Source organism: Nicotiana tabacum, chromosome 8 (assembly GCF_000715075.1).
Source record: "Nicotiana tabacum cultivar K326 chromosome 8, ASM71507v2, whole genome shotgun sequence".
NCBI classification, from domain to species: domain Eukaryota; kingdom Viridiplantae; phylum Streptophyta; class Magnoliopsida; order Solanales; family Solanaceae; genus Nicotiana; species Nicotiana tabacum.
The window spans coordinates 163,239,238-163,311,326 of NC_134087.1; the positions used below are offsets into that span (position 1 = coordinate 163,239,238).

At 40.5% G+C, this 72,089-nt stretch overlaps 1 protein-coding gene across 1 annotated transcript; it reads right to left on the reverse strand.

Moving 5' to 3' along the window:
* Window positions 1–11,883: 11,883 nt before the first annotated feature.
* On the reverse strand, window positions 11,884–12,606 carry LOC142163384 (secreted RxLR effector protein 161-like). Its single transcript, XM_075220664.1, has one exon. The coding sequence runs from the start codon at window positions 12,604–12,606 to the stop codon at window positions 11,884–11,886; it is 723 nt and encodes a 240-aa protein (XP_075076765.1).
* Window positions 12,607–72,089: the final 59,483 nt, after the last annotated feature.

The following is a 72,089-nucleotide window of genomic DNA, read 5'->3' on the forward strand; positions in this document are numbered from 1 at the left end:
TATGTGGGAGGCGGAGGTGGTTGGTAAGTAGGTGGTGGAGTTTTGTAAGAGGGCGAGGGTGCTTGGTAATTTGGGGTAGGTTGATATGTGAGTGGAGGTATTGGGTAGGTTTGGTATTCAATTGGGGATTTTGTTCTTTGTGCAACCATCACGGCGCTTACATCCCTTTTCTTGGACGTGCCACCAGACTGTAGAGCCTTGTTTGTGGCCTGCAAAGCTTCAAAGTTAGTGACCATACCACTTTTCATACCTTCCTCGATCCTTTCCCCTAGCTTGATGATGTCGGAAAATTTATGGCTTTCAATCAGCATTAACCTTTCATAGTACTGTGGGTCTTGAGCTCGGACGAAAAACCTGTTCATTTGTTCTTCTTCTAAAGCCGGTCTGACCTTAGCAGCTTCTGATCTTCAACGAGTAGCATACTCGCGGAATGTCTCCGTGGGTTTCTTCTTTAAGTTCTGGATGTAGAACACGTCTGGTGTATTTTCCGCGTTGAACCTGAACCTGTCCATGAAATCGGATGCCATACTTACCCAATTTGACCACTTCTTAGGGTTTTGGTTGGTGTACCAAGACAAAGCATCTCCCTTCAGACTCCTCATGAAGAGTTTCATACGAATCTTTTCGTCCCTCCCTACTCCGACCAACTTGTCGTAGTATGTCCTCAGATGAACTCTCGGATCTCCGGTACAGTCAAACATTTTGAACTTATGAGGTTTGTACCCCTTGGGCAGTTCGACATCTGGTTGTATGCAAAGGTCTTCGTAATTTAGTCCTTCAATCCCCCTACTTCCTTCGGCACCCTGAACTCGGCTAGTCACCTTCTTGAGTTCTGCGGCCAGATTCCCGATAAGAGAGTGTTTGTTATTAGACTCAGGTGTGTTTGAAATAGGTTGAGTATAGTGTGGTGTGGTTTCCACATAGATGGGGGTGTTGTGGGGATGATCATTTGTGGAGTTTAGTGGTTCAGGAATGAGTAGTGGGGTGTTGTCTGAAGTGTGGCATGTGTTGCAATGGTGATGTGGAGCGGGTTGATTTTGTGGTTTCGGGATACTTTGTGGAGGTGTGGGGTTTTGAGTGTTGGCAAAGTTGACATTTGGGGTAGTGAGGGAAAACGACAAATTCTCCAAGTTCCGAACTTGGTCCAGTTCTTCTTGAAACTTCAATAACTTCTGTTCGATCTAGGAGGCACTTTCCTTGAAAACCTGAATACCCTGAGGAACCTCTACCCTTTCAACTGAGTTCTCCTTTCTAATGTTGCTCAAATCTTCCATTTTTCCCTTGTTCTTGTTTCTAATAAGACTCGGTAGAGGAGGAGGTGGAGGGCCCTTAGATCTTGTGGAGTATGATAACGATGCCAGAGTTCACGAACTAACCTTTGGGGAGGGGAATAAACAAAAGGTAAAAACAAAAAAGGTAGCAAGTTAGTGCGGATTATGAGAAGAAAACGTTGCAATATTTAAACACATAGTGCAAGAATATGAATCGTGTCCTAATTTGGGAGACTCGTTATGCCCGAGGTAGTCCTAACGACAAGTTGATTTGGAGAACTTATAATGCTAAATGCCTCATTTTATTGATAAAAAATAAGGCGAATCCCAAAACGATACTAATAGCAGAAAATAAAATGTTACTAATGGCCGTTGGCCTTATTACATTTTTAAAGCAAAAGAAAAGACTCCTAACTACTTGGTCCTAGAAGAACCTTCCCCATACTCGACATCTTTAGCTCCATCGAACAGCTTCACCAGCTCACGCAGTCCCAGCAGCAAATAAGCTCTAGCCAAGTGTCCTCCTTCGTTTCCCTTAGCGTTCTGGCAGTTTTCAATCCTCTGAATGAACTTCCTTTCCAATTACACTAAACCCCGCTCCAAATACCCTAGTCGCTTGTTAGTGCTGGCAGCCATATCTTTCCATTCTTCAATCAACTTTTGATGGGCTTCTTGAATCTCCCATTGCTCACTTTCGCATTCCCGTATCCTCTTGCGCAATTGGTTGTACTTGACTTGTGCTTCAGCCTTTTCATCGATGATCATGTGACCTCGAAGAAACCCAGGTTGGCCCAGACCATTGTGATTATCCTCCAGCCATCCTGAATAGTATGGGGTGCAGCCAACATGGTATCTGTCTGGTTCAATAGTATCTCTTCCCATGATGATCTTGCAATGCCACATATGCTGAGCTTGGCACTTATAAGGACTGTCATCAGATTGGAAATCAGTCCGGAAGTGACTCATCTTGTCGACCCTTGGTATAACCTGCTTCCTGCCAGCCTGTCTCATGACCCGGAGGGGGACATAAGGGTAGGTTCCTCTTAAACCAATCAGTATCAGAAACGGTGCGTCCCTGGATCGAGCGATGGACTCGTTAGTACGGAACCATTTGAACATCCATTGTATTTGATCCTTAGTCAGATTTTCAAACAGCTCCACCCATCCTTTAGCATCTTCTGGCTGAGCAAACATGTTGGGCATATAGTTCATTCGCCTTGGTTGATGGAAGGCTATATGATCGTCCCAGTCTCTCCGCTGAATCTCTTGCCGATATTCACCCCTTTGGAGATGCTCCATCAGCCAGAGCTGGAGTAGCAAGTTACAACCTTTGAAGTGTGGGGCTCCTTGTTGACACTTTTCCAAGGCTCGGTACATTTCTGCAACGATCATGGGCACTATGCTAAAGAGTTACCCACCAATTCCCTCCATTAAGGTTTTAGTGACCATAGCTAGCCTGGTGTGAATCCTTGCTTTCAACATAGGAAACATTATCATCCCCAAGAAGCAGAACATAAAGAAAAAGACCCTTCTGTGGATATGCCCCAATAAGGTGAGGGCGAATTCATCGAGGTAAGTGTGGTATGACTTACTATGTCCGTACCTTTCGTATAGATAGTCGAAAGGAATGTAGGAATCCATCAAACAGGTCAAGTTTGTGTTTTTCCTTAGTCCCATCATTTTGAGAAAACCCTTACCCTTGCAATTTTCCGGAATAAGTAAACCCGAAGTCTCCCACGGAATACCAGCTAATCCTCCTATTTCCTCGAGCAGAGGTGTCATCTCAATCTCCCCGAAGCGAAACACAGACCTATCACAGTCCCAGAACAGAGTAACAACTTCTATGATTTTGTTTTTGAGTTGGACCTCCAGGAGAGAAGGAAAATTTCCTAGGTATTTCGGACAAGAGCCTGATCACTGGAGTGAAGATCCTCCCACCAGCTTAGCAACCTTGGGTGGATGTTAGTGACCATGACAAATATGGGGACTTCATGCCTCATTTCTGCAAAACAAAGTGTTAGACCCTTACCCCGCCAGACTCGACTATTTAAACCTATAATTAGCATAAGAAACATTTAGTTTTCCAAATAAATGCACAGAATATGGTAACGTCCGTTTGGGTTCCCAGGAAACCCAGTGGACTTGGGACAAGGCTATCTTAAAGAGTCATTATGTGGACAACATAACTGACTTGGCTAGGTTTTGATAGTGATGCATCCACAATTAAACAGAGTAGGGTTTCTATAAGGTATTAGACTGGTACCCTTGAGCGGACAACTCAAGAGGGAAAGGCACAGAACCATCGACTACACCGTTGATCGATTGGTTTTACCGCAAATACGCCTTTGCCAAATTTAAGGGGTAATGATATCGGAAGGGCGCAACCACTCATTATAAGCGTTGCTATGGTATTTCGTTTGGCACGAGTGGAATATGATGTTGAATATGCAGTTACAAGTTGTCATGTATTTGCACGTTCATAAAGTAATGATTACAATAATTGCTCATAATTACAACAATATTGAAGGAAAGTGGTAAAAGAAAGCATTAGAGAAAAGAACAAAGAGCCAAGTCAGTTTCGTAATAGAAGAGAAATAAAGACATTAAATAAAGGCAATAAAGAAGCAGTAAAGTCACAAATAACATGAGATGGTAAAAGCCTAAAAGAAGTATCCCCAGCAGAGTCGCCATGCTGTCGCGCCCCCTTTTTCTCGCGAAATCGGGCTTGTGACATTTGGGAGGACAACTCGTTCCCTTTTGGGAATTGGGTTTTGGAACTTGAAGAGTCGCCACCTAATGATTAAGTGCATTAGGACACTAAGAAGGGTTTGAGTTTGAAAAACCAGAGTTTGGGTAAGGGCTAGAAATTATCTCGAGGGGAAGGTGTTAGGCACCCCTCAAGATCCACTAGTGTGGTTTCCGGCCATGTTACAATTGTGACTTCACATAATCAAATAAGCAATTAAGGGCCTCAAATAGAAGGGGATTTTCACATATTATTGCAAGCAAATTGAAAGTTTTAAAAAGAAAGAGGGTCCTAGGTTTACAAACAATATGTATCACATCAATGCAATATCCGGTAATCACTCCTCGAAAGAGGGGTTACATGTGGTATTAGCGTACCGGTCATCATATCCATATCTACCCTTCCCACCCCGTTAAGGTATTAAAGCGCAGAATGGTGTCGTTACTTGTTGCATGCTAGTACCTTCCCCAATCCTATCAGCCTCGAAGGCATTGAGACTACTTGTCCAAAAGGGAAGGGAGATTTGGCTTTTACGGTTTAAAGGACAAAATCTAGGGCGAAAATCAAAATATATAAGGCAGGTATGAGGAGAACACATAACAGTTTAAAGGGCTCAAATAGGCCTCCTCAACTTAAAGACAGATTGTTTAACATGTCTTGCATGTACTGATTATGGTCTGAATTAAATTAAAGCATAGGATAAACTGATTCATCACATATTTCTCAGATAGGAGTCCGAATTAGCCTTCCCTGGTTGTAATTTATCAAAGACTGATGCAGTTAATTAATTACCTAATGGTTTGCCTAAGTGATACCTATAAACATGATATCTAACAGTGCTTACTCCGATTTTAAAGAAGGCTTACTGATTGTAGAAAACACATAAGTTCTGCAGATGTTAAACGACATTACTACTGATTTTAGACTTGTAGATGAAATAAACAAATCAGATTCAACCGGTTACTCATATAGGCATGATTTCTAGGTGTTGTTGGTTTTAAAGCGATTATAAAAGTGCAGGAGTCCTATAGACATGGTATCTAGAATGAAACTTATTATTACTTAACCTATAACTGTTTGCCTAATGATAGATGTAAAATGCAGAAGTGCCGAAGACCTATAGTCATGATTTCTATATGCAGAAGTGTAGAAAAACCTACAGACAAGATTTCTATATGATATGCGAAAGTGTAGAAAACCTATAGACATGATCTCTACGTATGTAGAGGTGCAGAAAAACCTACAGACAGGATTTCTATATGATATGCAGAAGTGCATAACTTGTGAATAGTAATGCCTATGAGCATGCTGTCTACCCTTTGCATACATAAGTGACCCTCCCCTTTTCACTAGAACCCCATAAGTTATTACAACATTATACAGACCAGAATGAATTAAGAAAAGAAAATTACATCAGAAATTAAGCTACAACCAAGGAGCCTAATTCAGACTCAAGGTCTAACGATATGAGGTGAACCAACTTCCAGGATCAGGTTTCCAAAGCCTTCTCTTATTTGGGATGTGTCAAAGTTCCTCAAGAGCCTCAAATGGACTCCGGGCAGTGCTTACAACCCAAATATATTACAGAATTAAGAGCATAGTGCAATGTGGAAATGCCAGCCCTCAGATGTCCAATGTCCCAAAGAAAGGCTCATAAGAGGGGGGCAGAACTTAGAATCTAAGAGTAAGTGTAAGTGCACAAGGGGGAATTAGGGAGAGCCATGGCAGACCGGTGGTCATGCCCTTCAATCAGGAGTGTTGGCACACCCCTGACTAGCGTATTAGCCATATTTTGAGAGTTGGGATCCATTGAGGATCAGGTTCAGACCTAAGCAACAATTTGGATGCTGTCAGGCCATAAACCTTAACTCAAACACATACAAAGGAGTGGGGGTATAGGGAGTTCATAACAAAGGAGTGGGGGTATAGGGAGTTCATAACAAACAGCAGATGCAAAGAGAGAGTAGCATACTCAATACAGAACATTTATAGCAAAAGAGATAGGAGTGTAGCAACTGTAAAATAAACACATAGGGATGGTACTGAAATCGAAATTAAGGCATACCAGTTTCAGGGAAACAAATAAGTGAAAGCTGAAGTCTTGTAAACCAAATTGCAAGCAAACAGTACAAAAGATCTCAGAAGAGAGTTGAGTATTGAAATTGAGAGGTGTGTGTGTGTGTGTAAAGTATTGAATTCGAAGTGTTGAACTGAAGGTTCAAGGTGTCTAAGTGTAGAAGGGTCGTACCCCTTTTATAGTGCAGAAAATAAGTAAGAAAAGGTAAGGGAATAGTTTGCAATCAATCACACAGAATCTCCTTTCAGTTAAGGGATTCTGATTTCAAACGGGTAGAAGACAATTAAGGAAGGAATTGGATTAAAATCTTTTCCAAAGTAGTACAAGAAGGGCAAATACATAGAAACTATTTAAGGAAAGAGTTTGATAGAAACACGATTTGTGCAAATAAGGAAAGACAATCAATCATCAGCCAGTAAAAATCAGAAATTGAGTTTTGGTATGAATGAATCCAATCAGAAAAGGTGAAGAAAGGTTTAATTAAAGAAAATTAGTAACAATCAATCGAACCTTATTAAAAGGAATTCTGAATCAATCACAAATTGGCAAAATCTGTTTTGAAGGAAGAATTCCTCATATATAAAGCATACAGACATGTCAAACAAGAAAGAATTGTCATGCTAATTAGAAAGAATCTAGCATAGAAAAGTTTAGAGTCACAAGCAAAGAGGCTCAAATTCAGTACATAGACTCAGACTTAGTTTGAGAGAATCCAGGGTTCCATAATAGAACCCTACTCCAAACATAAGACCAAACTCGCCAAAACCCCCAAATCCTAGGGTTTTCAACTCGAATTAGATGCAAAGACGAGAAGACAAATAACTGAAACGGGCTCAGAGGTCTCTTTCAGAGGCTCATGAGAAAACAAACAGGTAAAATAGCAGGTTCGTAACAAACATAGTGAAAAAGCCGATTTGAAGCATAAAGAACATGTTTTAAGAAAAACTTGGAACTTAAACAAGTTCAAAAGACAAAGAGGTAGCATGAACTTAAGGAAACAGTAGATGAAACATGTTTAGAAAGAACTCAAACAAAGTCCAGAAGAAGGCAAATAAGAACTAAGAGCTTAGTAGAAATTACAGTAAGGGAACATAGGGTTAAACAAACACATAAGATAAACGTGTGAAAGCATGATATAGAAACCAGTAGAAGAAAGAACGGAGCACAGTAGAAGAATATGCATAATAAGGCAAACCTAAGAACACATAAGGACATGTGAGGTAGAAAAGAGAACATAAAAACATAGCATAGATAGATTCACACAAAGAAAAGAAGAAGAGGAGTCAGAAAACATTTTAAACTTTTTCAGAAACCCTAAATCGAAGAGAAACAAATTTTGAAAGAGAAGATTGGGGAAAACGTTTTAAAATTCCAGTAGAACACAAATATAGCATAGATCTAAGAAAACAACTAGAGAAAACCTCGAATAGATTAGGGTTTCAGAGAAACCTTAAAAATGAGAAAGGCTTGGAAGAAAATCCGATCCTGAGTCGAAAAGACTCATATTGCTTGAACACGCCGGAATAATGGCCAGAGAAGCCATAAATCTACAGATCTAAGAAGGATCTGAAGAGAGCCATCGGAGTTGGGCCTCGAAGCTTCGAACAACCATAGTTTGATGGTGGAAGGGGGTGAGTACCAACCATCCATGGCCTGAGAAGCCACGGATTCCGGTGGAAACATGGTAGAATAATGTAGGAGATGGCTAGGGTTTCAGAGAGCTTGAGAGTGTTTTGAGAGACGAAGGGTTTCAAGGCGGCGGGTCAGGTGAGAATGAGGGAGATTAGGGTAGCTGTTTAGGTTTAATTATGGAAGGGCGAGTCTTGGCCGTTGATCTTGAGTGATCAACGGTCCAGATTTAAGTGGTAGGTGGGGAACAGGTTGGGTCGTGGGTTGGATCCAGATTGAAACTGGGTTGGTTTCAATTTGGGAGGAATTAGGGTCAAACTGAGGTTAAAATTGAAAGGAAATGAGGCTGTAATTGAAATAGAAATAGGCTAAATGTTAAATAGCCAATTTTCCTCTTTTATTTTATAAAAATAGCGAAAAAGACTTTTAAACAAATTAAAAGTACTTACCCAAATAATAACGCATAAATATTGATTTAAAATATTGAAACCAATTTTACAATTATAAATATGCTATTAATCTTAAAATAGGCTATAATTGCAATTATATGCAATTTAGTCTTTTAAATACCAAATAAATTTGTAAAAATGTACAAAAATTATTTTAACTATATTTTGGTATAAATATGGGAATAAAATAAATTATTCACCAAAATTGATGATTTTTGGAAATAATTATGGATTTTGTACTGCTAAAATGGATTGTAAATTGATTTTAAAAACTCTTCAAAAGATTGGAAAATTACTAAAACACTTGGGTATGCTTATGTATGCATATATGCTATTTTGAAAGTATTTTGTATATAAAAATACATAGAAAAAAATTGGGTATCAATAGTGCCAGACTTGTGACTTGTTGTTCTTGAGAACTTTGAGGATGTGTAACAGGTTCCCGATCTGGTTCTTAACATAAAGTTTGTTGGATCATCAAAATACAAAAGGCACTTAACTTATCAATTTTTCCCTTTTTGATAATGACAAACTTATAATTGAAGTTCCGCTTGAGAACCTATTCCCCCTATTCCCCCTCTTAATTTTTTCCCCTTTTGGCATCATAAAAAGATTATACACATGTAATAAGCAAAAAAAAGTCCAGCATGGTTAAATCATGCCACATATGTGCACATAAGCATGGTAAAAACATATCATACGAGTATAACATGCTAGCATAAAGACAAGATGCTCATTAATTTGAAAGAAAAGAGAACAAAGATAGTAACACCATTGTTACACAACCATTCACAAAAAATAACTTAAAAGTACCAGTCATAGAAACAACAAAATAGAGACTAAGGTAGGACAGACAACATTCAACTTGACACTGTGAAGGGAACTGTTTTAAGGAGTACTAGAAGGGGGAGGCGGGGATGAAAAGGCAAGGGTTCTGAGGAGAATATCAATTCGAGCATTTGCATACACTTTCTTGTTAAGTTGCCGCTCTTTCAGTTCCTCAACCTATTTCCCGAGATTTGCATTTTCTTTGGTCAGGCGAGCAACCTCTGTGCCTTGTGCACTACTGGAATCAGGTGCCTCCTAGGTCTGACTGAGCTGCCCTTCAGGAATAACATTTCATGCCTTCAACCTCCTTATATCCTCATTTGTATCATTCTGAGCATCAATCAATTGAGAGATAGTGGAAATGCTGCCAATACCTCCTTTCTTACCAATACACTCACATTCCTCCAAGGTGGTCTTTGAGAAAGTCTGCTTGCGAGTTCCTACTGTTGCTTTTCCCAAAGGGACTTTGAAGAAGTTAAACACCTTAGTGAGCAAGAACCCGTAGGGAAAACCGTGAATTCCATCATTAAAGTCTGCCACTTTCTTCACATGATCAATCATGAGACCAGACATATTGATAGTGGTGTAGGCATCTAGTGCTTTTATGAGGAATAGGTCTACTTTTTACGTAATGGAACACCTTTATATATGTGGAAGCAAGACCTTGTTTACCATCTCAAACATAAGTTGATACACTGGAAGGAGGGCCTTCTTGTGCACCCATTCACCTTACCGCACATCATATCCTTCAGAATGACACTTCTGAAATTGGGAGAACAAGTCCCCTCAATGGATGAGATCCTTAAGCAGACACTCTCAAAATGTTCCCTAACACACCCTCGTCCCTCACAAAATCTACTTCGTTGACCTTCAAGAAAATGTTATCATCTTCCACTGTAAACATATCTATGTAGAAGCTACGTATCTCTTCCTCATACACCTTGGGGCTCTCATTGGTGAATAAGTGTGTCGACCTTTGAAACTCACAAATATCAACCAGTTGACGCATCTCTGTCATATCAAGAATGTTAGGAGCAAATGTTCTGCCCCACAACACTCTCTGTTTTCTAAGGTTTTCTCTGCCTTCATCCTTAGACACACTCATTTTGACCTTCTTAGAGGAACCAAGTTTCTCGTTGTCACCAACCTTCCTCTTTATAGACTTTCTCACACTTTTCTCTTTCTTTGCAGACTTCTCAAACAATTTTTCACCAGACTCCTCTCCCTTAATATTTTTCACTTCCATAGTTTTCACATATGACTCTCTCATAGGTTTTGGAATCATAAGTTTCTTAGAGGACTTACGAATTAAGGAAGCAGGTTCCTCATTCACCTCTTTATTTTCAACATCAACAAAAAGTGTTGGAGGCACTTCCTTTTTATTCACCAGCTTTCCGCTTTTCATCAGCCTTCTCCTTTTTTTCTCTTTTTTGTTTTTCTTCAGAACAGATTTACGGGCTACCTACTTTTGCAGCTTGGTTGTAGGTCTTTTAAGAGTGGTCTCATTAGGAGCTGACTTTCTACTTCTAGCAGCAATAAAGCTTGCTACAATCACATTTTCATAGTCTTCCTCACTATTCTAATTTTCCTCTTCAGATAGATATCTCATCTCAGGAATGACAAAGTTCAACAACTCAGCATCTAAGTGAGGAGAAGGAGCATGATTAGTACTGAACTGGGGCTCTTTTGAGGAGCAGCAGGATTCATCCCAAGTAGGAGCAGAGTGCTCTTCTTGGGCAGAGGGATCAGATCCCTCTATTGGTTCCATAGTAGTACTGACATGTGCCAAAGATTCAAAGGGCACCAATTCCCTACCCTCATCCTTGTTACTTTCACCTTCCCCCTAAGACCCAATGGTCTCATTAACACCCTCATAACCACCAACTAAACCTCCCTCTACAGCAATTAGTAACATGTTCTCAATTGCTTCTTGTTTATTTACCCCTAAAGTAGAATCAGAGGTGACAAGAGGAACATTACCTGTAGGATTGGCAATATTTAGATCAAATCTTGGAACGGGCATTCCTGAGCCTTCACTACTGCAAGCAACATCTTGTTGGTCTTCAGAACTTTCCCTACTTTCTGACTAGAAACTTCCTGACCCTCGTCTCTGTCTACTATTTCGCCATCTGCCATTTTTTCTGGCAAGGCAGAAGAAGAGGTCGCAACAACGAATCTTTTGGGGTTCTCAGTCTTACGACTACGGTGATAACCTGAACTCGATTAGGTTCGAGAAAAAGTAGTGGGTGGTTGTTGGTATGGTATAGGGTTTTGACTAGGTGATAGAGGGGACTCAGACTCTCGCTCATTTGCTTCATAAGACGATGACACAGGGAGGACTATACTGGAAATTTTTGAAACTTCTAGATTTTGAGACATAGTAGAGATTTGAGGCGAGGATAAGAGTAGAAGAGAATTTGTTTCGAGAGACAAAAAGGGATTTTTGGCTTTGATGTGGATAGTGAGGAAATAGACAGCGTTTGGGATTATTTTAGAGAGAGTGAGGGACTGGTTAGAAACGTGTATTGATTACTGGGTAAATATGTCGTTTAGTAACATGTGTGATGTTTAGGTCTTAAAGAGATGAGAGAGAGAGCTGAAATATTTAATGATGAGGCACTTTTATAGCCGTTAAAAATATGCATAAGAGTACAAAGGAAATACTATCCTGAGTCAAGGGAACCAAGTTTCCTGACTTAGTTTTGTAAATATGAGCCTCATCCTTTTACCAAGATACAATGTCATTAGATGTTTGTTTGCTTTATAGTTGCCATACGTGTTTAGCTGTAACGGTTTATAGATGAGTTAGAACTTGCCAGAAAATACTTTTTAGTTGTTTTACCTGTTCATTATTTCATAGCCAATCGTTGAGCGACTTGGTGATCATTGATTCTTTTTAAAGTGCTCTATGCTAAGTGCTTTGGTAAAGATATCTGCTAGTTGGTCCTTTGTTTTGCAGAACTTCATGCAGATAAGACCTTTTTCAACATTGTCTTTGAGAAATTGATGTCTCACATCAATGTGCTTTGTTCGCTTATGATGAACCGTGTTCTTTTCCATATTGAGAGCAATGGTGCTATCACACAATAATGGCACACAATCAGAAAATACACCAAAGTCCTCCAGTTGCTGCTTGATCCACAACAGTTGAGCACAACTAGAGGCAGCTGACACATACTTAACTTCTGCAGTTGAAAGAGCCAAAGAATTTTGTTTCTTTGTACCCCACGAAATCAAACACGACCTCAGAATGTGCGCCATTCTAGATGTAATCTTTCTATTCACCAGATAACTAGCATAATCAGCATCAGCATACCCAATTAAGTCGAAATTGTCTCCTAAAGGATAGTAGAGAACCAGGTCATATGTTCCTTTGAGATACCTTAGAATCCTATTGGCAGCTTTCAGATGAGATTCCTTTGGACTGGATTGAAATCTAGCATATAATCCCGCATTGAATACAATTCCAGGTTTACTAGTTGTGAGACACAAGAGTGAACCAATGATACATCTGTACATGGTTTCGTTCATAGGAGAATCGGGTTCATTCATGTCCAGACAAGTGGCTGTGGCAATAGGAGTATTAATGATCTTTGAATTTTCCATCTCAAATCTCTTTAGGAGCTCTTTAATGTAATTTTATTGACTTAACATCGTTCCTTTAGGAGTTTGCTTAACTTGCAACCCTAAGAAAAATTTTTGTTCCCCCATCATGCTCATTTCAAACTCGTTTCCCATAAGCTTTGCAAACTCTTGACACAAGGAATCATTTGTTTCACCAAAGATGATGTCGTCAACATAGACTTGCACAATGAATAGGTTCCTCCCCCATTTCCATAGAAATAGGGTGTTGTCGATTTTTCCTCTTGTAAAGCCATTTTCAAGAAGGAACTTGGACAATCTTTCATACTATGCACAAGGGGCCTGCTTCAATCCATATAATGCCTTGTCGAATTTGAATACATGTTCGAGATGCTCATGACACTCAAAAACATGTGGTTGTTTGACAAAAACTTCCTCCTTTAAAAAGCAATTCAGAAATACATTTTTGACATACATTTGGAACAATTTAAATTTCATATGAGATGCAAAGGCAATGAGGAACTTGATGGCTTCCATTCGAGCAACTGGACAAAAGTCTCATCATAGTCGATCCATTTTTCTTGGTTGTATCTTTGTACTACTAACCTAGCCTTGTTCCTTATTGTGTTTCTAAATTCCTCTATCTTGTTTTTGAACACCCACCTAGTTATTATAATAGTTCCGTCTGGGGTTCGAGAAACCAGGTGTCATACGTTATTCCTCTCAAACTGCTGGAGTTTATCTTGCATATCAGTAATCCAGTCAGCATCTTTCAATACTTCCTTGATATTTTTGGGCTCAATTTGAGAAAGGAAGGCTAAGAAGGAAAATGAATTTCTTGACTTTGATCTGGTTTGAATACTAAGTCTAGAGGAGTAATTATATTTTGGAGAGGGTGTGAGCTTTTGTGTTTCCAGTTAAACACCTAAATCTCATTGTGAGAAGATCCAGGTTCTCTTTGAATAAGATCCATTATTGACATCAATAGAGGAGTGGGTGCCACTTCTTAGCTCAGAATCAGGAGTTCCTTGCACAACATCAATAACTTTGTTCTCTGCTTCACTTTTTGTGATGGAGGAACCAGGTTCATCTATATTAGTTGGATATTCAACTGCATCATCTATTTGATTCCTTGATTTGACTCATTATGTCAGCCTTTCTATTTACCATATCAATAACTTCACCAGGAACCTTTGACTGCTGTCCGTCTTGGTTGACCTTATCAAGTGGATCATTCCCACATAAGTAATGTGAATCATTAAAGATCATATGTATGTTTTCTTCAACATATTGAGTTCTTTTGTTGTAGACCTTGTAAGCTTTGGTTTGTGAAGAATAGACAAGAAAGATTCATTCATCACTCTTGGCATCAAATTTTTCTAGCATTTCCTTACCGTTATTGAGAATGAAACATTTTTAGCCAAACGTCCTCAAGTGGGTTAGCTTGGGTTTCCTCCCATTCAATAGTTTTTGTTTAAGTGGGACCTGATCGTGCACATGTTCACCAAGTAGCACGCATGTTCATTGCCTTTGCCCAAAAGCCTTTTGCAATACCACTGTCAATTAGCACAGTCCTTGCCATATCCTCAAGAGTCATATTTTTCCTCTCCACGATGCCATTTTATTGGGGTGTTCTAGGAGTAGAAAAATTATGACTTATACCATTTTCAGCATATAAATCATCAAATTTTGCATTTTCGAACTTTGTGACATGATTAGATCTTATACTCACAACATTATGGATCATCTTCACTTGAATATTATTTACAAAGGCAGAAAACACTGGAAAAATTTCATCTTTGGTTCTGCGGAACAAAGTCCAAGTGAATCTAGATTAGTCATCCACTATAACAAAAATGTACTTCTTTCCTCCTCTGCTTAGCACTCTTATAGGTCCACACAGATCCATGTGGAGGAGATCAAGTGGCCTTGAGGTGCTTACTTCTTTTTTAGGCTTGAAGGATGATAGTTTATATGAGTCCACCAAACTACAGAGTACCAGGTCCTCTATGAGTTTCCATTGAGAACATTAATGAAATAGTAAGTAAAGAAGATAGGGAGTTTTACGTGGAAAAATCCATGCTCAAGGGGATAAAAAACCACGACCTACACTGGTAGGATTTCAACCTCACTATGAGAAAATTTTAGATTACAACCTATGCAATCTAGGAATTAAACTATTAATCCCATCCTAACTTGTAATACACGTATCACAAGACACTTTGCAATACACCTATTACAAAGACTTCAACTCATGACTAACTCTAGTCACGACACAAACACAAAGGGTTTATGGTTTTACAAAGGGGTTCCTAAGCAACGCTTCTAGCTAAGCAAATTAGGAATTACAATGAAGAACAATTACAAAGTTACAACTCAACTAAGGACAACAAATACTAGATTTAGGAACTGGTCCGTTGTAGCGTTAAACTTTGTTCTTGATGCACTTGAGAATTGAATGCTAGAATCTCAGAAGGCTTGAATGCTTGAAGTAAATTCTCAAGTGTTAAAGTGATGTTTTATTATAATTCTCTAGTTAATACACCTTTGATGACATCACTTGAATGATGTAAGCACTTAGTTGATCAAAGGACAAGTGACTGCAGAACTGTGCTGCACTGTGTCCACTATTTCTGAGGCAACCACTTTCTAGCTGTACACAGTTGACTTTCGTACTGCTGTAGGGAAACACAAGGGATCACGTCCCTGTGTTGGTTTTCTATCTTCTATAGTTGCAACAGTTCACATTAACTGGAGTCTGTTTATTAGCAATGTATACAAAGTGTGTCAGGTTCCCTATCTGGTTCTTGACAGTAAGTTTGTTAGATCATCAAAACATAAAGCTAAGACATTGAAAACCCATCAGTTTCCCACTTTTTTATGATGACAAACATAAACATTAATAACATATTTTTAGAACAGAAAAAACCAGATGAAGCAACAGGAACTTCACAAGTTCCCCCTGACTTTATGCTTCCCCCTTAATCAGATCCCTATTTCAATTATACTTCCACTTTTTGGCATCATTAAAAATACACAATCAGGAAATCCGTATAAAGAAGTCTAGTCTAGCTAACTTATGCCACATATGTGCACACAACATAATAGAAAAGAGAAACAGAGAACAAAAATATTTAGATAGCAAAAGAGGATAGTTTTTATATATAAAACATATGCCTTTGCTATACAGCAAAGGCAAATATTGAATTGTTGTCATCGGGAGCAGTACAGGTACATCATAACCACATCAACACAAAAAGAAACAAAAAGAACTTCCACATCATTAAAATAAGAATAGAAAATCCAGAAACTGGTCACTGAAAGAGGTTGCTTAGGGGGCACTAGGAGTAGAGGGCTTGGAAGCTGCAACAAGGGTTTGGAGAACTAGAACTAGATCTATTCGGGAATTTGCTGATAGTTGCTCAGTGAGCAGTTTCTCTTTCAGGTTCTCCACTTGTGCCCTGAGATCAATATTTACTTTTGTCAAACGAGTTATCTCCTCGTTTGACCTTGGGACCCCATTGGCCTGCTGACCTACCAGGATAGCGTTCCTCGCCTTCAACATTCGAATCTCCTTAGTTGCGCTGTTTTATGAATTGATGAGCTGAGAGATGGTTGATGTACTGTGTACCCCCCATTCTTCTCAATCCACTCACATTCCTCCAAAGTTGTTTGAATAAAGTCTGCTTCTTAGTCCCTAATTTGCACTATTCCAGTGGCACTTTGAAGAACTTCAACACGTGCGTAAGAAGGAACCCATATGGAAGACCATGATTGTCATCCTTAAAACTTGCCACCTTCTGAATATGCTCAATCATGATGGCAGGCAACCTTACGGGTGTAAATCCATCCAGGGCCTCCATTAGATACAAGTCATACCTGGAAGTCATGGACCTCCTCTCAGCACGGGGTAGAAGAACCTAGTTCATCAGCTCGAAGAGCTACTAATAAACAGGGAGCAAGACCTTCTTGTGAACCCGTTCCCCTTTTTGGTTTGCATTATCCTTCACAATAGCATTTCTGAAGTTTAACCCACACACATCCTTCACTGTAGACACACCAAACGTAGAGACTTTTAGAATATCCTCAAGCAGACCCACATCAAACACGATATCTACCCCATTAACCAAGGCACAAATATGGTCGGTATCAACAGAAAAGAGGTAGGCATAAAAGCTTTGAACCTCATCCTCATATACCTTGGGTGCATCCATTTGGAATAAATGCCCCCATAATTGAAACTCAACCATCTCAATTACTTGTCTCATGCCAGCCATATCAGAAATTGCTAGGTCAAAAGTGCGACCCAACAAGATCTTTTGGTGCCTCAATCGTTCTATAGCAGACCTAGTCTCACTTCTCACTTTCTTTGCCGAACCAGGTTCCTTTACAGTTTCCAACTTTCTCTTGCCAGACTTCATAACACTTGATTTTGCTTTTCCATTAGACTTGACCAATACATCCTCATCAGAAACTAATGGTTCACTCACAACATCTTTCAACTTTGAACTGGGGTTGTAACATTCTCCACTAAAGCAGATTGCTTCTTCTTCTGGGACTTTTTCACCAAGGAACTAGGTTCCTCTGTTTCTTTCTCATCCATTTCCACCACAGGGACACTCTTATCACATACTACCTCTCTATTTTTCACCAACCTCTTCTTTTTCTTCTTATTGCTCCTTTTGCTCTTTTGGAGGGCAGACTCATAAGGATCTTTTGCTTTCAACCTAGTAGCAGGTCACTTGGTAGAAGACTCAGGAGTGATTACTGGCCTTCGCTTGACAATAAATGCATCAAGAGCAATGCTGTCTTGATCTTCCTCATCACTAGACCTCTTCTCAGGAACCAGAATTTCTAAGGGCTAAACAAAAAAGTGTGGAGAAGATGTAGGAGCAGAACTGACCTGGCAGGGGGATCCTTGACCTGTTTCCTCTGGAGAGGAGTTAGGTCCTCTACGAGAAGTCCCAGTAGTTTCTGCTGGTGTAGAGATTTCAACCAGCACCATGGCTCCTTCTCCCACTAACTCTTGTGTATCATTCCTCTAAGACTTGGGTACACCGGAGACTACCTCATGCACTATTCCATTTGTAAGTACAACAAAAATGGTTGCGATAGTTTCCTCCTCTAGAGACTCCATAGACACCACAGAATCTAAAGCAACAATGGCGGAAGGTTGATCAACCCTAGCCCCTGAATCCTCTACAGACTTTGGAGCTTTACCCTATTTTCCATTTTTGCCTTGGTCGGTAAGAATCTCAGACGATAAAGATGAAGGATCATCGATTTTTGGGGTTTATGAGTTCTCATCATTTGGAGGGAGAGAGAGGTCTGAGATAGTCATATTAGAACTGGAGAGTGAAGGTAAATCTGGGGTGGAGGTGGTTTTAGTGGTTAATACTGGAATGGTGATAGAGGATTCATCAGGGGCGAAGGGCTCAAGGGTTTTCTCTAGGTTAGTGTCAACTGAAGAAGAGATTTTGGGGTGATTATCAACCGTTGAAGAGATAGAGTTGAGAATTTTTTGGAGAAGGTCTGATTAGGGAATATGATCAGTGAAGAGAAGAGACGGTTTTAATGAGAGAAGATAATTATGAGGGAGAGAGATAGAAACCGGTTCTGAAATGGTGGTAGTGTGTGGGGAGTTGCAACGTTTCAGAGGGAGATGGAAAGGATTTGAAATGAAAAGATGTGACAGTAGTGTCTGAAAAGGTGGATGACATGACAGTTGATATTTGCACCTTTTTTTAAGATTTGTATTAAAGAATGCATAGAACTACTAACCTTTGGTACATGAACCAGGTTCTTGACCTATTTTTGAAAATTTCAATCCTCTTTTACCATCCATGCAATGCATCTACAACTTCTATAATCATCATGCATGTTTACCTACAACGGTATTGAAGTGATTTAGACTATGATAGAAAACACTTTAGCTAATATTACCTGAAGGTGACTTACATAGCCACTGATGGGAATCAGGTTCCCAATTAGGCTTCAATATCCCCAACTTCACCATGTTTCTTTCAAAATGCTCCCTACTCAATGCTTTAGTGAAGATATCTACAATTTGGTCTTCTGTACTGCAAAACTTCATATAGATAAGCCCTTTCTCCATATTGTCCCTCAGAAAATGATGTCTCACATCAATGTGCTTGGTTCTTTTGTGTTAAATTGAATTCTTGGCCATGTCGAGTGCACTGGTGTTATCACAGAAGAGGCACATAGTTAGTGTATACACCAAAATCTTCCAATTGTTGCTTGATCCATAGGAGCTGAGCACAGTAAGATGTTGCAGCTACATATTCTGCTTCAGCTATTGAAAGGGCCACTGAGTTTTGCTTCCTTGTGCCGCAAGAGATGAGATAAGATCTTAGAAAGTGAGCTATTATAGAAGTACTTTTCATATCCACAAGATAACCAGCATAGTCAGCATCAACATACCCAACAAGATTAAAGTTGTCACCTGAGGGGGTAGTACAGGACCAGGTCATGTGTTCCCTTAAGATATCACAAAATTCTTTTGGCAGCCTTCAGATGAGATTCCTTGAGATTTGACTGAAACCTTGCACATAGTCACTAAAGACAATATCAGGTCTGCTGGCAGCGAGGTAGAGAAGAGACCCAATAATGCCTTTATACATAATTTGATTCACAGGAGATCTAGACTCATCCATGTCTAATCGAGTAGCCGTTGCACTGGGAGTGTTTATCACTTTTGATGCTTTCATATCAAACCTATTCAAGATCTCCTTGATGTATTTCTGCTGGCAAATGAATGTACCCTTTGCGGACTACTTCACTTGAAAACCCAAGAAGAAATTCAACTCACCCATCATGCTCAAACTCACTTCCCATGAGTTTTGCAAATTCTTCACACAGTGAATCAGCCGTTGCCCCAAAAATGATATCATCAACATATACCTGAACAATGAGTAGTTTCCTCCCTCGTTTCTTCAGGAACAAGGTGTTGTCAATTTTCCCTCTTGTAAAACCGTATTCTAAGAGAAACTTTAACAACCTTTGATACCAAGATCAAGGAGCCTTCTTCAACCCATACAATGCCTTGTCCAGTTTAAACACATATTCAGGGTGTTCATGACATTCAAACCCTGGAGGTTGCTTTATACAGACTTCTTCCTTAAGAAGTCCATTCGGAAATGCACTTTTGACATCCATTTGGAATAGAGTGAATTCAATATGAGATGCAAAAGCGATTAGGATTCCAATAGTTTTCATGCGAGCAACCGGAGCAAACGTCTCATCATAATCAATTCCTTCCTTCTGATTGTAACCTTGAAACACTAGCCTAGCCTTATTCCTTGTAGTGTTTCCATGTTCATCAAGCTTATTCCTGAATACCCACCTGGTTCCTATGATGGTTCGATCTAAGAGTCTAGGTACCGGGTGCCATACATTGTTCTTTTCGAACTAATGTAACTCATCTTGCATGGCTGTAATCCAGTCTACATCATTTAAGGCTTCTTGATGTTTTTGGGTTCTATTTTGGAAAGAAAAGCTAAGAAGGCAAGTAAATTTTTGGCTTTTGATCTGGTTTGTACTCCAGAATCTAGAGGAGTAATTATGTTGTCAAGAGGATGAGAGCTTTTGTGTTTCTAGTTGGGCATTTGAGGCTCATTTGTAGAGGAGCTGGGTAGATCTAACTGGTTCCCTTGTGTTCTTCGCTCAGCTACTTGTGGAGTACCTTGCGCTGCATCAACCACTCTTTCTTCAACTTCAGTGGTTGTAATTGTGGTACCTAATTCCCTTGAGGAAGAAGCTGCATTGTCTCCACTTGGCTCCTTCACTTGACTCATCATGTCTGCCTTTCCATTTGTCATGTCGATGACTTCACCTAGAACCAGTAAGGGTTCACCATCTTGATCATCCTTGTTGATTTTATCACAGGAGGGATAACACTCGTTAAAGATTTGTGAACATTTTCCTCAACACACTGAGTTCGCTTGTTGTATATCTTGTAAGCTTTGCTTTGAGAAGAATAACCCAAAAGATTACTTCATCACTTTTTGTATCAAATTTTCCAAGCTGATCCTTTCCATTGTAGAGAACATAAGATTTGTACCTAAATGTTCTTAGGTGAGTCAGCTTGGGCTTCCTTTCATTCAACAACTCATAGGGGGTTTTGTTCAGGAGAGATATGATCATGCACCTGTTCACTAAGTAGCAGGCAGTGTTGACAGCTTTAGCCCAAAAGTTCTTTGCAATCCCACTGTCAATCAGCATTGTTCTTGCCATTTCCTCAAGAGTTCTATTATTCCTTTCCACAACTCCATTTTGCTGGGGAGTTCTTAGGGCTGAGAAGTTATGGGTAATGCTATTTTCATTACAGAAATCATCAAATTTGGCATTGTCAAATTCTGTTCCATGATCTGCTCTAATACATACTACTCTAGACTACATCTTCACCTAAATTTTCTTCACAAAGGCCACAAATACCTCAAAGGTTTCATCTTTTATTTTGAGAAATAGAGTGTAACGACCCGACCGGTCGCTTTGAGCTTTTGCATTTCACCCGCCAATTCTCGGGCATGACTTGCCCCGTGTGGTGTATTATGACTTATGTAAATCATTTGTGTTAGGTTTCAGGTTAATCAGAATGAATTTGGAAGAATAGTCTCAGTTAAAAGTTTAAAATTTGAAAGGTTTGACCAAAATTTGACTTATGTGTATTTGATCTCGAATGGAAATTTTTATGATTTGGTTAGCTCCATTAGGTGATTTGGGACTTAGGAGCATGATCGGAATGCATTTTAGAAGTTCGTGGAAGGTTTAGGCTTGGATTGGCGAAATCGAGATTTCGGCGCTTTCCGGTCGATAGGTGAGATTTTGATATAGGGGTCAGAATGGAATTCCGAGAGTTTCAGTAGTTTCGTTGTGTCATTTGGGATGTGCCTGCAGAATTTCAAGTCATTCGGACAAGATTTGATAGACTTTTTGATCGAAAGCATAATTTAAGAGTTCTTGGAGTTCTTAGGCTTGAATCCGAAGTTGATTTTGTGTTTTGATGTTGTTCGGAGAGATTTGAAAACTTGACTAGGTGTTAATGATGTTATGAGAGGTGTTGGTATGTTTGGGTTGAGGTCTGATGACTCCGGGTGTGTTTCAGGTGAGTTTTGAGCGAGTACGGACATTTCGGAACTTAGAAAATTGATGGGGGCAGAATTATTAGCGCTGACCGCGGTAGAATTAGCGCTGGGCGTGCTGGATTAGTGCTGGGCGCGTAAAATTGACCACGGCCGTGGTCATGAAGATATGCAGTTCGTCGGTCCAATTTCGGAAGCTCATATCTTTTGATCCACAAGGAATGTTGCGATGATTCAAAAATGAAAGTTGTAGCACTTCGTTTCTTTTTTTCAGAAAGGTAAAGCTATCGCCATTTGGACATCTGTAGAAAACGTTATGTCCAAAATACTAAAGTCTTTCACTGCAGAGGAAGGCCTGTGCGGCCGCGGTTGTGTTTGCGCGGACCGCACTGGCTTGCGCGGACCGCGGAGGCTGGAACCTGAGGGGTACCCTATAAAAACGAGGTTTTGGGTTTTATTTAATATTTTGACCTAGAGAGCTCGGATTTTGGTGATTTTTCGAAGGTTTTTCAAGAAATTCATCGGGGTAAGTGATTTTAACTCAGATTTGGCTAGAATACATGAATCTATCACTGAATTCATCATTTAATTCGTGATTTGGGATGGAATTTGGGAAGAAAATTGTGAAACCTTTCAAAAATGTAAAATGATGATTTGAAAGACCAAATAGTATCGGAATTGGATTTTTTTGGTATGGTTAGACTCGTGAGGGTATGAGGATTCTGAAAATGTAAATTTTACCCAATTTTGAGACGTGGGCATGGGGCTCGGGATTTGCTAATTTCGGGATTTTTGATATTTTTCGAAAGTTTTTGCTTGGGCTTTGTTCCCTTAGCATATTGTGATGTATTCGTTCTGATTTTGGATAGATTCGATGCGCGTGGATGCCAATTCAAGGGGCAAAGGCGTCGCGAGCTAGCGAATTAGCCAGTTCAAGGTGAGTAATGGTTGTAAATGATGTCCTGATGGTTTAAAACCCCGGATTGCATATCGTAGTGCTATATTGAGGCAAGATACGTGCTGGATGAAGAGCGTGGGGTCTTTCACTACTGGGGATTGTGACTTGGTCCATCCCGATTGATGATTTTACCGAATATTTGACTGAAATTCATTTGTTATCATCATGATTTGGGCTGATTGCCATATTTGGGCTTCGTGCCAACTATTGAAACCTTCGGGGATTTTTATCACTGTTTCGTCACTGCTTGACTTATTATTTGAACTCAGTTCTGTTGATATCTACTGTTTTACAAGCTCAGCCACTTTTACTCAGATTTGAAACTAAAATGTTATTTCTACATCATGTTTTGGGCTGAGAACTACTGTTTTACTAATGCCCAAGGGGCTTATGATGATTTTCGGAGTGAGTGAGGCCGAGGGCTATATGTGAGGATATGCTAAGTGATATGAGGCTGAGGGCCTGAGTTACTATTTTTGCCACACGGTGGCTTGAGTGATGTGAGGTAGAGTGATATGAGGCCGAGGGCCTGAGATACTTTATATGCCATGAGGTGGCTTGAGTGATGTGAGGATATGCTGAGTGATGATACCACGAGGTGGCTTGATATAGCGCTTGGGCCGTAAGGGGCCCCTCCGGAGTCTGCACACCACAGTGAGCGCGGGTGCCCATTGTTCTGAGTGATTGATGTTATGCCCGAGGGGCTGATATGAGTGATTGTGAGGTAGCCCGAGGGGATGATACTGTTCTGAGAGTGAGCCCGAGGGGCTGATACTGTTCTGAGTGATTGATACTGAGCCCGAGGGGCTGATACTGTACTGAGAGTGAGCCCGAAAGGCTGATACTATGCTGAGCGATTGATACAGTGCTCGTGAGGCAGATTTCTACTTGTTATTTACTTGTTAAATTTCCGGTTTGACTTGTTTTAAAAGGAATATCATTTGATTTCTTCACTGATTTACTGCTTTAAGTGATTTTACTGCTTGATATGGAGTTGCTTTGTGCCTTTACGTGTTTTCATACTTTCAGCTTTTATTTATAATTATTACTCACTAAGTCGGAGTACTCACATTACTCCCTGCACCTTGTGTGCAGATTCAGGTATGTTTTGGCTGATCGGAGGCAGAGTCATCAGAGTTTAGCAAGGTAGCTGTCGGCGTTCGCAACACTGCTTTGCTCTCTCCTCATTTAATTAGTCTGTATTTGTACACTCCAGGCTTTCGGTTGTATTTATATCCTAGTAGATGCTCGTGACTTGTGGCACCACAGATTGGGCATGTGTCGGGATGGTTCTTGCGGTTATTATCATTAAATTCTGCAATTTATGACTATTATATTATATGTTATTACCATTTATGATGATTAACTATTTAAAAGAGGTGTTCCATTTTAGTTTGGCTGGCCTTGTCTTCACGAGAGGCGCCATCACGACCGGGTTCGGGGATTGGATCGTGACAAGTTGGTATTAGAGCCTAGGTTACATAGGTCTCACTAGTCATGAGCAGGTTTAGTAGAGTCTCGCGAATCGGTACGGAGACGTCTGTATTTATCCTCAAGAGGCTGCAGAACTTTTCGGAAAACTTCATATTCTTGAATTCTTATCGTGCGTCCTTGATTCAGCTTGAAAAATAACTCTTGAAATTCCTTCCACGCGTTCGTATGTGCGCATGAGCGCTCAGTATCAGATGTACATCGATTGCTTGTGATTCCCTGATCGAGGGGCAAGGTATGATCTCTGTGAGTTTGATGTTGGGCTAGTGTAGAGGACTTGAAGTCGGATCTTTGCCTATGGCTTGAGCACCGAGGTGCCGATTGTGTGAGTAAGTGTTTTGAACTTATATGTGCATTATTGTCCCTATTAGTAGAAGTGATGGCTGACAACTATGTGATGAGTATGTTGGTACTTTAAGAGGTATCTATATGAATTGGAAGTGACAAGGAAGGTCTGATGGATGATAGAAGAACTATTAAGTATTTGATTTCCATTGTGGTTGGATGTGTATCCCCAAGTTATGGGCACGTGAAGAATCTTTTCATGTCTCCTAGTTGGAGTGAAGTAAATTTCATGTTGCGGTATGAGTTCAGACTCAGAAAAATTAAATGTTTGTGTAATGTGTATGACGGTGGAAAGTATGCAGAAATGTTATATTGAGGCGAAGCAGGCGGGTTGTCTCCTGCGGTGTTCTGAGATTGTGTGATCCTTATGCTGTCTGTTAGAAGATCTCATTCACAAGTGAAACATATGTGTTGAAATTTAAATTTGGGTCACTTGATAGAGTGGGCTTAACTGTTACGAGAGTGAATGCGAGATTTTCATAGAGTTAAAGTACCCGATGGTCGGTGTTTCAAGAGCTTATGAAGGACTGAGTCTAATCTCACTATGGTATTATGGAAGAAATAAAGTATACGCATTATAAGTTATAGTGCGTGTTTTGATCAATGGTTTTGAGCCAAGTGGGGGAGTCCGCTATTGAATAGTTGATTGCACGGTTATGTGCTCTAATGGTTTCAGTTTGAGGCATATTTGTGAATCAGTTATGGCTCGAGTAAAGGAAATTTCAATAAAGGTTATATTATGCCTTATGGGTGTACGAAAATCGGGGAATGACTTGAGTTGTGGTTGGCAAAGAATGCTCGGTGCATAAGGTAGGAGGTTGCTTGGTTATATCGAAATGAGGTCACATTCTGCAGTGTCGGAGCACAAATGAAGCACAAGTTGTTCGGGTCGTTTAATCAATCTAACTACGGTTTAAGTAGAGTAGATGCCTCTAGATAATGGTCCTATTGTGTTCAAAATTTTGCATGTAACAATTGGATATTTTCAAGTTGTATATGTGGTTAGGAACTGAGTTTTCCTTGGAATACGTTAAGACTTATGGTGTTTTCTATATTAATTGTGGGATTCTATGTACTAATATTAGGAGGTAACGTATTTAGATCCACAAGAAGTTCTTCAGAGCGAAGTATTTCGAATGTAGTGCTTTTGGGAATATTTAAGAGAGAATATCAAGTTGAAAATTAATCAGAAGGAAATTTAGATAGATGGGGTAGCTTGATAGTAGGCTGGATCAGTATGGCAAGGATATGATTAGTTCCTTGGGTGTGTACGGGGTAATGAGTTTCTACAGGTATTTCGCGGCAATGCTCTTAGGTTTTGATGGCTTGCGTAGCTTGGTCGAGTTAGAAGATTCAGTCCTGGTAGGTCTGATTTGTGCAAGGGGAACTCGGAGAGTCCTTGATGGTTTCTACCTTGGTTGGAGATATATGTTTTCTATGGGCATGAGGAGCATGGGATGTATAGTGGTTCTTTGCTAGATGGGATCAATGGAAAGTTCTTGTCTAGTGGAATGCATAGTGGCTTGCGGTTCGGAAGAGATATGAAGTTCTCATGGTTATCCTAGAATGGTATGGGTTATGCAGTATGTTGTAAATGTTTGGGAATTGTGTGCGTGAGGTTGCAGTTCAATTTTGAACGAAAAGTCATATAATTCTTAGGCAGCACGGGCAGTTTTAGATAATTAGAGGAACAAGTTTCAGATAATTAGAGGAACGAGCTTCAGATAATTAGAGGAAGGGTCTTCGGATGATTAAGGAAATGGTATTGCTAATTTGGGGTGATTGGACGAGGGCATATGTTTCAGAAAGGGCAATGTGATTAAGTTGGTGATACTTTAGTAGTATTGCGGCATTTTATGGTTAGAACGACTGTTGATACTCGTGTTTGCTTGGTGGCACAGAAGAATTCTAGATTATCTCTCGTGGAATGATTGAGTATTCGAGGTGTGGTACGCATTCAGACGGCATAATTGGAACCAGATATGTGGATTCATGGGCTATATGGGGTTGGAGACGGGAAGTTCTCATATTCAGGCTATGTGGAGGTTGTGAGTCGTGTGTATCGGCACTGTTTAGTAACTATCGGGATTTGGAGACCCGGGAGGATCTTTTGTTGCTTGGTAGGTTAGATTTTGGATGTGATATTGGGTTCAGACTGGTTGTCTCCGTATTGTGTTATTATGGACTATTGTACTAAGGCGACATTGTTAGCTATGCCGGAAATGCCATAGATTGAGTGGCGAGGTCCGTAGGATTATGCCCTAGTGGAGTGGTTTTATATTTTGAAGGCCCAACGGACGGCTGGGAAGGATTGTCTTCCTTATTTGGGCTTTCGTGACAGATGTTAGTGTAGAGGCTCATACCATTGATTTAGTTCCGGTGGTGAGGGAGTTTTCAGATATGTTTCTTGTGGCCGGGCATGTCGTCAGGCAAGGTTGTTGATTTCGGTATTGATTTGATGCCGGGCACTATATCGTATGGCACCGGCAGAGTTAAAGGAGTTGAAGAGCAACTCCAGGATTTTTGTGATAAGGAGCTCGTTGCAGGTCAATGTGGATGCATGTCTTAATTTGAGTCGGCTTGGTTGGCTCTGAATTGTACTGTTGAGGGGTGTATTGATTTGATTGTTATTGAGCTTATTAGTAATCTGGGGAGATCCATGAGTTACCTTTCTGTGTTACGAGATGTTATGATTTGTTGGTTATAGGTACATGTGGTGCGGTTCTATTGAGGTCTCGTAGTGAAAGTCGAGCGGGAAGAGTAATTGGGTGTTGCTCGGTGAATGGCATATCGGTTATGTCCTTTCGGGTTTGCATGGTATATGTTATTTACTTCACCGTGAGTATGATGAATTGCTTTGGTTCCAGATATCAAATTGTGCGTGGTTGCCGATTTCGAGCTAGTGACTTAAGGTGGTTCATGTGGGGCAGTATTGGTTAGGATCGCACATCGTAGCGAAGTTATGTAGAGGTATGACCTTGCAGGTTAGACTCGTATGTTTTGTTCCTATGATGTGAGATGGGTTCTCAGCCTTGTGTTGTGGTACCGATGATCTTGAGGTACAACTCTTTCATTTGAGTCATTTTCATGATTTGAGTATGTTCGGACTGTTGCGTATTGATGCGTGTATTGTGCAAGTTGTGGCTTAGGCTTGTATGGATGTGTCATGTCACCAGAGTAATGCGTTGGATTAGAGGAGATCGTTGGGGATCATTAATAAATACGAACGGATGTGATTTCAGCATGTTGGAAGGATAGTATCGAGCTTCAGTTCGGAAATTTGCTGTGGTATTTGCCAAGGAAGAAGTGGCTTCATGAATGGTTGATCTGGAAAATGGTTATGTCTTACTGCGTGTCTTAGTGATCATTGGCAGTATATGAAATTGTTGGGATGAGACTTTAGTTAATAAGAGTTTTTCTATCGGTATGCGGATGCTGTGTGTAGCTGTTGTGGTTAGAAGTTATCACTACAAGTGTTGAGTTATGTGGTATATCATGTGATTGCACTGGAGATAGCATATATGGTTTGTTACCGCTTGTTCGGAATTATTCACAGTATAAATGTGAAATTTTGATCGTGTCGATGATTTTAGAAGAGGAAATGTGGTTCCATAGTTCATGGACTAGGATGGATTGTGAAATTTCCGTTATATTGTGTTATCAAACCTATGCGAGATAGGGTGATGTGGGATCACCCCCGGGCATGTGCACGGTGAAGTTATTCAGCAATTGGTTGGCTTTTGGAAAAACTCTTGGAACGTTCGAGGACGAACGCATGTTTAAGTGGGGGAGGATGTAACGACCCGACATGTCTCTTTGAGCTTTTGCATTTCACCCGCCAGTACTCGGGCATGACTTGCCCCGTGTGGTGCATTATGACTTATGTAAATCGTTTGTGTTGGGTTTCAGGTTAATCAGAATGAATTTGGAAGAACAGTCTCAGTTGAAAGCTTAAAATTTGAAAGGTTTGACCAAAATTTGACTTATGTGTATTTGATCTCGGATGGGAATTTTTATGATTTGGTTAGCTCCGTTAAGTGATTTGGGACTTAGGAGCGTGATCGGAATGCATTTTAGAAGTCCGTGGAAGGTTTAGGCTTGGATTGGCGAAATCGAGATTTCGGCGCTTTCCGGTCGATAGGTGAGATTTTGATATAGGGGTCGAAATGGAATTACGAGAGTTCCAGTAGTTTCGTTGTTTCATTTGGGATGTGCGTGCAAAATTTTAGGTCATTCGGACGAGATTTGATAGACTTATCGAAAGCATAATTTAAGAGTTCATGGAGTTCTTAGGCTTGAATCCGAAGTTGATTTTGTGTTTTGATGTTGTTTGGAGTGATTCGAAAACTCGACTAGGTATTAATGATTTTATGGGAGGTGTTGTTATGTTTGGGTTGAGGTCTGATGGCTCCGAGTGTGTTTCAGGTGAGTTTTGAGCGAGTACGGACATTTCAAAAAATATAGAAAATGGATTGGGGCAGAATTGTTAGCACTGGCCGCGGTAGAATTAGCGCTGGGCGCGCTGGCTTAGTGCTGGGCGCGTAAAAGTGACCGTGGCCACAGTCATGAAGATCTGCAGATCGTCGGTCCAACTTCGGAAGCTCATATCTTTTGATCCATTGATTCAAAAACGAAAATTGTAGCCCTTTGTGTCTAGTTTCCAGAAAGGTAAAGATATCGCAATTTGGACATCTGTAGCAAAAGTTATGGCCAAAATACTAAAGCATGTCACTGCAGAGGAAGGCCTGTGCGGCTGCGGTTGTGTTTACGCGGACTGCACTGGCTTGTGCGGACCGTGGTCGTTTTGGTGCGGCCCGCGGAGGCTGGAACCTGAGGGGTACCCTATAAAAACGAGGTTTTGGGTTTTATTTAATATTTTGATCTAGAGAGCTCGGATTTTGGCGATTTTTCGAAGGTTTTTCAAGAAATTTATCGGGGTAAGTGATTTTAACTCACATTTGGCTAGAATACATGAATCTATCACTGAATTCATCATTTAATTTGTGATTTGGGATGGAATTTGGGAAGAAAATTGTGAAACCTTTTAAAAATGTAAAATGATGATTTGAAGGACCAAATGGTATCAGAATTGGATAATTTTGGTATGGTTAAACTCGTGAGGATATGAGAATTTCGAAAATGTAAATTTTACCCAATTTTGAGACGTGGGCCCGGGGCTCGGGATTTGCTAATTTCGGGATTTTTGATATTTTTCGAATGTTTTCACTTGGGCTTTGTTCCCTTAGCATATTGTGACGTATTCATTCTGATTTTGGATAGATTCGACGCGCGTGGAGGCCAATTCGAGGGGCAAAGGCGTCGCGATCTAGAGAATTAGCCAGTTCGAGGTGAGTAATAGTTGTAAATGATGTCATGAGGGTTTAAAAGCCCGGATTGCACATCTTAGTGCTATATTGAGGCAAGATACGCGATGGATGATGAGCATGGGGTCTTTCACTACTGGGGATTGTGACTTGGTCCATCCCGATTAATTATTTTACCGAATATTTGACTAAAATTCATTTGTTATCATCATGATTTGGGCTGATTGCCGTATTTGGGCTTCGTGCCAACTATTTGAACCCTTCGGGGATTTTTATCAATGTTTCGTCACTGCTTGACTTATTTTTTGAACTCAGTCCTGTTGATATCTATTGTTTTACAAGCTCAGTCACTTTTACTCAGATTTGAAACCAAAATGATATTTCTACATCATGTTTTGGGCTGAGAACTACTGTTTTATTAATGCCCAATAGGCTTATGATGATTTCCGGACTGAGTGAGGCCGAGGACCATATGTGAGGATATGCTGAGTGATATGAGGCCGAGGGCCTGAGTTACTATTTATGCCACGCGGTGGCTTGAGTGATGTGAGGCCGAGTGATATGAGGCCGAGGGCCTGAGATACTTTATATGCCACGCGGTGGCTTGAGTGATGTGAGGATATGCTGAGTGATGATGCCACGAGGTGGCTTGATATAGCGCTTGGGCCGTAAGGGGCCCCTCCGGAGTCTGCACACCCACAGTGAGCGCGGGTACCCATTGTTCTGAGTGATTGATACTATGCCCGAGGGGCTGATATGAGTGATTGTGAGGTAGCCCGAGGGGATGATACTGTTCTAAGTGATTGATATTGAGCCCGGGGGGCTGATACTGTACTGAGAGTGAGCCCGAGGGGCTGATACTATGCTGAGCGATTGATATTGTGCCCGAAAGGCGGATTTCTACTTGTTATTTACCTGTTAAATTACCGGTTTTACTTGTTTTAAAAGAAATATCATTTGATTTCTTCACTGCATTACTGCTTTAAGTGATTTTACTGCTTGATATGGATTTGATTTGTGCCTTTATGTGTTTTCATACTTTCAGCCATTATTTATAATTATTACTCACTGAGTCGGAGTACTCACATTACTCCATGCACCTTGTGTGCAGATTCAGGTATGTTTTGGCTGATCGGACGCAGAGTCATCAGAGTTTAGCAAGGTAGCTGTCGGCGTTTGCAGCATTGCTTTTCTCTCTCCTCATTTAATTAGTCTGTATTTGTACACTCCAGGATTTTAGTTGTATTTATGCCCTAGTAGATGCTCGTGACTTGTGGCACCCCGGATTGGGCATGTGTCGGGATTGTTCTTGCGGTTATTATCATTAAATTCTGCAATTTATGAGTATTATATTATATGTTATTACCGTTTATGATGATTAACTGTTTAAAAGAGGTGTTCCGTTTTGGTTTGGCTGGCCTTGTCTTCACGAGAGGCGCCATCACGACCGGGTTCGGGGATTGGGTCGTGACACAGAGTCCAAGTGAATATGGAGTAGTCATCCACTATCATAAAGATGTATCTTTTTCCTCCCCTTCTTTGCACTCTCATAGGGCCACACAGATCTATGTGAAGGAGATCAAGTGGTTTTGAGGTGCTGACATCTTTCATTGACTTGAATGAGGACTTCACATGCTTCCCTCTAGCACAAGCATCATAGACTCTGTGTTCTTTGAACTTTGACATGGGCAGACCACGAACCAGGTCCTTCTGAATTAGTTTTTTCGGAAGAGAGAAGCTTGCGTTCCCCAGTCTTCTGTGCCAGAGTTTAGCATCATCATCAATAGCTTTCAGGCAACTCAGATCACTACTTTGTATAGACTCAAAATCAGCAAAATAGATGTTCTTGTATCTTTTGGCTACAAGTACCACTTTACTAGTTACCAGATTCTTAACTATGCACATCTTGGACAAAAACTCCACCTTGTTTCCTTTATCACAAATCTGAGAGACACTCAAGAGACTATACTTAACACCATTGACATAGTGCATATTCTCAATAGAGTGAGTGAGTGATTTCCCAACTTTTCCAACTCCGAGAATGTACCCTTTTTCCCATTGCCAAAGGATACACTCCCTCCTTGCAGGGCTTTTAGTGGAAGAAAGTGCATGGTTTTCCCAATCATGTGCTTTGAACATCCACTATCCATGAACCATTGTGGATTGCTTCCTTTCACTGTTCCCTGCACAAGGAAATCAAGAGTTAGTTTGAGGAACCCAAACAAGTTTGGGTCCCTTGTAGTAGGCAATAGGATGACTAAGAGTTCTCTTAGTCTATGAAGGTAACATACGTTTTTTAAAGGTGGCACCTGGTCCCTTTCTAGTAGTTACCTTTTCAGCAAACACTTTGTTTTTTTGAATATACTGGACCCTGGCTTGGCAATTTTCCTTGAAATGCCCATTGTTCCCACAGTGGGTACACAACCAGTTATCCGGTACATTAACATACTTGATACGGGGATTGTAAGTAGTTCTCTCCCTTTGAAACCATATTACCTTCCTATGCCCACCATTATTAACATATATTGTAGTAATAGCTTCCGAGGACTAGGTCCACTTAAGGGGCTTTTCAAGATCATTTTTTACTCTTTTCAGTTCAGCTTGGAGATGCTTGTTTTCTCAATTTCAAAACACATGCAAGTTTTCACAGCTTTCAACTCGGTTTCAAGCCTAATGTGTGCCTCACTGGCTACCTCTTTTCCTTTCTTAGAATTTCCAAGTCTAAACTCAATTCCTAGTCCCTCTATGGTTTCCCTCAGGTCTGCAATCACTATTAAGAGATCATCCCTCTCCTCCTTAATTTCAGTCACTTTCTTCACTAATGTCTCTTTTTCTTTACTGAAAATTTCAAACGTTTCCTTATAGTCAATAGCTACAACCACCAAGTCATCTCTTTCATGTTCTATACTAGCAATTTTTTCAATTAAAACCAATTTTTCATCTTCCAAATTGCTTATAGTTTCTTTCAGGTCAACTACACACACTACCAAATCATCTATTGTTTGTTCAGCTTCTCCTAGTTCTAAGGTCAAGGCATCCTTATCCTCCACAAGACTATGATAGGCAATAATTATTACACTAGCTAATGACATGCATTTTTTAGGGGAGTAGGATTTTAGATTTCTCTAAACATCCCTAAAGTTTACCTCACTGTTGTCATCATCTTCATCATCATCTGATTGAGCCATCAAAGCAAATATTTAATCATATTCATTTTCGTCACTTTCAACTGCCACCATGGAGCTGTCACTTGTATCAGTTTCTTCTTCAAACTCACTAGAGGAATCTCCCCATGCTGCAAGAGCTTGCTTCACCACATTCTCAGCAGATCTCTTCCTTTTGAACTGTTTGTCAGTAACCGAGTTCCTTTTTTCTGCTTTATCAGGGTTGTATTTGAAGTGTTCTTGCTTCATTAGAGGACAATCTTTGATGAAGTGCCCCGGCTTTCCACACTTATGGAAGAGATCATAGTTCTTTGGTCTGCTGGAGTTGCGCTTTTTCAGTATTCCTCCATTTCTTTTGACCATCTTCTAAAACCTTTTGGTTAAATAAGCCATGTCACTGTCCTCCTCACTTGAGCCATTGCTTTCAGCTTTGAGTACCAGGTTTCCTTCTTTGGTTCTCTTCTTTCACTATCTATCTTCTTCTTCATTTCGTAGGTTTTCGGATTTACAACTAGCTCGTCTATGGTCAGATCTTGCAAATCCTTTGCTTCAGTAATAGCATTCACTTTACTCTCCTATGAGCTAGGCAGGATCTAAGAATATTCCTCACTAGCTTGTTCCTAGGAATGGTTTCACCAAGTGAGTGTAACTTATTTATGATGGAAGTGAATCTTGTGTGCATATCTTGAATAGATTCATCTTCCTTCATCCTAAAGAGTTCATACTTGGTGGTGAGCATATCAATCTTAGATTGCTTTACTTGAGTAGTTCCCTCATGTGCTGTTTCCAAAGCTTCCCATATCTCCTTGGTTGTTTGACAAGATGAGATCCTAATGTACTCGTCAGGTCACTATACACCTAAATTTTCTTGGCACGAAAATTTTTCTCCACAGCTTTCATGTCTGCATCGGTGTATTATTTTATGGTCTTTGGCATCGTCAATGGAAGATCTCCGACACTTTTTGTTGGGATATAAGGACAATCACATATGACATCCCACAACTCAGAGTCTTCTGCCATGATAAAATCATGCATTCTCATCTTCCACCACCCATAGTATTGCCCATTGAACCTAGGTGGTCTATACATAGACTGACCTTCTTCAAAATTTGGTGGAGCAGCCATAAGGATCCGTCTTAGGTGTTAGCCTGATAGAAGGAACCCGCTCTGATACCAATTGATAGTTTATACGAGTCCACCAAACTACACACTACCAGGTCCTCTATGAGTTTCCACTGAGAACATTAATGAAACAGTAAGTAAAGAAGACGAGGAGTTTTACGTAGAAAGATCCATGCTCAAGGGGATAAAAAACCATGACCTACACTGGTAGGATATCAACTTCACTATGAGCAACTTTTAGATTACAACCTATGCAATCTAGGAATTAAACTCTTAATCCCTCACTAACTTGTAATACACCTATCACAAGCTACTTTGCAATACACCTATTACAAAGACTTCAACTTATGACTAACTCTAGTCACGACACAAACACAAACGGTTTATGGTTTTACAAAGGGGTTCCTAAGCAACGCTTCTATCCAAGCAAATTAGGAATTACAATGAAGAACAATTACAAAGTTACAACTCAACTAAGGACAACAAATACTAGATTTAGGAACTGGTCCGTTGTAGCATTAAACTTTGTTCTTGATGCACTTGAGAATTGAATGCTAGAATCTCAGAAGGCTTGAATGCTTGAAGTAAATTATCAAGCATTTAAGTGATGTTTTGTTGTAATTATCTAGTTAATACACCTTTGATAACATCACTTGAATGATGTAAGCACTTGGTTGGTCAAAGGATAAGTGACTGCAGAACTGTGCTGCATTGTGTGCACTATTTCCGAGGCAGTCACTTTTTAGTTGTACACAGTTGACTTTCGTACTGTTATCAGGGAAACATAAGGGATCAGGTCCCTGTATTGGTTCTCTATCTTCTACAATTGCAGTAGTTGACATTAGCTTGAGTCTGCTGATTAGCAATGTATACCAAGTGTGTCAGGTTCCCTATCTGGTTCGTGACAGTAAGTTTGTTAGATCATCAAAACATAAAGCTAAGACATTAAAAACCCATCAAAGGAGGACCTTACTAGCTTTCATCTTACACATCGTCACACACCTTGTGATCTTTGAATCCTGACTTAGGTAGCCCACAAACCAGGTACTTCTTGACCAACTTGGTCAGCAACGAAAAGCTTGCATGTCCCAATCTTCTATTCCACAATTTAGCATTGTCATCAATGACACTCAAGCATGTAAGATCCTCGTTGCTTAAAGACTCAAAATGAACAACATAGATATTTTTTGAATCTTTTTGCCATCAGGACTACTACATCAATTACAAGACTTGTAACAGTGCAAATTCTTGATAAGAATTCCACTTCAAATTTGAGAGACACTCAGTAAGCTATATTTCAAGCCATTCACATAGTATACGTTCTCAATTGAATGAGTGATTGTCTTCCCAATTTATCCTACTCCCATAATGAATCCTATTTTGCCATTATCAAAGGACACACTCCCTCCTTGCAAGGCTTTGGGTGAAAGGAAATCATCGGTGCTTCCAATCATATGCTTAGAGCAGCCACTATCCATATACCATCTTTGGTTGCTTCCTTTCACTGCTCCATGCACAAGAAAATCAAGGGTTAGACTTAGGAACCCAAACAAGTTTGGGTTTCTTGTAGTGAAGAAAAGGGTGAATCAAACTTCTTCTTGTTCAAGCAGGCATCACACATTTTTTATTTGTAGGACTAGGTTCTTTAGCACTAGTTACTTTTTCAGCAAAAACTTTGTTTTTCTATTTCGACTGAAATCTAGTTTTACAGGTTTATTTAAAGTGCCCGGTGTTGCCACAATGAGTGAAAAACCAATTATCAGGGACAATAATATGCTTGCTATGTGGATTCTAGAGAGTCTTTTCCTTTTTTGAACCCGATTCCCTGCCTGGTCCCCCCATTGTTCTTATACATGGCAATGATTGCATCAGAGGACCAGGACCACTTGAGAGATTTTTCTAGGTCATTATTAAATCTACCTAGATCTTCCTAAAGTTTCAAGTTTCTTTCAAGTTCAACCCACATACTAGATTTTACCATTTTTAGCTAATTTTAAAGCTTAAGGTGTGCATCACTCGCAACTTTCTTTCCCTTTTGAGTGTTCTCAAAGCTGCTTTCCCTTTTTAATTCCTCAATTGGTTTTTTAGATCCACAACAACTACCAATAAGCCATCTCTCTCATGCTCTACGTTTGCAATTTTTTCAGCTAAACCATTCTTTTCCCTTTTTAAATCCTCAATGGTTTCTTTTAAATCAACTACTACGACTTCTAAATCAACTCTCTAATGTTCTACCTCTCCTAGTTCTATAGTTAGCACATTTTTATCATTAATGAGATTATGATATGCATCAATTAGGACATTTTCAAAATATATAAGCTTCTTTTGAGAATAAGACTTCAAATTTCTTTGAACGTCCAGAAAGTTTACCTCATCGTCATCGTCATCTTCATCCTCATCAAATTTTGCCATCAGGGCAAAGATAGAGTCATATTCAGCTACTTCGCTTTCAAAAACCAATATCGAAGTGTCACCTTGTTCATTGTCTCCCTCAGATTCATAGAGGTATCTCCCCATGCAGCAAGATCTTGTTTTACAACATTGTCAGCGACATCTGTTCTCTTGAATCTCCTGTCATAAACCAGGTTCTTCTTGACTGCTTTGTTAGTTTTGTGCTTGTAGTGATCTTGCTTGTGCAGAGGACAATCTTTGATGAAATGTCCTGGCTTCCCACATTTATGACACAAGTCATAGCCTTTTGGTATGCTAGCTATAGCTACTCCTTTTTGGAATGCCTCCTTTTCTGCGCACCATTTTCTGAAATCTTTTTGTCAGATAAGCCATATCAGCATCTTCACCACTTGAGTCATTGTTGTCAGCCTTGAGGACCACATTCTTCTCCTTCTTGGGTTCTCTTCTTTCATGGTCCTTCTTTTTCTTTATTTCATAGGTCTTTAGATTTCCGATGAGTTCACCAATGGTCAACTTTTGCAGATCCTTTACCTCTGTGATAGCATTGACTTTGCATTCCTAGGAACTAGGTAATACACTAAGTATTTTCTTGACAATTTTGTTACTTGGAATGGTATCTCCTAGAGAGTAAAGCTCGTTGATGATGGAGGTGAATCAAGTGTGCATGTTCTTAATGGACTCGTCATCTTTCATCCTGAAGAGTTCATACTTAGTGGTGAGCATGTCGATCTTTGACTGCTTGACTTGAGTTGTTCCTTCATGTGCTATTTGGAGAGCTTCCCAGATCTCCATGGCAGATTGACAGGTAGAGATTTTGTTGTACTTGTCTGGTCCAATTCCATAGATGAGGATCGTTTTTGCTCGAAAGTTCTTCTCTATGGCTTTTCGGTCAGCATCGTTGTACTCCTTCCTTGTCTTTAGAACTGTCACTACTGGCTCGCCAATAGTTTTCATAGGGACAAAGGGTCAATCGTAGATAACATGCCAAAGCTCTTAATTTTCAGCCATTATAAAATCATGCATCCTTGTCTTCTACCATCCATAGTATTGTCCATTAAAACTTGGTGGTCTGTGGGTTGATTTACCTTCTTCAAAGTTTTGTAGAGCGGCTATTTGGATCCTTCTAGGTGTTAGCCTTATAGAAAGAACCTACTTTGATACCAATTGATGAAAACTTAGGGTCCACCAAAATGTATAGAGAACCTATTTCTCTATCAGTTCCCACAAAATACACATAATCAGAGATAAGTAAATGACATAGCAGAGTTTTGCGTGGAAAACTCCCAGCTCATAGGATTAAAAACCAAGACCTACATTCGTAGGATTTCAACTTCACCAACCAAGCAATCTTCATATTGCAAAATATAGTAACCTAAGAATTAAATTGTTAATCCCTCGCCTACTTGTAGTAACTCTATTACAAAGCTCACTACTCGACTAACCCTAGCCAAGACACAAACACAAGGTTTATGATTTTACAAATAGTTTCCTACACAATGCTTCTAGATAAGCTATGCAAGAATTACAATTAGATCACTCTAGCAAATGTACAACAAAACTAAGGACATATGGTAATACAGTACTGGAAACTGGTCCTTTGTTCTGTTGTTCTTCGTTCTTGAAGCCTTGAAGTCACTTGCAAAATGGCAGCACACTTGAGAGAGAATCTTGATAATTTTTGGATGTTCAAGTGTGTATTTTTCCTTGGCTTCATATTGATAATATGCAAGTGATGTCACTTGGATGATGCAAGCAATTATCTAGTACAAAGCATGCTCTATAAAGTGACTGATGCACTGTTTGCACTTTGTGCAAAGAAAATAGTGCAACGACTTTACAGCTATGGGGAGTTGACCTGTACTGTCAGCAAGGGAACTAATGTCCATTTGTTCCCTCTATCATTTCTTCGACTCTGGTTGTTGGAACTTGTATCAGACTTGAGGCTTGTTGTTTTTTAGCTCTTTGAGGATATGTAATAGGTTCTCGATCTGATTCTTAACATAAAATTTGTTGGATCATCAAAATACAAAAAAGCACATAAATTATCCAAGACGTTTGGTTTTTGAGGTCCTATGATGAAAGATTTACTAATATATGATGCTACGACAGATCAGACTAGTGTGTTCCTCCAGTGTATAATCTATATGTTATAAAATAAAAAGTGTAAAGTAAAGACAAGTATAGAGAGAAACTGATATATTATTCAACTTCAAACTGATATACATAATGAATTGAAATCTCCATTATTTGTAAAAGAAAGGAAGTTGTTGTATAAGCTGCTGCTGCAAGCTGTTGTGTAAGCTCCTATTGTACCAAGTATGGATAATCTTCTACCGGAGGTAATATTTATCCATAACGGAGTACCGAAAGGATAAGCTTATTGTACCAGGTATAGATAATCTTCTGTCGATGGTAATATTTATCTATAACGGAGTACCAAAAGGATAAGCTTATTGTACCAGGTATGGATAATATTTTACCGGGGTAATGTTACCCATAACCGAGTACCAAAGTGATAAGCTTTTTCATAGGGCTTATTACCAATATAGTACTAAATAGATAAATATATTTACAGCAGAGTCCTATATGGATAAGCTTCTTCAGGAAGCTTATTTACAACGGAGTACTAAATGAATATCCATAATATAATTTACTTATAACACTCCCCCTTGGATGTTCATTAAAAGATAATGTACCTCATTAAAACCTTACTAGGAAAAACCTCGTGGCCTAGTGAAGGAAAACACATATTTAGTAATACACATTGCTAGGTGCCTCATTAAAAACCTTATAAGGAAAACCCTGTGGGAAAAACCTTAGTAAGAAAAAAGGAGTGCATCGTGTATTTTACTCCCCCTAATGAAAATCTTGATTTAGTGAGTAAATCTGTCAGATTGTCACTTGAACGGATTTGTTACACATCAATGTCACCATTTTTCTGAAGGTCGTATGTGTAGCATAATTTTGGTGAAATCTGCTTCGTTCTATCTCCTTTTATAAATCCTCCCTTAAGTTGGGTTATGCATGCAGCATTGTGTTTGTATAAAATTGTGGGTCTTTTCTCACATTCCAAACCATATTTTTTTCGAATAAAATGAATTATTTATCTCAACCATACGCATTCCCTACTTGCTTCATGAATAACTATTATCTCAGCATGATTTAAAGAAGTAGCAAAAATAGATTGCTTTGTGGAGCGTCATGATATGATAGTACCTCCATATGTAAATACATACCCGGTTTGAGATCGAGCTTTATAAGGATCAGATAAATAACATGCATCTGCATAACCAACAATATTTGCACTATCTTTGTTAGCATAAAACAAACCCATATCAATAGTTCCCTTTAAATATCACAAATATGCTTAATCTCATTCCAATGTCTCCGTGAAGAAGAAGAACTATATCTTTCTAGTAAATCAAAAGAAAATGCTATGTCAGGCCTTGTAGCATTAGCAAGATACCTTAGTGCACCAATTGCACTGAGATAGGGTATTTCGGGACCAAAGAGTTCCTCATCCTCTTCTGGAGTTTGGAACAAATCCTTATTCACTTCAAGTGATCGAACAACCATTGGTATACTCAATGGGTGCGCTTTGTCCATGTAAAAGCTTTTTAAGACCCTTTCTGTATAGGCAGATTGATGGATAAAGATCTAGTCTACTAAATGTTCAATTGGCAGACCAAGACAAAGTTTTTTCTTTCCAATATCTTTCATCTCAAATTCTTTTTTAAGATATTCAATTGCCTTTTAGAGCTCTTCTAGAGTTCCAACAAGATTTATGTCATCGACATAAACTGCAATTACAATTGTCATTTTCTTTATAAAAATACCCGGACAAATAATATCACTTATGTAACCCTCTTTCAGCAAATATTTACTAAGGCGATTATACCACATGCGCCAGATTGCTTTAAACGTACAAAGATCTTTGTAATCTTATTGAATACACTTCCTGAGATTTTGAATTTGCTTCAAGCATTTTAAATCCTCCAGGGATTTTCATATAAATTTCATTATCAAGTGAGCCGTACATATAAGATGTAACTACATCCATTAGATGTATTTCAAGCTTTTCATGTAGTGCTAAACTGATGAGATATCGAAACGTTATGGCATCTATAACAGGTGAATATGTTTCATCAAAATAGACTCCAGGTCGTTGTGAGAATCCTTGTGCAGCAAGGAGAACTTTGTATCTTTCAATTTTCATTTTTATCATTCCTTTTTCACACCAAAACCCATTTATGACCAACTGGTTTTATACCAGCAGGCGTTTGGACTACTGGTCCAAAGACCACTCTTTTAGCAAGTGCATTCAATTCTAATTGAATTGCCTCTTGCCATTTTGGCCAATCAGATCTTTGTCGACATTCTTCGATAGATCAGAGTTCAAGATTCTCAGTATCTTGCATAATATTAAGTGCAACATTATATGCAAAAATATTATCCACCATTATTTTCATATCGATTTACATTAATCTCATCACTGGTAGAACTTATTAAAAGTTCCTCACTCACTTGAGTCTCAGGTTCATTGATTTCTTCAAGAATATCAGAACTAATCAGATTTTGGGTCTCTTCAGGGGATCCCTTCATAGTATCATTTCGATCATTTGTCGATTTTCATTTTCTAGGATTTCGATCCTTAGAACCTAAAGGCCTGCCAAGCTTCAGGCGTGCTTTAGGTTCACTAGGTCTCATGCTAGTAGATGGTCCTGCTGGGACATCAATTCGTACATGCACGTTCTCTGCAGGGATATGCAACTTAGTTATCCTTTCCAAATCAGTAAACACGTCTGGCATTTCATTTGCTATATTTTATAAATGGATGATCTTTTGGACCTCGTGATTACATATAGGGGTACGTGGATCAAAATGAGATAATGATGAAACTTTTCACACAATGTTTCTTTTGATTTCCTTTTTCTCTCCCCCTAATTGTGGGAAATTTGTTTTATCAAACCAACAATTTACAAATCGAGCAGTAAATAAATCTCATGTCAATGGTTCAAGATAGAGAATAATAGAGGGTGATTCAAACCCAACATTTACAAATCCTTCTCCGTGGTCCCATCTTACTGTGTTGTGTTGGTGCTACTGACACATATACACAACATCAAAAAATTCATAAATGTGCAATATTTGGTTGATGACCAAAAACTAATTGTGATGGAGAATATTTATTATAATGTGTCAGTGTGAGACGGATAAGTGATGCTGCATGCAAGACAGCATGGCCCCAAACATTAGTGGGAAATTTTGTTTTCATAACTAGTGGTCCAGCTATCAATAGCAGGCGTTTAATAACTGACTCTACAAGGCCAATTTGAGTATGAACATAAGCTACATGATATTCAACTTTTTTCCCAAGTGATAGACAATAATCATCAAAAGCTTGAGATGAGAATTCTCCAGCATTATCAAGGCGAATAGACTTTATAGGATAATCTGGGAATTGTGCCATTAATCGAATTATTTGGGCTAATATCTTTGCAAACGCCAGGTTGCGAGATGATAGTAGGCACACATTAGACCATCTTGAAGAGGCATCTATTAGGACCATAAAATATCTAAATAACCCACTTGGTGTGTGAATAGGTCCACATATATCTCCATATATACGCTCTAAAAGGTAGGAGATTAAATGTCAACCTTCATTGGTAGTGGTCTAGTGATCATTTTTCCTTGATAACAAGCATTACAAGAAAATTCGTCACTTGTAAGAATCTTCAGGTTCTTTAATAGATGCCCACTCGAATTTTCAAAAATTCATCTCATCAGATCCGGGATAGCCCAAACGGCCATGCCAAAGCACAAAAGTATTTGAATCCGTAAACTTCTAGTTTATGATAGAGTGTGCTTCAATGGTACTAATTTTTTTTAATAGTATAAGCTAGAAGATAAAGTTGGTAACTTTTCTACAATATATTTATGGCTAGAAATATTCTTTGTAATACAAAGATATTCCATATTCATTTCATCTATCGTCTCAACATGATACCCATTCTAGCAGATATCTATAAAACTCAACAAGTTTGTTAGAGACTATGCATCCGCCAGACTGTATAGAAAACTGGGTTCTCTATGGGGTTCCACTAAAGATACTGATGAGCCAAACTATATAGCGATCTGGTCCTATATAAGTTTGGTACAGTGCTAACTACTGAACAAGTATGTAAATGATACACATGATAAGTTCCCACTGTATAGAGAACCAGATTCTCTATAGGTTCCCACTGTAAGCAACAGACTATAAATTCAACCAGTATAGGGAATCAGGTTCTCTAATTGTTCTTGCAATAGCTCGACAGTAAGTAAAGAACACAGAGGATTTTTACGTAGAAAAATCCCAACTCAAGGGGACAAAAACCACGACCTACACTTGTAGGCTTTGAACTTCACTAACTTGTAAACCCCTATTACAAGACACTTTGTAATAACTCTATTACAAATAATTCAACTAACTTGTGGTACTCTTACCACAAGCCACATTGTGACTCCCTAGTTACAAAGAATTTAACTAACTTGTGATACTCTCACCACAAGTGTGACGACCCGCTCGTGAGTTACCGCTCCGTTTACCCTATTTCTACATCTTTATGCTCCGTTATCCGTGTTTTGTGGTATCGAGTTGGTCGGATCGAATCCGGAATGATTTTGGTAAGGTTTGAGACACTTAGTCTATTTTAAGGAAGTTTAAGTTGGAAAAGTCAACTAGATGTTGACTTATGTGTTAGAGGGCTCGGATGTGAGTTCCTATGGTTCGGTTAGCTTCGGGAGGGGATTTATGACTTAGGAGCGTGACCGGAATGGGTTTTGGAGGTCCGGAGTAGATTTAGGCTTGAATTGGCGAAGTTGAGATTTTGGTGATTTCCGGTTGATAGGTCAGACTTTGATATATGGTTAGAAATGGAATTACGAGAGCTGTAGTAGCTTTGTTGTATTATTTGGGATGTGTGTGTAAAATTTCAGGTCATTCGGACATGATTTGGTTGGGTTTTTTATCAAAAGCATATTTTGGAAGATTTTATAAACTTAGGCTTGAATCCGATGTGTTTAGGGTGATTTGATGTTGTTTGAGGTGTTTTGAAGATGGGAACAAGTTTGAATAAGGTTTTAGGATGTGTTAGTGCCTTTGGTTGAGGTCCTGGGGGCCTCGGGTGAGTTTCGGGTGGTCAATCGGATCATTTTGGGGTTTAGAAAATTTCAGAAAAATCTGTTCAGCTGTTGCAGGGATTTTACCCTTAGCGTTCGTGAGTGGAGCATCGCGTTCACGAAGAGGAAGTTGAGGAAGGCAAGTATTAATCCTTCGCATTCGCGAGAAGGGCTTTGCGTTCGCGGAGGGCTAGGAAGGGGTGCATCGCGTTCGCGAGAAGGTCTTCGCGATCGCGTAGAGGTATTTGGGTCAGATGAGTTCGAGGTCAAGTGTTCATCGCGTTCACGATGGGTAAGGTAGAGGAAACATCGCATTCACAATGGTCGTGTCGCATTTGCATAGAGGAAAAGTTGGTCAAAGTGAGTTTGTGCTCCGCGAACGCGAGGGTTTGACCGCGTTCGCTAAGAAGGAAATTAAGGCCTGGGCAGAATGTTTTTAACTCGTCTTGTCCGCAATTTTTGGGCTCATTTCCTCCATAGTTGACCATTTTGGGAGATTTTTGAAGGAGATTGAAGAGAGATTCAAGGGGAATCATTGGGAGGTAAGATTTTCGGACTTAAAACTCGATTATCATGTGAATTCTACCTAGAAAATCATGGAAACTTAAGCTAAAAATGGAAGAACTAGGGCTTGGAATTTTGGACTTATGATTGAGGATTTGGAGGACCATTTGGGGTCAGATTTGAAAACTTTTGATATGTATGAACTCGTGGGGAGATAAAGAATCTATTGATGTGAAAATTTCTAAATTCTGAGACGTGGGCCCGGTGGTCGGGTTTTGGTAATCGGGATTTGTGCCTTTATTGATTGTTTTCGCTTGGGCTTTGTTCCCTTAGCATATTTTGACGTCCTCATTCTGATTTTGGATAGATTCGATGCGCATGGAGGCCAATTCGAGGGGCAAGGCGTCCCGAGCTAGGGATTTTGCCGGTTCGAGGTGAGTAATGATTTTAAATGATGTCCTGAGGGTTTGAAACCCTGGATTGCACATCGTAGTGCTATATTGAGGTAAAACACACGCTTGATGACGGGCGTGGGGTTGTGAACTATTGGGGATTGTGACTTGGTCCGTCCCAATTGATGATTTTACCTCGTATTTGACTAAAATTATTTGCTATCATCTTGATTTGGGCTGATTGCCATATTTGGGGTTCGTGCCAACTATTTTATTACTATTTCCTAGCTGTTTTGACTTATTACTTGAACTCAGTCATGTTAATTTTCACTGTTTTACTACTCAGCCATGTCTACTCAGTTTTAAGATTTAAATGATATTTTAAATGATGTTTGGGCTGAGAAACAATGTTTTACTATTGCCCGAGAGGCTTGTGATGATTTTTGACTGAGTAAGATCGAGGGCCTACGTTATGAGGAAACACTGATACTGATTTGAGGCCGAGGGCTTGAGATATGTATGCCACGAGGTGGCTTGATTGATATGAGACTGAGGGCCTAGTTTTGATGCCACGAGATGGCTTGTTATTGCACTTGGGTCGTAAGGGGCCCCTCCAGGAGTCTGCACACCCCCAGTGAGTGCAGATACCCATTGTGATGTGAGATTGAGCCCGAGGGGCTGGTACTGATCTAAGATGTTGCCCGAGGGGCGGATTTGTTAATATTGTGCCCGAGGAGCGAACTTCTATTTATTTACTTTATCTTAATTATTTGTCAAATTACTTGTTACTGGTTGAAAGAGGATTTTACTTGATTTTTACTAGTTTTACTGATTTTAAGTGATTTTATGGCTTCGTTATAGAATGCCTTGCGCTTTACGTGTTTTCTTACTTTCAGTCGTTATTTACATTTGTTACTCACTAAGTTGGAGTACTTACTTTACGCCCTACACCCCTGTGTGCAGATTCAGGCGTAGCTGGTACCGCTCTCAAGTGTTGATCCCTCCAGCTTCAGGCAAGCGTTCGAAGACTACGAGGTAGTTGTCGACATCTGCAGCCCCATGTCTCTACTCGTTTATCATTTCTATTTCCCTTCAAACATTTGTACTAGTTTATGGATTTAGCATAGTTGTATTATGGCCTATAGACGCTCATGACTTGTGACACCCCGGTTAGGGCTGTGTCGGGTGTATTTCCGCATTTTATCGACATTTTCCGCTATTTTGTACATTTAAATCATGGTTAGATTATTATTATGTTGATTAACTATTTTAAAAGTGAAGTTGATTTAACTGGTTGGCCTTGTCTTCACGAGAGGCTCCATCACGACCGGGTTCGGGGTTAGGGTCGTGACAAGTTGGTATCAAAGCCTAGGTTACATAGGTCTCACGAGTCATAAGCAGGTTTAGTAGTGTCTCGCAGATCGGTACGGAGACGTCTGTATTTATCCTCGAGAGGCTGCAGAACCTTTAGGAAAAACCTTATATGCTTGAAATTCTTGTCGTGCGAACTTGTTGATCTGAGTACTAAACTTCCGTTATTCTATTCTCTCACAGATGGTAAGGACACGTGCTACCGGACAAGGTGAACGCCCACCAGTGCCACTAGCTGAGGCCACTAGAGGTCGAGGACGCGGTCGTGCCAGAGGTAGAGCAGCGAGGGCAGCACTTGTAGATCCACCAGCTGCCCCAGCTCAAGATCAGGCTCCAGCTATAGATGCTCCAGCAACACCAGTTCAGGCACCAGCTGTGCCCATCGTGATTCCAGGTCTTTAGAAGGCCTTGGCACATATCTTATCAGTTTGCACTGGCCTAGCTAAGGCGGTTTCAGCCACTACAGCCGCAGCTACTTCACAGGCCGGGGGAGGCAATCAGACTTCCGCCGCTCACACACATAAGCAGGTCGTGTAGGGACTTCAAATACTAGGGGCACATCCAGCCCAGTCGGTTTCAGCTGCTCAGGACTATGTGGTTCCTCTCATGTCGGATGATAAGCAACATAGGTTAGAGAGATTTAGTAGATTGCAGCCTCCGACCTTCAATGGCTCAGAGGGCGAGGATGCCCAGGGCTTTTTGGATATGTGTTAGAGGATGCTCCTTACTGCTGGTATTCTGGAGACCAGCGGGGTTGCTTTTACCACCTATCAGTTTTCAGGAGCTATTTTCACTTGGTTGGAGGATTTTGAGAGGCGTAGGCCTGTTGCTGCAGCACCCCTTTCCTGGCAGCAGTTCTCCATTCTCTTCTTGGAGAAGTATGTGTCACAGTCCTGCAGAGAGGAGATGTGTAAGTAGTTTGAGTGGTTGCGATGGGGGAGATGACCGTGTCGCAGTATGAGTTGAGGTTTTCTGAGTTGGCTCGTCATGCCATGTGGTTGGTTCTGACAGATCCAGAGAGGATCAGGATGTTTGTTGATGGTCTTACTTATCAGCTCCGTATTCTTATGACCAGGGAGAGGGTATCTAGTGCTACGTTCGAGGAGGTTGTTGATATCGCCCATGAGATTGAGTCTGTTCGCCGTCAGGGGCAAGAGGAGAGGGAGGCCAAGAGGCCTCGAGGATTTGGCAGCTATAGTAATACTCCTTCGAGGGGTCAGTTTCAGCATAGTAGAGGTCATTCATTCAGGTCTGCTCAGCCAACTCACCCGGGTTATCATGGGGCATCTTCGTGTCATGGTTATCATGGATCTCAGCAGGGCCAGTCATCACTCAGCACCCTTCCAGCTTAGAGTTCATCCTGTGCTCTATCAGCTCAGGGCTCTTCTATGCCGAGTGCATCTGCTAGTCACTCCGGTACGAGGGGTTCCCTTCAGTCCCCTTCTCCAGCACCTGGGAGTTGTTATGAGTGTGGTGAGATGGGCTACATGTGAAGGCAGTGTCCTCGTCGTGTTGCTAGTTCATCCCAGCAGAGGATTCAATCATCGGCTTCAGCGCCAGCTTCTTCACCACCACCCGCTCAGCCAACTAAGGGTGGGGGTCAGTCAGCCAGGGGTCTCCCCAGAGGGGGAGGTCAATCAGGGGGCGGTCAGGCCCGTTTCTATGCACTCCCAGGTAGACCCGATGATACTGCTTCAGATGCTGTTATTACAAGTATTGTTTCAGTTTGCCACAGAGATGCCTCTGTATTATTTGATCCCAGTTCCACCTTTTCTTATGTGTCATCGTATTTTGCTCATTATTTGGATACGCCCCATGAGTTTCCTACTTTACCTATTCATGTATCTACCCCGGTGGGTGATACTATTATTGTAGACCATGTGTACCGATTGTGTGTGGTGAATATTGGGGGTCTGGAGACCCGAGTGGATCTATTATTAGTGAGCATGGTGGATTTTGATGTCATTTTGGTCATGGATTGGTTATCTCCGTGTCGTGCTATTTTGGACTGTCATGCTAAGACAATCACATTGGCTATGCCGGGTGTGCCACAAATTGAGTGGTGAGATGTGACTGATTATGTTCCCAGTAGAGTGATCTCATTCTTGAAAGCCTAGTATATGGTTGGGAAGGGTTGTCTTTCATGCCTAGCGTTTGTGAGGGATGTCGGTGCTGATACTCCTAGTATTGATTCTTTTCCAGTTGTGAGGGATTTTCCCGATGTGTTTCCTACAGACCTACCGGGCATGCCTCCAGACAGGGATATTGCTTTTGGTATTTACCTGGTGCCGGTCACTCAGCCTATTTCTATTTCGCCGTATCATATGGCACCAATGGAGTTGAAGGAATTAAAAGAACAACTTCAGAAACTCATTGATAAAGGGTTCATTCGGCCTAGTGTGTCACCTTGGGGTGCGCCAGTTCTATTTGTAAAGAAGAAGGATGGCACAATGAGAATGTGCATTAATTATAGGCAATTGAACAAGGTAATAACTAAGAACAAGTATCATTTGCCTCACATTGATGATTTATTCGACCAGCTTCAGGGAGCGGGGTGTTCTCCAAGATTGATTTTCGTTCAGGTTATCAGCAGCTAAAGATCAGGGATTCAGATATTCTTAAGACAGCTTTCAAGACCCGATATGGTCATTATGAGTTCTTGGTGATGTCTTTTGGGTTGACCAATGCTGCAACAGCGTTCATGCATTTGATGAACAACGTGTTCAGGCCTTATCTCGATTCGTTTGTCATAGTCTTCATTGATGATATTCTGGTGTATTCGCATAGTTAGGAAGAGCACGCAGAGTATTTGAGAGTTGTGTTGCAGAGATTGAGGGAGGAGAAGCTTTATGCAAAATTCTCCAAGTGTGAGTTTTGGCACATTTCAGTGGCTTTCCTGGGGCACATGGTGTCCAGCGAGGGTATTCAGGTTGATCCGAAGAAGATAGAGGCGGTTCAGAAGTGGCCCAGACTGTCCTCAGCCATAGAGATTCTTATCCTTCTTGGTTTGGCGGGTTATTATCGCCCTTTTGTTCAGGGATTCTCATCTATTACATCGCCCTTGACCAAGTTGACTCAGAAGGGTGCTTCATTTGTATGGTCGGACGAGTGTGAGTAGAGCTTTTGGAAGCTCAAGACAATTTTGACCACAACTCCAGTGTTAGTTTTGCCATTAACTTCAGCTTCATATACCGTGTATTGTGATGTTTCGAGAGTTGGTATTGGTTGTGTATTGATGTAAGAGGGTATAGTTATTGCTTATGTTTCTCGTCAGTTGATGCCCGATGAGAAGAACTACCTCGTTCACGATTTGGAGTTGGCTGCCATAGTTCACGCATTGAAGATTTGGAGGCATTACTTGTACGGCGTATCTTGTGAGGTGTTCACTCATCATCGCAGTCTTCAGCATTTGTTCAAGCAAAAGGATCTTAATTTGAGGCAGCGGAGATGGTTGGAGTTGCTTTAGGATTATGATATCACTATATTATACCATATGGGAAAGGCCAATGTGGTGGCCGATGCTTTGAGCCGAAAGACAGCGAGTATGGGGAGTTTGGCATATATCCCAGTTGGGGATAGACCTCTTGCAGTTGATGTTCAGTCCTTGGCCAATCGGTTCGTGAGGTTGGATATTTCAGAGCCCGGTCGGGTATTGGCTTGTGTGGTTTCTTGGTCTTCCTTATACGATCGTATCAGAGAGCGCCAATATGATGATCCGCATTTTCTTGTCCATAGGGACAGAGTTCAGCATGATGATGCTAGAGATGTGACCATTGATGATGATGGGGTGTTGAGGATGCAGGGCCGAATTTGTATGCCCAATGTGGATGAGCTTCGGGAGTTAATTCTGGAGGAGGCTCATACCTCGCGGTATTTCATTCATATGGGTGCCGCGAAGATGAATCAGGATTTGAGGTAGCACTATTGGTGGAGAAGAATGAAGAAAGATATTATGGGATTAGTAGATCGGTGTCTCAATTGTCAGCATTTGAAATATATGCATCAGAGACCGGGTGGTTTGCTTCAGCAGATGGATATTCCTGAGTGGAAGTGGGAGAGGATCACTATGGACTTTGTTGTTGAACTTCCACGGACTTTGAAGATGTTCGATGCCATTTGGGTGATTGTGGATCGGCTGACCAAGTCCGCACACTTCATTACTGTGTGTACTACCTACTCTTCAGTGCGGTTGGTAGGGATTTATATCCGAGAGATTGTTTGTTTGCATGGTATTCCGGTTTTCATCATTACGGATAGAGGTACTCAGTTTACTTTGCAATTTTGGAGGGCCGTGCAGAGAGAGTTGGGTACTCAGGTTGAGTTGAGCACAACTTTTCATCCTCAGACGGATGGGCAGTCCGAGCGTACTATTCAGAAATTGGAAAACATATTGCGTGCTTGTGTCATTGATTTTGGAGAATAATGGGATGAGTTTCTACCACTTGCAGAGTTTGCTTATAACAACAGTTACCAGTCGAGTATTCAGATGGCTCTATATAAGGCCTTGTATGGGAGACGGTATAGATCTCCAGTTGGTTGGTTTGAGCCCAGTGAGGCTAGGCTATTGGGGACTGAGTTGGTGAAGGATGTTGTGGAGAAGGTGAAGGTGATTTAGGAGAGGCTTCATACAGCGCAATCAAGGCAAAAGAGTTATGCTGATAAGAAGGTTCGAGATGTATCCTATATGGTTGGTGAGAAGGTTCTGTTGAAGGTTTCACCCATAAAGGGTGTTATGAGGTTTGGGAAGAAAGGGAAATTGAGTACTCGGTTCATTGGGCCTTTTGAAGTGCTTCGGAGGATTAAGGAGGTGGCTTATGATCTTGCTTTGCTAACCAGCTTGTCGAGTGTGCCACTAATATTTCACGTTTCTATGCTCCGGAAGTATATTGGGGACCCGTCTCATGTGTTGGATATCAGCACAGTTCAGTTGGATGATGATTTGACCTATGATGTGGAGCCAGTCGCTATTTTGGGTCGTCGGGTTCGGAAGTTGAGGTCAAAGGATATAGCTTCGGTGAAAGTGCAGTGGAGAGGTCAGCCCGTGGAGGAGGCTACCTAGGAGACCGAGTAGGAGATGCGGAGCAGATATCCTCACCTATTCGAGGCTTGAGGTATGTTTCTTGACTCGTTCGAGGACGAACGTTTGTTTAAGTTAGGGAGGATATGATGACCTGGCCAGTCATCTCATGAGTTACCACTCTGTTTCCCCCATTTTTGCTTCTTTATGAATCGTTATCCGTGTTTTGTGGTATCGGGTTGGTCGGATCGAATCCGGAATGATTTTGGTAAGTTTTGAGACACTTTGTCTCTTTTAAGGAATTTTAAGTTGAAAAAGTCAACTGAATGTTGACTTATGTGTTAGAGGGCTCGGATGTGAGTTTCGATGGTTTGGTTAGCTTCGGTAGCTGATTTATGACTCAGGAGCGTGACCGGAATGGGTTTTGGAGGTTCAAAATAGATTTAGGCTTGAATTGGCGAAGTTGAGATTTTGGCGATTTCAGGTTGATAGGAGAGACTTTGATATAGGGGTAAAAATGGAATTCCAAGAGCTGCAGTAGCTTCATTGTGTCATTTGGGATGTGTGTGTAAAATTTCAGGTCATTCGGACGTGGTTTGGTTGGGTTTTTAATCAAAAGTGTATTTCGGAAGATTTTAGAAACTTAGGCTTGAATCCGATGTGTTTAGGGTGATTTGATATTGTTTGAGGTGTTTTGAAGATTGGAACAAGTTTGAATAAGGTTTTAGGATGTGTTGGTGTCTTTGGTTGAGGTCCCGGAGGCCTAGGGTGAGTTTCGGGTGGTCAATTAGATCATTTTGGAGTTTAGAAAATTCAAGAAAAATTTGTTCAGCTGTTGCAGGGAATTTACCCTTCGCGTTCGCGAGTGAAGCATCGCGTTCGCGAAGAGGCAGTTCAGGAAGGAAAGTATTAAGCCTTCGCGTTTGCGAGAAGGGCTTCGCGTTCGCGGAGGGCTGGGAAGTGGTGCATCACATTCGCGAGAAGGTCTTCGCGATCGCGTAGAGGAATTTGGGTCAGATGAGTTCGAGGTCACGTGTTCATCGCGTTCGTGGAAGAGTGAGCGTATTCGCGATGGGTAAGGTAGAGGAAGCATCATGTTGGTGATGGTCGTGTCGCGTTCGCATAGAGGAAAAGTTGGTCAAAGTGAGTTTGTGCTTCGCGAACGTGAGGGTTTGACCGCGTTCGCGAAGAAGGAAATTAAGGCCTGGGCAGAATGTTTGTAACTCGTCATGTCCACAAATTTGTGGCTCATTTCCTTCATGGTTGGCCATTTTGGGATATTTTTGAAGGAGATTGAAGAAGGATTCGAGGGGAATCATTGGGAGGTAAGATTTTCGGACATAAAACAAAATTATTATGTGAATTCTACCTAGAAAATCATGGAAACTTAACCTAAAAATGGAAGAACTAGGGCTTGGAATTTTGTGCTTACGATTGGGGATTTGGATGACCATTTGGGGTCGGATTTAAGAACTTTTGATATGTATGAACTCGTGGAAAGATAAGGAATCTATTGATGTAAAAATTTCTGAATTCCGAGATGCGGGCCCGGGGTCAAGTTTTAGTAATTTCAGGATTTGTGCCTTTATTGATGTTTTCGCTTGGGCTTTGTTCCCTTAGCATATTTTGACGTCCTCGTTCTGATTTTGGATAGATTCGACGTGCGTGGAGGCCGATTCGAGGGGCAAAGGCATCCCGAGCTAGAGAGTTAGCCGGTTCGAGGTGAGTAATGATTGTAAAGGATGTCCTGAGGGTTTGAAACCCCGGATTGCACATCGTAATGCTATATTGAGGTGACACACACGCTTTATGACGGGCGTGGGGTCATGCACTATTGGGAATTGTGACTTGGTCTGTCCCGGTTGATGATTTTATTGCGTATTTGACTGAAATTATTTGCTATCATCATGATTTGGGCTGAATGCCATATTTGGGCTTCGTGCCAACTATTTGAACCCTTCGGGGATTTTATTACTATTTCCTCACTATTTTGACTTATTACTTGAACTCAGTCATGTTAATTTCCATTGTTTTACTACTCAGCCATGTCTACTCAGTTTTAAGACTTAAATGATATTTTAAATATTTTTTGTGCTGAGAAACACTGTTTACTATTGCTCGAGAGGCTTGTGATGATTTTTGACTGAGTAAGGTCGAGGGCCTACGTTGTGAGGAAACTCTGATACTGATATGAGGCCGAGGGCCTGTGATATGTACGCCATGAGGTGGCATGATTTATATGAGGCCGAGGGCCTAGTTTTGATGCCACGAGATGGCTTGTTATTGCGCTAGGGCTGTAAGGGTCCCCTCCAGGAGTTTGCACACCCCCAATGAGCGCAGGTACCCATTGTGATGTGAGATTGAGCCCGAGGGGCTGGTACTGATCTGATATGTTGCCCGAGGGGCGGATTTGTTGATACTGTACCCGAGGGGCTAACTTCTATTTGTTTACTTTATCTTAATTATCTGTCAAATTACATGTTACTAGTTGAAAGAGGATTTTACTTGATTTTTTACTGGTTTTACTGATTTTAAGTGACTTTACTGCTTCGTTATAGAATGCCTTGCGCTTTACGTGTTTTCTTACTTTCAATCATTATTTACATTTGTTACTCACTGAGTCGGAGTACTCACTTTACTCCTTGCACCCCTGTGTGCAGATTCAGGCGTAGCTGGTACCGCTCCTAAGTGCTAATCCCTCTAGTTTGAGGCGAGCGTTCGGAGACTATGAGCTAGTTGTTTACATCCACAGCCCCATGTCTCTACTCTTTTATCATTTCTATTTCCCTTCAAACATTTGTATTAGTTTATGGATTTAGCAGACTTTTATTATGGCCTATAGATGCTCATGACTTGTGACACCCTGGTTAGGGCTGTGTCGGGTGTATTTCTGCATTTTATCGATATTTTCTGCTATTTAGTACATTTAAATCATGGTTAGACTATTTTTATATTTATTAACTATTTTAAAAAGTGAATTGGATTTAACTGTCTGGCCTTGTCTTCACGAGAGGCGCCATCACGACCGGGTTCGGGGTTAGGGTCGTGACAACAAGCCACTTTGTCACTGTATAGTAACAAAGGATTTTCACTCTAACTTGTAATAAAACTATTACAAGCCACTTTGTAACTCTCTAGTTACAAAGACTTTACAACTTGACTAACTCTAGCCAAGACACAACCTTAGAGGGTTTGTGATTTTGGGTTTCCTAAAAACAACTTCTAAGAAAGCTAGATAGGAGTTACAATGAAGAACAAATAACAATGACTCAACAACCTAAGGACTTAAGATATCTTCGATCTTGGTTCAGGTCCTTGAGGTTGAAGAAGCTTTGTTCTTGAAAGAGGTTGTTCTTGCACTTGAGAGAGTATTTTTGTTTCTGATTTTGCAAGTCTTGGAGAAGGATGCCTTGTGTCTTGCACCAGGTTTATATTACAAAAGTCATCACCTTAGTGATGTCAATTCACAATGGTGATGTCCAATCTTGGTTAGTACATTCCCCTTCTCAATGGGAAGTGACTGTTGCACTATCTGCAGAAGTGTTGCGTGTACAGTTGCAGGCAGTCACTTTCTGCAATTGCTTTCCAGCTGTACTGTTGACTTATTCTTCTATCAGGGGAACACCAAGGTATCAGGTCCCTAATCTGGTTCCTGTGATTCTGAAGGCACACTGCCCAGATTATCTTGAGTCGATCAACTTGAATGATTGTACCAGGCATGCTTCAGGTCCTTTATCTGGTTCTCTCATGAAGTAAGGTGTTTTACCTTCCTTGATTGTGTTTATGCATGTGTGACATCACTTATAATGATGTAAGCAAGGTAGGTAAAGAGCCTTTCATAGAAAGTTGACTGCTACGCTTTTCCTGTGCAGTAGCGTGTGCAGGCATCAACTTTCCTACTAGAGAGTTAACTTCATACAGTCTTGTCAGGAACTGGTAGGGACCTATTCCCTCATATTTTCCTTCTTCTCTTCTTCACTTGAGTCATTGTTGTCAGCTTTGAGTACTAGGTTCTTTTCTTTCTTTGGTTCTCTTCTTTTACTATCTATCTTCCTCTTCATCTCGTAGGTCTTCAGATTTCCAACCAGATCTTCTTTGGTCAGCTCTTGCAGGTCCTTTGATTCAATAATAGCATTCACCTTACTTTCCTAAGGGCTGGATCCCAATTTGGAACTTTGTGATCTCAAGGTCTTGTAAATATGTAACAGGTTCCTTATCTGGTTCTGGATGGTAAGTTTATTAGATCATCAAAACACAAAGAAAAGTACTTGTGCCCAATGTACTTGTAACCTATCAATTTCCCCCTATTTGATGACGACAAACTTAGAATTAATATTCTCCTTGAGAACCAGATCTCCATATGGTTCCCCCTATGAATTAGCCATATTCTCCATGAAAACTGAACCTAAGGAGCCGATCACAACTGGTTCCTCAAGACTATTTGGGAAATCATCAAAACTCATAGTTCCATAACTTATCAATTTCCCCCTTTTTGATGATGACAAACCCAAAATTAATGTTCCTCTTGAAAACCAGATTCCTCACATGTTTCCTGCGGATCAGACCTATAATCAACATTTTATCAGCAACGTTCCCCCTGCGAAGCAGAGCTATCTCTTAAGAACCAGAAATCCAGATTCCTCATATGTTTCCCTACATTATCAGCAACGTTCCCCCTGCGAAGCAGATCCATCTGTCCTCTTTTATGCATGTTGACATATTGACACCTATATAACTTCCCCCTTTTGGCATCTTCGAAAATAATAATAGAAGAAGTACTACCAAAAAGAAGTTCAACAACATTAACTCAGGCCACTTGGGCAACACAACATAAACAGTAACAAGAACAACAAGTGAATGTCATGGCACAAAATAAAGTGATTTCCCATAGTGGAGTAATTATAACAAAAGCACAGTAGTTTCAACAATACATGATATGACAATTTAAACAACTAAAACACCAATGTCATCAAATATAGGGATCAAAAGAAGGTAAGAATTCAAGGGAATTTGGAAGGCGTGAAGGACATGGATCACTGGGTAGGAAGAAAAGTAAGGGGCTAAGGCTTTGATGAGCTTGTTCATTCGTTCATTTACTCTCCTTTGATCAATGATCATCTGTTTTCTCAGGTCCTTCACATGTTTCCTCAAACTTTCATACTCACCCTTCAACTTAGCATTTTATTCTGCCGAGGGTCCTCGAGGACCAGGTTCTCAACCTGTCTGAGTAGGTTGAACCATCAATTAGATCACCAAGAATCTCTCAAAACTTCATCTCATCAATAACAAACTTAGTCCCATGCACATATAACATCATAGTATCACATAAAAGATAAAAGTTTTTTACTTCTTCTTCAGAAACATTCGGACTTGGAGGAGCAAAGATGTGAGTCTATGTTTAGAACTCAATAATGTCAAGAAGTTCCTCCATTATTTAAAAAATATCAGAGTCAACACTCTTCCTTACAACACTTTTTGAGACTTCAAAGTCTTCTCCCCCAAACCTAATGGATCAACCTTTTGCTTCTGTAATGAACTAGATTCCTTACTTACACTACCCTTTCTATCCCTGAGCAACCATGTCTCCCTCTTCTTCTTCTCAATCTGTTTACCCTTATCATCTGCTGCATCTTTCTCAGCCAACCCCCCCCCCCCTTTTTAAATTCTTTCTCATATGAGAAGATTTCATTTCATTCTCTCTTCCACAATCATATCAGTAGCTCACACCACTTTACCATCAATTAGCCTATTTTTAATCAATCCTTTTTACTGATCAAAAGTTCGTTTATACACAAAACTTAAGGAGAAAAATATCATCATTAAAATTAACTTCATCAGAAGGATTTGAGGGATTAGGTCCCTTATTCAGTCCTCACATTTACCAATTTCTCCATCCGTCAAGGCTTCCACAAATCCAGCAACAACTCCAGCCTCACACTCTAGAATGTTAGATCTACCCTGTTCCTTTTCGGTTAAACTTCTATCAAAATCTACCAAAGAATTCTTGGGGTTTTGATTCTGATGGAGTTAGGTTTTTGGAAAGTGAGAGAGTTGGGCTTACATCAGTTCTAGCATATTTGGAAAGAAGGATTATTCTAAGACAAGGTGAATTTTTGGCTTTGAAGAAAAGAATCGGTTTTATTTGGGTGTAAGATAGAGAAATGCCTTTTTGGGGCAACATGTCAGTTTAGAAAAGGTTTAATATTTTGGACTTCAAAAGTTAGGAGGAGAGGTAGGAGAAAGGCAGAAACAAATTGATGACATGACACTTCAACAGCTTACAAAGGCATATAAGTATTGAAGAGACTACTAACCTGAGTCATAGGAACTGGGTTTCGTGACTGTTTTTGAAAATTTTGAGCAAAGACTCCTAGAAATGCAATGTCATTCTTACTTGTTTTTGTCCTGATACTACCATATGTATATAACTGTGACAGTATAGATTTGAGTTAGATGTCGCCGAAAAACACTTTTTTGCATTGTACCTTTCCTTTTTAACATAGCCAATCATCGAGGGACCTTGTCCTTAGTTGAGCTTGATCATCCCCAACTGCAGACAATTTCTTTCAAAATGTTCCCTACTCAGCGCCTTGGTGAAAATGTCTGCTACCTGATCCTTAGTCTTCTAGAGCTTCATACAAATTAGAACCTTTTCAATATTGTCCCTGAGAAAATGGTGTCCGACATCAATGTGCTTGGTTCTTTTGTGTTGAACTGGGTTCAAGCTGTAAATACACCAATGTCTTCAAGATGTTGCTTGATCTATACTATTTGAGCTCAACAAGAAGCAGCAACCACGTATTCAGCTTCAGTAGTAGGAAGAGCCACACTGTTTGTTTCTTTGTACCCCATGAGATCAAGCATTACCCCAGAATATGTGCCGCTCCAGATGTGCAATTTCTATCCACCAGATAGCCTGCATAATCAGCGTCAGCATAACCAATCAAGTCAGAGTTATCAACCGAGGGATAGTAGAGAACCAGGTCCTGCATCCCTTTGAGATATCTTAGGATTCTCTAGGCAGCTTTCAGATGAGATTCCTTTGGATTGGATTGAAACCCGGCACACAGATCCATACTAAAAACAATATCTGGTCTACTAGAGAAGTGACCATATGATACCTCTATACATGTCCGATTCATAGGGGAACCAGGTTCATCCAGTCTAGACAAGTAACCGTGGCAATGTAAGTGTCAATGATTTTGATGTCTCCATGTCAAATCTCTTCATCAGCTTCTTGATTCACTTGTACATCTAAGAAGAAATTTAGTTCCCTATCGTACTCATTTCTAACTCACTTCCCATGAGTTATGCACATTCTTCACATTGGGAGTCAACTGTTGCTTCAAAGATGATTCCATCAACATAGATTTGCACAATGAGTAGGTTCCTTCCTAATTTCTTTCACACTAAGCACGAGGACCCTGGCTTCCATATTAGTTCTGTCAGCAGGTCGTGAAACCAGGTTCCATATACTATTCTTCTCAAGTTGACGCAGCTCTTCTTGCACAACTGTAATTCAGTCAGCATCTTTCAATTCTTCATTGATGTTCTTTAGACTCTATTTGAGAGAAAGGCTGAAAAGGCAAGTGAGTTTCTTGTCTTTGATCTGGTTTGAATTCCTCAGTAGCTGGAGTTCCATGTACAGCATCCACAACTTTGTTTTCTGCTTCAGATATTGTGATTGAGGGACCAGGTTCCTCTATGTCGGCTGGAGTCTCATCTTAAGTTCTCTTTCCTCCTTTACTTGGCATCCTCATAGGTCCACAGAGATCCATATGGAGTAGATCAAGTGGCCTTGAGATTCTAACTTCCTTTTTGGGCTTGAAAGAGGATCTAACTTGCTTTCCTCTTACACATGCATCACACACCCTGTGATCCTTGAATCTTGACTTAAGCAGACCACAAACCAGTTCCTTCTTGACTCATTTGTTTCGCAGCGTGAAACTTGCATGACCCAGCCTTCTGTGTCATAGCTCAGCATTATCATTAATTGCACTCAGATAGCTAAGATCCTATTTACGAAGTACACATTTTTCACTAGAGTGGGAAAGAGACTTCCCGATCCTTCCAACTCCAAGAATGTATCCCTTCTTGCCATTTTCAATGGATACACACCCTCCTTGCAGGGCCTTCAGTGAAAGGAAATCATTTGTTTTTCTAGTTATGAGCTTCGAGCAGTCGCTATCCATGTACCACTATTGACTTCTCCCTTTCATTGTTCCATGCACACTTAAGTCAATGATTAGACTTAGGAACCCAAGCCAGCTTGGGTCCCTTATAATGATAGAACGGGCGGATCAAACTTCTTTTTGCCCATGCAGGTAGCACATATTTTCTTTTCAGAAAACCAGGTTCCTCATCAGTACGCCTCTTTTCAACAAAAACTTTATTTTCTGTAAAGACTAAATTTTAACTTTACAAGAGTCCTTGTAATGACCAGTTTGACCACAATGAGTGCACAACCTATTATCAGCCACAGTTACCTACTTCCTATGGTGATTATAGGAGGTTTAGCCTTTGGGAACTAGATGCCTTGCATGTTTCCACCATTATTCCTATATATAGACGTTATCACATCAGAAGACCGGGTCCATTTTAGTGACTTATCAAGATCATTTTTAACCCTTTTTAAATCCTCCTGAAGTTGTCTATTCTTTTCAAGCTCAGCAACAAGACTTGTTTTAATTTTCTTAAGCTCACTCTCAAGTTCAAGTTGATCCTTTCTAACCACTTTCTCTCCCTCAGTGTTGTCGAACCAGTTTTTTGTTTGTTTTTTCATGAAGTTGTGTTCTCTAGTTACTTCTTCCACTTGTTTCCTTAAATCTACAATGGAAACTACCATATCATCCCTTTCTTGCTCAGTAGCTACAATTTTCTCTACTAGAGTATTTTTTTCTTTGCTAAGGGTCTCTATGGTTTCCTTCAAGTCATCAACCACTACCATCAAATCTTCTCTAGACTGTTCAGCATCTCCTAGCTCTATGATTAGGACATCTTTATCATTAACAAAACTATAATATGTATCAATTAGAACATTTTCTAATGACATCAATTTTTTCAAAGAGTAAGACTTCAGATTTCTCTGAACATCCCTGAAAGTTACCTCAGCATTGTCGTCCTCTTCATCCTTATTGGACTGAGCCATCATTGCAAACAATAAATCAAACTCCTTTGCTTCATTTTGCACTGCCATCATGGAGCTGCTTTCTGAATCTGGTTCCTCTTCTGGTTCACTGGATGAGTCTCCCCATGCAGCAAGAGCTAGCTTCACAACATTGTCAGCTCCACTTTTTTGGTTGAATCGTTTGTTAGGAACCAAGTTCCTTTTTGCTACTTTGTCAGAGTTGTGTTTATAATGCACTTGTTTCAGAAATGGGCAGTCTTTGATGAAGTATCCAGGCTTTCCACACTTATGACATCAATCATTTCCTTTGGAAATCCTGCTGGAACTTCCTTTCTTAGGGATCCCACCATTTTCGCGAACCATCTTCTGAGATCTTTGTGGTCTATTGGTTGATTGACTTTCCTCAAGGTTTGGTGGAGCAGCCATGTAGATCCTTTCTAGGTGTTAACCTTTTAGAAATAACATGTTCTGATACCAATTGTTAGAGACTATGCGTCCACCAGACTGTATAGAGAACCGGGTTCTCTATGAGGTTCCATTGAAGATACTGATGAGCCAAACTATATAGCGATCTGGTCCTATATCAGTTTGGTACAGTGCTAACTACTGAAAAAGTATGTAAATGATACATAAGATAAGTTCCCACTGTATAGAGAACCAGATTCTCTATAGGTTCCCACTGTAAGCAACAGACTGTAAAATCAATCAGTATAGTGAATCAGGTTCTCTAATTGTTCTTGCAGTAGCTCGGCAGTAAGTAAAGAACATAGAGGATTTTTACGTGGAAAAATCTCAACTCAAGGAGACAAAAACCGCGACCTATACTTGTAGGCATTGAACTTCACTAACTTGTAAACCCCTATTACAAGCCACTTTGTAATAACTTTATTACAAAGAATTCAACTAACTTGTGGTACTCTTACCACAAGACACTTTGTGACTCCCTAGTTACAAATAATTTAACTAACTTGTGATGCTCTCACCACAAGCCACTTTGTCACTCTACAGTAATAAAGAATTTTCACTCTAACTTGTAATAATACTATTACAAGCCACTTTGTAACTCTCTAGGTATAAAGACTTTACAACTTGACTAAATCTAGCCAAGACACAACCTTAGAGGGTTTGTGATTTTGGGTTTTCCCAAAATAGATTCTAAGAAAGCTAGATAGGAGTTACAATGAAGAACAAATAACAAAGACTCAACAACCTAAGGACTTAAGATATCTTCGATCTTGGATCAAGTCCTTGAGATTGAAGCATCTTTGTTCTTGAGAGAGGTTGTTCGTGCACTTGAGAGAGTATTTTTGTTTCTAATTTTGCAAGTCTTGGAGAAGGAGGCCTTGTATCTTGCACCAGGTTTATATTACAAAAGACATCACCTTAGTGATGTCAATTCACAATGGTGATGTCCAATCTTGGTTAGTACATGCCCCTTCTCAATGGGAAGTGACTGTTGCGCTGTCAGAACTGTTGCGTGTATAGTTGCAGGAAGTCACTTTCTGCAGTTGCTTTCCAGTTGTACTTTTGACTTATTCTTCTGTCAGGGGAACACCAAGGTATCAGGTCCCTAATCTGGTTCCTATGATTCTGAAGGCACACTACCCAGATTATCTTGAGTCGATCAACTTGAATGACTGTACAAGGCATGCTTCAGGTCCTTCATCTGGTTCTCTCATGAAGTAAGATTTTATACCTTCCTTGATTGTGTTTATGCATGTGTGACATCACTTACAATGATGTAAGCAAGGTAGGTAAAGAGCCTTCCATAGAAAGTTGACTGTCGCGCTTTTCCTGTGCAGTAGCGTTTGCAGGCAGCAACTTTCCTACTGGAGAGTTAATTTCATACAGTCTTCTCAGGAACTGGTAGAGACCTGTTCCCTCAGCTTTTCCTTCTACTCTTCTTCACTTGAGTCATCGCTGTCAGCTTTGAGTACTAGGTTCTTTTCTTTCTTTGGTTCTGTTCTTTTACTGTCTATCTTCCTCTTCATCTCGCAGGTCTTCAGCTTTCCAACCAGCTCTTCTATGGTCAGCTCCTGCAGGTCCTTTGATTCAATAATAGCATTCACCTTGCTTTCCCAAGGGCTGGATCCCAACCTGGAACTTTGTGATCTCAAGGTCTTGTAAATGTGTAACAGATTCCTTATCTGGTTATGGATGGTAAGTTTATTAGATCATCAAAATACAAAGAAAAGTACTTGTGCCCAAGGTACTTGTAACCTATCAAAGTTTCTTGGGGACTTGGAGGAGAATAATGCATTGTCTCTAATAATTTTTATTCCCTTAGACAGAAATATAGTGGCTCTTCCGGAGCCTTCAATCAAACATATATTACCAGTAATTGTTGAAACATTTGCTTTTTCCTTATGCAAATAAGAAAAGTATTTTTAATCTTTTAATATGGCATGAGTTGTTCCACTATCAATTACACAAATATCTTCATGATTGGTCTTTGATCCAAACATAATTTGAGGATTATCCATATTCTTCAAAATGATATAAACAAAATAATTATGATAGTAAACATCATTATCAAAGCACAACTTTTATTTATGTACAACAATTGCAAAACCATAATATCTACTACAAACAACAAAATTTATAATATTTATATTTCTACAGATTCATCTCCTATCACATGACTTATTTCTCCTTCTGGAAGTGTAAAGTAATCAGCTACATCCAAATGCATGAAGTCTAAATTATCTTCAGAAATAAAATTTGATTCAACATTTTTCTCTGTCTTCAGGGAGGCTTTATAAAGCTCAACCAGGTGTTTTGACATGCGACAGGTACGTGACCAGTGCTCTTTTCCTCCATATCTATAGAATGCATTTTCTGCATTTGTTGTTTGCACCGCTTCATGCTTGTGTTCCTTCATTTTCCACTGCTGGTGGTGAGAAGGTTTTTTGGTGCATTATTATTACCATGATTAGAGTTTCTTCCCCGACCATGGTCATGACCACGATTGGGGCCACGACCTCTACCACACTTAGCTTATTTTATATATTATTAAAAATTAAATACCCATGGGGCTTACGCCTCGTGTATCAGGGCTAATGCCACGTACCTCAGGGTCTTCGTCTCGCTGAGGCAGATGTAAAACGCCTCGCCTTCCGCCCATGCCTTTTAGAACATTGATTGAGAGGAGTTATTCCAGATATAGTTCTTGCAGTTGGATTTTGATTTGAAGCACTAATTAAATTATAGGAATAAAGAGGCATATTTATCTCTATATTAATCGAATTTCAGTTACTTTGCCCCTCGGTTAAACTTTTGGTCTATCTTACCCAATTTTTATGAAAACGATTCATTATTGCCTTCAACTCCTAACATAGCTCAAATCTATGGGTACTTTTAAACCGTACTCAAATATGGACCTTTTCTCTTGAATCAACTTATGAAGTGTATGGGTCTAAATTTGATCGACCACGACCGACGACGAGTACGACGATTGACGGAGCCTCCTTGAATTGACGTCCTGAAGGAGACGACCCTAAGACAAACCAGAGACTAGACAACCCTTGCAATAATGTGTGGCCATTAGGGGACATTGGGAATATCCCTTCGAATATTCCTTGTATTTTGTCTTTTACAGTTTAGAAGAATTTCTCTCTTAGTATAAAAGGAGGACAATAACCTTGTAACCGGTATTCCAAACCCTAGAGACGTTACTATTTATGAATGAAAAGAAACCTCGTGACCCATCTTCTCTTTATCTATCGCTCTTTCTAGAGATTATTATTCTCGGGGCCGTCTGTGGGGATTTCTATAGCTGAAATTGTAGTTTTCTTCTAGATTGTTGAAAGAAATAATCACTTTTCTTCAGCTCCATAAAAGCCAGCGATGGCAGGAAAGGGAGAAGCGAGGCTAAAGGCAATAGAGGGTGTCACAAACAACCTCCTGAATTCCATCAACAAAGCCGGAGGAGAAGACAGTGAGAATGCAACACCAAGTGTTACACCTAAGGGGGAGATCTCACCTCATCCGCACGGGGATCTAACTTTCTTGCGTGAGAGGGAAACCTCAACATCCGCAGCAGGAGAAGCGCCACCAGCTGTCAAAAGGTTACTAGAAGAATGTTTAATGTGTACCTTAAGCAACATGCTCGAGAAACCCATTCAAGGAGGTGTCGAAGACTCGCTACCTACAGAAACCGCAGCTGCTATCGATGAGACAAACGCTACACGAACAGTTAAGACCCATATTGTTGCTAATACAGACAATGATGCACTCATGGACATATTAAAGAAAATGGAAGAGATGGAAAATGAGAACAAAACCACTCCGCGATCAGATGAAGGAACATCAGGAGATGGTTTATAAAATACCAAGCACTCCAAAGTTGTTACCAAAATGCGATGTGGGCCGATTCGTCGAACAGCCATACAACGAAGGGGCAGCTCCCCATTCTATTCCAAAGACCTTCAAAATGCTGCCATATTTGAAAATATACGATGGGACCACAGACCCGGAGGATCCCTTAATCCATTACGTTACCGTAGTAAAAGGTAATGATATATCAAATGAATAGGTACTGTTTGTGCTGCTGAAAACGTTCGGCAAAAATATGACGAGGGGAGCATTGACATGGTATTCCCAACTACCAGCACGATCAATATCGACGTTCGAAGATATGGCAGATAAGCTCATCACCACTCATGCGGGAGCAAAATAGGCCGAGGCTAGGGTCAATGATATCTTTGCCATTAGGCAAATGATGGGCGAGGAACTTTGGGATTTCCTAGCCCAATTCAACAGATTAAGGATGAGCCTACCGAATGTATCAGAAGGGATGGCAGTAGCAACCTTCCAAAATGGGATAAATAGAAACAGATTAAAAGCGACCAAAAAACTACTCAATAGGCTCATGAAGTACCCCCTACCATGTGGGGAGAGATCCATAATGCCTATTGCGCCGAAGTGAGGGCAGACGAAGACGACCTGAACGGCCCGCTTCAGCAATTTGCATCAGTCTAGACCGAGACAAGGAGAGATCAACCTAACGAAGGGCGAAGGGATCAATCAACTACCACATTTCAATCGAGAAAGGAATCAACCCTATATCCTAACACCCAATCTGCCTCCTCCACGACATGCGGATGTCGCGCCCCGCCACACCGCGCCCCTCCGAAATGAAAGAGGTATGCCTCTATTGCTATCTGCTCATAATTTTGTGTTTCCCCTTCAGAGATAGTGTACGCACTGGAAAAGCTTGGCATAAAGGTATAGTGTCCGCAAAAGTTGAAATCGAATCCGATCACTAGGAGGTCGAACGTCCTATGTGAATTCCACCAGGAGAGAGGACACAAGACCGAAGACTGCATAGGTCTACGACAAGAAGTAGTGAGGATGTTAAACCAAGGATACCTGAAAGAACTATTGAGCGATAAAGGACGGGCCAACTTCGCTCGTGGGAGTGACCAACCTCAAGGACCTCTAAAGCCACCATAACCAGCTCGTACCATACAAATGATCACTGGAAGTGGCGGTGATACCGTAATCAACCATGTGAAATTCACCACCATACATAAACTCAAACGGACAGTTGCCCATGAATGGTATGACAACCTCGAAGATAGTATCATCTTCGATAAGTCAGAGACCGACGGTTTGTCTTTCTCTCACTATGATGCTTTGGCTACAACTTTACGCATCGCGGATACCAATGTAAAAAGAATATTGGTGGATGACGGAAGCAGCGCGTGTATTGTTCACCCATGAGTTCTTGTGCAAATGAGATTCGAGGATAAAATAATACTGCATTGCATAACATTAACTGGTTTTAATAATGCAATAGAGCGAACATTTGAAGAAATAGTGCTACCCATCCTGGCAGGAGGGGTCACCCTGGAAATGACATTCCACATCATGAATCAGGAAAAAGCCTACAACGCCATCATAGGACGCCCATGGATACACGCCATACGGGCAGTCCCGTCAAGTTTTTACCATGTAATCAAATTTCCCACCCCATGGGGGATATTTAGCATCTGAGGCAAGCCATGCACCGCCCAAGAATGCAACCAGATTGCCCAAGATTGCACACACACCAAAAAAATTAAAAGGGGCAAGTGCGGAGGCATAGCAATCAGCCATGTCAGGAACCAGACCCGACATACAAGTAGAAGCATCAAAGACCCGGACATCGTAGAAGCTTGCAAGGCAACCGTAGAGGATCTCGATCCCGTCCAGTTGGACAATATTGAGAGCACAAAAAAGGCTTTTGTTGGACACAACCTCTCGGAACCAGGTAAATATCTTGATTTTTTAACTAACAACACCGATTTGTTTACTTTTTTCCACTCGGATATTCTAGGAATCCCAAGGGAGATCTCCACACACAGGCTGAATGTTGACCCACTTCATCCGCCGGTACGGTAAATAAGGAGAAAGTTCAATGCTGCCATCAATAAGGCAGTTAGTGAGGAGGTTGATAAATTACTCGCTAACGGTTCCATCAGAGAGTCAAAATACCCCCAATGGATCGCCAATATGGTCGTGGTCAAAAATAAGAACAGGAAATGGCAGATGTGTATCAACTTCACCGATTTGAACAAAGCATGCCCGAAGGACTCCTTTCCGTTGCCCCACATCAACTAGCTCATCGATGCGACAGTGGGGCACAAACTATTGAGCTTCTTAGACGCCTACTCCGGTTATAACCAAATTCTAATGGCCGAAGAAGATCAAGAAAAAACAACTTTCATCACTCGCCGAGGGACATATTGCTATAGCGTAATGTCGTTCGGACTCAAAAACGCAGGAGCCACATATCAAAGACTAGTTACCAAAATGTTCAAAGAACAACTCGGCAAGACCATGGAGGTTTACATCGATGACATGCTAGTATAATCGACAAAGAAAGAGGACCATATCGGCCATCTGAAGGAGGCCTTCGATATATTAAGGCAATACGGAATGAAATTAAATCCCGAAAAATGTTCCTTCGGCGTAACTTCGGAAAAGTTCCTTGGTTTCCTATTGTCACAAAGAGGTATCGAGGTCAATCCAGATCAGATCAGGGCCATCGACGCAATACCGGAGATACTGACCAGCAAAAATCATGTGCAGAAATTGACAGGACGAGTAGCCACCCTATCGAGGTTCATTTCACGGTCCTTGGATAGATGTCACAAATTCTTCAATGTGCTAAGGAAAGACCACATACTGCAATGGAATGAAGAGTGTGTCGACGCCCTAAGAAAACTGAAAGCGTATCTATCTTCACCACCACTACTCGTCAAAGCGGGACCAGGAAAATGTCTACTTGTGTATCTAGTAGTTTCTGAAGTTACGGTAAGCGCAGTCTTGGTCCATGAAAATGAAGGTGCTCAATCTCTTATTTACTATATTAGCAATAAACCTTAATCGATGCCAAAACAAGGTACCCTCACCTTGAAAAGCTAGCTTTGGCATTAGTCGTAGCTTTACGAAAGCTTAGACCATATTTTCATTGTCATCCCATAAAGGTGGTGACAACCTTCCCCCTAAGAGGGATCCTACACAAACCCAAACTATCAGGTAGGTTGGCCAAATAGGCCATAGAATTAAGCGAGCACAACATAACATACCAACCACGAACTGCCATTAAGTCATAGGTGCTCGCCGATTTTGTCGCTGATTTTAGCATAGAAATACTGCCTGAAGTAGAATAGGGAGCGCTCCGTGCTTCCACACATACCGACCTCTGGGTCCTCTACACCGATGGTGCCTCTAATGCCTCGGGATCAGGACTCGTCCTCGAAGTCCCTACGGGCGAAGTGATTCGCCAGTCCATACGATGCCCCGAGATCTAACAATGAGGCAGAGTATGAAGCCGTGATTGCAGGTTTGAAGTTAGCCAAAACACAAACACAAATCTTAAATTCACAATATAGTAAAGGTAAGCAATAACTCAGGTCCTACGACAGTGTTCACATCAGGTCTTATCCAACAATTTCCACGAAGTACCGAATCTCGGACAAATTACAGCTCACGAGTCCCAGTACCTGGAATCTAACACTTGGCATCCTGTGCCCCCATCACACCTCATGGTCATGCTGACAACTCATTTGATAACTAGAGCCACTCTCACATATATAATAAGTAACCAAGGGTGTGCATCTATACTCGGCAAAATCAGGAGGACTTCACATCCAATAGGAGTGTTCAACTGTGTGTATGCTTATGCAAATCCTTTAACATAGTTCCTACCAGCTAATAAGCATAAGGAAAAGAACAGACAGCACGTAAGATGTTTCCTCACAACTTCCACGAGATAAAGCTCATACATGTAAGCGTACCACAATACAATGTCAAATAACAAGAATGCCCCCAGGCCATGACAAATCATCACAATCAATCCCTCACATAGCCCACCTTGTCTCGCCACGTGTGCAAATAATAACATAATAAGTACCCGCCTTGTTTCGCCACACGTGCATCATAATGTTCCCACCTTGTCTCGCTACATGTGCAACCCACATATAAGCATATATATATATACATACCCCGCCTTGTCATGCCGCATGTGAAATATATCAATAGTAGCAATAGCATGGCAGAAATCTCGTTCAACCCCATATCAACAACCGCACGACAGAAACCTCGTGCACCACCACAACAAGTACAACAGCAACAATGACAATATATACAAGAATACATCAAGTAAATCAACTCAAGAACTTTTGATCACAAGGAAATGGTAAAGCTAGCTCACAAGGAATAACCACAATAGAGAATACTAAGCGTAATAAGAACAGCTCAACAAGGGAGAAAATAATATGAGGCAACGACCCCACAATATGTAATTCAACAACAAGGAAGCTAACACAAATCAAATAATTCCCAATAAGGAAATGTCAACTAAATATAGGAAATCTAAACTTCTTTTAAGGTTGGGCAATTTACAAAGAATATACATCAATTTCAATTAAGGATGAACAGCGGGAAGATAATCATAACCTCAATTAAGACTAATAATTACAGGGAAGATAATAATGATTTCCAATAAAGACGAGCAGTTAAGAAAGATAGCATGACAATAGAAGAGGTAAAAATCTTCATAAGCAAAATAAGAGTCAAATAGGCAATAAGAATGAATCATAAGCAATTAATTCCAATTAGAGCATGTAAAGGTGACACTACTAAGTGGAAAACTCAAGCATATCAAGTACACATTCATACACAGTGAATATGAGGATCTAAGAACCCTAAAAGGCCAATTTTTCCACAAATAAGTTTGAGCACGCACTTGTCACCTCGCGTACACGAACTACAATCAACATAGCAGACTCAAATCCTAAGGGGAAGTCCCCCCCCCCAAACACACACAAGGTTAGGCAAGATATTTACCTAAAAGACGACAAACTGATACTCTAAGATGCACTTTTCGGGTGAAAAGACCTCTAGACGGCTTAAATCTAACCGAACTAACCAATCGATTTGTGTGAAAAACCCTGAAAGAATCGCTCAAAACCGAGCTCCACAAGTCAAGATATGAATAAAATGGTCTAACCCTCAATTTAGGAATATATTCTGCCTGCCCAGGGGTTTTTCTTCGCATTCGCAACCTTTCTCTCGCATTCGCGATGAGTAAATTCCTTGTCAGCGATTTCCAAACTCATTCCAGATAGCCTTTAGTATAATAGATATACATTTTTGTACAGAACTCCAAATGACAAAAGGTTTGATGTTCTGAAAACTAAACACCAAGATCTATCGTTGCATAGGTTGCTCATTTCCTGAGTCATTATATATTGCAAGATACAAGCTTCCAAAATCAACCTTGTGCAGCAGAGATTTTCAAACTCTTCCCGGACAGGCTATAGTGTAACTATCATAACTTTTTGTACACAAATCTAAATGCCAATTAAATTACATTTCTGAAAACTAAACACAAATAACTAGAACGTTTGTTTTTGGATCATCTCCAAACTCCTAATAGATTGTGAGAGATGAGCCTCCGAAGTCAGACCTGTGCAACCGAGATTTCCTTCTTCGCGCTCACGGAGAACAAACTTCCAGAAGCCAAATTCTTCTTCACAAACGAGAGAGGCTCGTCGTGAATGCGAAGAACAACACCAGATATCAGATAATCAGCATCCAAAATAGCCCAAAATGATCCAAAACACACCCGAAAGACACCTGAGTCCCTCGGGACCTCGCCTAAATACACAAACAAGTCATATAACCTAACACGGACTCGCTCGAGGTCTCAAATCATATCAAACAATGCTAAAATGATGAATCACACAATGAATCGAACTATGAACTTCGAAATTTTCCGACTTCGAAAACTTGTGCCAAAACCTATCAAAACAACCCGGAATAACGCAAAATTTTGCAGACAAGTCCAAAATGACATAACGGAGCTGCTCCAACTCTCGGAATAGCATTCCGACCCCGATATCACAAAAGTCAACTATGGGTCAAACTTCTCCACTTTCCAAACTTCAACTTTTCCAACTTTCGCCGAAACGCCTCAAATTACCTTACGGACCTCCAAATCCGAATTCGGATGCACGCCTAAGTCCAAAATCACCATATAGAGCTGTTGAGATCACCTAAAACCCATTCCGAGGCCGTTTACTAAAAAGTAAAATTCCAGTCGGTTGGCCTAGTTTTTTGATAGACGTCATTACGACCGGGTCGATTTTGGGGTGGTGGCAGATTGACAGCAACTTCCTCATATGAAATTGGCTCCATGTCATAATAAATGTTTCTCACAAGATCTTGACTATCTTGGGTTAGTGCTTCAGCAGATATGGAGTTGTGACTGGAGAGTAATGCATTAAGTGAAAAAGAGTTATCAGGACATGCAGGGGCAGTATCCTTTGTTTTTAGGTTTTGAATGGAATGGATGTAGTTTTTTAAGTGTGCATGTGTTTTATGTTCTCTAAGGGATTTTCTAAGTCCAACATGTGGTGCAGATGATGTAGGGCTGCTGGGCATAGGATCACCTTCTGTACGGAAACAATGATCCATTGATGGGGAGCTGTTAGATGCATGAAATTGGTCATGTGATGCTGTGATAGGAGAGGAATAATTTGAGGGCATTGCAGGTTGTGTGACACTTGACCTGTGCTGAGCAGTGTATTGTTCTGGCTCAGCTTCCAAACAATCAATAAAAGGAATGGAATTGAGGACTGATGGAAAAGATGCAGTGTTATTATGCATGGAAAAGGGGAAAATAGACTCATTGAAGGTGACATATCTAGAAATGTGTATTTTTCCGGTGGCCAAATTCAAGACCTTGTATCCTTTTATTTCAAAGGGATAACCAACAAAAATATGAGGGGTAGTTCTTGGTTCAACCTTGTCTTTGTGAGGTTTAGGGGTTGTAGGGTAGCACAAACACCCAAAACTTCTCATATCTGAGTACTTAGGTTTCCTTTTGTATAGGAGTTCATATGGACATTTGTTATTCAGGATACTAGAAGGAAGTCTATTTATGATGTATGTTGCACAAAGAATACACTCACCCCAGTACCTAGTTGGCAATTTTGATTGGAAAAAATGGTTCTAGCAGTCTCTAGTAGGTATTTATGTTTTCTTTCCATTATGCCATTTTGCTGTGGAGTATAGGGACATGTTCTTTGGTGTATTATACCCTTGGATTGGAAAAAGAGACTGGCTTCTGTATTGGTGAACTCCAGGCCATTGTCTAATCTAATGCTTTTGATTCTAGTGTTGAATTGGTTTTCTATCAAGGCCACAAAGGCTTTAATAGTTTGGAGGGCATTACTTTTACATGACAAAAGATGAGTCTAGGTGGATCTACTGTAGTCATCCACCATGGTGATAAAGTACCTGTAGTTATCACGTGTTGTAATATGGTAAGGTCCCCACAGGTCAACATGCAACAATTCAAATGTTTTGGTGGTAATGCTGGTCTTCTGGGGAAAGGGAAGTCTTTCTTGTCTAGCCATAGGGAAAATGGAGGGAAAAAAAGGCTTTTGGATGAAAAACTAGCTGGTATTCTGGTAATATTTCTCATCTTTGTATACGGCTAAAATCGGAGAGCCCGATTTTATT

What these genes read in the sequence shown, in the direction of transcription:
- LOC142163384 (XM_075220664.1), bottom strand. Translation starts at nt 12,606, where the DNA reads ATGGAAAATTCAAAGATCATTAATACTCCTATTGCCACAGCCACTTGT.